Below are 72,089 nucleotides of genomic sequence, written 5' to 3' on the forward strand. Positions count from 1 at the left end.
GAAAAGCCTTAGAAAAGTGTTAGCTTGTCCTGTTTTCAATTTGCTAGTGTTCACCTCCTTCTTTCTTGTTGAAAATCTGTAAGAGAGTGAACCGCTTGTAAAAGTTGTAAGAGGGGTATTCACCCTTCACTTTCAAGAGATTTGCTAGTGGAAGGTGGAAGCCTCATCGAAGAGGGGCCTCGTAAGTGGATGTAGGTCACTTGACCGAACCACTTTAAAAACGGCGTAATCTCTGGTTTGCATTTCTTATTGTCATTTACATTACTGCAAATCTTCTTACTTGCTTTGTTTCATCATTACCTTTGCTGCGCAACTTTAAGAATACGCTTTCAAGTTAAGCTTTTCAAGTTCCGTTCTTATCGTACGAAAAATTTGTCGAAATCAACGTTTTAATCCGCTGCACTAATTCACCCCCCCCTCTTAGTGCCACTCCGATCCTAACAATTGGTATCAGAGCCACGGTTTTCTACTTTGGTTTAACACCCAAATAGAAATGGCTCTTTATGGCTTTCAAGAGGGTCACTCTCTCATTCGTCCTCCCTTTTTCAATGTGACGGACTACACTTGTTGGAAAACTCGAATGAGAGTTTTCTTACTTTCTTTGGATTTGAATTTATGGGACATAGTCGAAAATGGATTTGAAATGTCTTCTCTCCCAATGAACCATTGGAATGATTTGGAGAAGAAGATGTTTTCTTTAAATGCAAAGGCTATGAATGCCTTATATTGTGCACTTGACAAAAGTGAATTTAATCGCGTTTCGATGTGTGACTCGGCTTTTGATATTTGGAGAACTCTAGAGGTCACTCATGAAGGCACTAGCCGAGTGAAAGAGTCCAAAATCAATATTCTTGTGCATTCTTACGAACTTTTCCGGATGAAACCAAGTGAGTCCATCGGAGACATGTACACCCGGTTCACGGATGTCATCAATGGACTCAAAGCTCTTAGTAAAAGTTTTTCTAATTTTGAACTAGTCACTAAAATCTTAAGATCCCTTCCAAAAAGTTGGGATCCAAAAGTTACGGCCATTCAAGAGGCCAAGGACCTTAAAACATTCCCTCTCGAAGAACTTATTGGGTCTCTAATGACCTACGAAATGAACAATGTGACAAAAAAGAAACTCGAGAACAACCTTCCAAATGATAGGAAGGATTTGGGACATAGAACACATGAAGACCACTCGAGCATAAGCTCAAGTGATGGTGAACTTAAACTACAAATGAAACAAAAATTAAAAAGCAAAAAGAATGGAACTACTTGCTTTGAACGCAAGAAGAACAAAAGTTGGGATGAATTGAGCTCTTCCGAAGACGAGGAGAAAATCAAGAAAGGCGAGGTGGCAAACTATGCCTCACCCTCTTACAACAATGAGGTAATCAAAATCCCACTAATTTATTTCGAAATTACATAATACTTTCTTGAGTTATTTTTAATTTAGTTTAGGATTAATTTTCTTGAAAATTGCATGTGTTATGTTAATGCAGTAAAATGTTAAATATAAATCTAATGCTTATACACCTAGTAAGATTAATCTTATATATGTGCTTGAGAAGCAAGAATTTGTATTTTGACGATTTCCATATTGATTTTCAATGACGATGCATGACTTTTGAATGGAAGGCTTGATGATTTTTTATGAACCTTATCTTTGGTTTTCAAACATGATGTATAGTTTTGACATAAGAACAAAAATTTGAAGCATGCTAATATAAAGTCAATCATATAAAGTAAAACTAAAGAAATTTTAAATATCTATGAGAATCATTCAAAATTATGTTCAATAAAACCTTACTTGATGTTGTAATGAAACCATTGAAAGTTTTGATGCTATGATTTGATGATTTTATGCATGAGATTGTAAAGTTATACATGATGATTTTTATGATTTATTGGTCTTGATGGTTTTTATGATAAAATTCATTTTTCGATCCTAAATGTTGATGCACTTTTTTATCTAGCATAAATGACATGAATTTAAATAACTAAAAAGAGAAAAGCATTGTTCTTGAAAATTATTTTTCTCTATCTTGTTGATTTATATGAATCCCTTGAAAATGATTTTGGTTTGATGATTTGAATTAGAAATGAGTTATATCAAAATCATGATATTGATTTGACAAAATTGAATGAGTTGTAAACAAATGATGATTTTTCTCTTGAATACAACTTGTAATATTTTTACATATATATTTTCATCTTGATTTCTCGATATTCGATACATGAAATTTTTCCATGAATCAAAATTCTTTCATGATGTGATTCTTCTTGGTATTCACTAAAAATGATACATTCAAATTAACCTACTCTATTTGACATCTTGATAATTTATGACTTGAATATCATGTACAATATGCTCATAATGATGATTGAGTTATTTATGAAAAATGGAAGATATAGTTTTGAAATTTTGCATGTTCGAATTTGAAAATATTTGATATGCATGAAAATATTAAACATTTTGAAACCATGTTTTAGTGTTATGCTTAATGATCATGCTTAATAAATTTCGAAATTATGGATGATGAATCTTTTACGATTTATGGATCATTGATTTTTACCATAATGAAAGTACCTTATTGATTTTTGTTGTAATAAATCTTACTCTTTCGGTTTTAAACATGATAAATGTTTTTATTTGGTATAAATGAAACAAAATCATATGTTTTGAAATAATTGAAAAGAGGATAACATTCTTGAAAATTATTTTGCTCAATCTTATTGATTTTGATGAATCCATTTGTATCATCTTTGTGAATCTCTTGGATTTTGATAATGATTTTGATGATTTAAATTTAAATAATTTTTTATTGAAATCATGATCTTGATCTCTTGAAATTCATAACATGAAATCCTTTATGAATCAACATTTTCTTTTCTATTTAAAAGGAGATTTGTCGAAATGTTTCATAGTCTTTTAGTATTCATAATCTTGACAATTATGATTTGAAACTTTATGTAAACCAAGAATGTTCATCATGATTCTCTCTTTGAATATTTAAAGAGGAGAATTTTCTAGATGGTTCATGATTTTGATGATTGAATATTTGATATGCATGAATTGAGATCTTGCTCTCCTACCACTCTTTTTGCTATTCACCAAAAGGAAGACTAATTCTAATAAACCATGATATGCTATATGAATTTTATTGTATTCATGAAGTAAGATCTCATCACTAATTTTTGTTTATATTCCTTCATGTGATGATATGAATGTATGAAACACTTATGATATGATTTTTTATACAATTCCATGTATTCGTGAAATATTAATCTCATCACCCAATTAATTCCTCTTGATACTCCTAATGTGATGAGGTGAAATTATGCATGAAATACAAATGGGGATAAGTTTTTGGTAGGATATAATTTGACAAATTGATACCATCATGATATGAAACATTTATGATTTGCAATGATATATGCAATACTTGTGCTTTCTAATTATGATGTGATGTATTACATATGATGTAAATCATGATTTAAAATACTATGAGTTGTCGCTAAAATGATGTATTATAAATATTGATTTAATGTTTTGTATCATGAATACTCTAAATGATGAATATTTGGTATCATGATCAAAATGTTGACAAATAGTTAAAAATTTTAGTATCATGTATGATATCCTTATAATGTTGATCGATTTATTCAATATCATGCATGAATGAATATAAGGTTTTTGAAAATGTGCATATTCTAATTTGAAAATATGATGATGCACAATTAAGATTGATACTTACCTTTGTCATAATTGATGTAATGGGTCTTCCCTTCTTTTTGACAATGACAAAGGGGGAGATAGCTTGCTTGCACAAGTCAAGAAGATGCAAAAACTTGATTGCTTGCTTGCCTATCTTAAGTAGCAAAGATTGCTAACTTGCTTATTTCAAGAAGCAAAAGTTGTCTTCTTGAACATCATTATCTTGCCCATCTCAAGAAGCAAGACTTGCAACCTGCACATTGCAATAGGAAGTAAGAATCGATAGCTTACACACTTCAACAAGAAAGCTATCTTGTATTTGCTTTTGACATTTTTACTAGCTTGTATGTTACAAAACTTGCTCACTTTTTCAAATACTTTGCTAGCTTGCACTTTGTAAAGGAAGCAAAAATAACACTTCTCAAAAGAGAAGAAAAACTTACTATCTTGAACATCTTTAATATGCTAGCTAGCATGATGTACAATTTGCTATTTTGAATATTACAAAGAAATACTATCATGCACATTGCAAAGAAAAGCAAAGTGCAATCGTGCACAAGAAGCAAGTGTTGAATTGCCATGATTGAACTTAAGAATCTTGCTATACTTTTGTGCTTATATGTTGTGATGAAAATCTCGCTTTATGTTGCAAAAACTTGCATATCTTTTAAAATAGCTAGAGCTACTTCTCCTTTTTGTTGATGACATAGGGGGAGAAGTATATTGATGACTTCATGCATTGAATTAAATATTTTATATTTGCATGATAGTTTAAATGTTTTTCATAACATGTGATGAATGTTACTTGGATTTGGGATAATCCAAGTGTTCTATCAATGGCATATTGATAGGGGGAGTTTAGTTAAACTCCAGGGAGTTAAGGTTAACTCCGTTAGTCATCAATTAGTTGTCATCATCAAAAAGGGGGAGATTGTTGAATCTCGGATTTTGATGATGAAACTAATTGATTGTGTTTAAATGTTTGACTATATTTTGAGTGATACAGGTCTACTCGATCAGGATTAGACAATTAACGCAGGAGGAATTGACGTTGCGTCGGAGGAGATCACGTCAGGATATTGGATGGCAGAAGGCTTCGGGCGTCGGGCATCGGGCCAAGGAGAGCGAAATTGCGCCAAGGATATCGGGGTTGCGGAGGTCAACCGCCGATTGGGCAACAAGCCGCAAGAGAGGACGATGCACCGAAGAATCGGATGAAGCGCCAACCAATGACGTGCCGGGCAACAGAATGTCAATTTGCGTTATAATAATTGTCTAGATCGGAGTAGAGTGTTTGCTTGTGTGTGCAGGATTAACTACGATAACCAGAAAACACAAAACGAGAATACCGGAGTCAAGTTCGATGGACGTTTAAGAGTCCGAAGAATTATCGGAGATGCTGCCAGAACCAACCGAGAAGAAATCGGGAACTTGTCGGAATTTTCGGAAGTTCGCCGAAGAGATCGTCGGAGGTTCACGGAGATCACCGAGAAGGCTCGGCTACTCATTAAAGTCATCACAAGTTCGGGAGCTTGCTAGAAGCCCGTCAGCAGAAAGTTTGTCGGAAAGCTCGCCAGAACAAGACTCGACGTTCGCGGTTGAAAATTTGCTTAGGATGTGTTTTGGTTATGTAGTCCACTTGTAATTAGGATTAGGATTAAGAGATAATCCTATATCCTGGTTAGGGGCCAACTGGGCCCAAAGTCAGAGTTAGTTTAGGCTAAAAATTAAGCTAAACCAGCGAACTAGAGAGCCAAGATTGAAGCCCAACTAGTGGCTGAAAACACTGTAGTCGGGCTGAAAACACTGTAGGCGGTGGCACCGCCTAGCTGGGCGGTGGCACCGCCCAACACCCGAGAGCTGGGCGGTGACACCTCCTGGCTGGGCGGTGGCACCGCCCAGCACCCGAGCCCTGGGCGGTGGCACCGCTTGGCTGGCGGTGGCACCTCCAACAGCGGGAACCCAAAGAGAATTCAAATTTTGAAGCCCAAATTTGAATCCTCTTGAGGCCTATAAATACCCCTCAAATCTCAGCTGAGAGAACAACTTTTTGAGCAGCAAGTGTTTGAGAGAAAAGCCTTAGAAAAGTGTTAGCTTGTCTTGTTTTCAATTTGCTAGTGTTCACCTCCTTCTTTCTTGTTGAAAATCTGTAAGAGAGTGAACCGCTTGTAAAAGTTGTAAGAGGGGTATTCACCCTTCACTTTCAAGAGATTTGCTAGTGGAAGGTGGAAGCCTCATCGAAGAGGGGCCTCGCAAGTGGATGTAGGTCACTTGACCGAACCACTTTAAAAACGGCGTAATCTCTGGTTTGCATTTCTTATTGTCATTTACATTACTGCAAATCTTCTTACTTGCTTTGTTTCATCATTACCTTTGCTGCGCAACTTTAAGAATACGCTTTCAAGTTAAGCTTTTCAAGTTCCGTTCTTATCGTACGAAAAATTTGTCGAAATCAACGTTTTAATCCGCTGCACTAATTCACCCCCCCCTCTTAGTGCCACTCCGATCCTAACAGCTCCTGCGGACTTCCGGCAAACTCCTGGACTTGCGACGATCCACTTGGCGAGTTCCGACGAGCTTCGCTTGGCAAGCTTCTGGACTTCTCGGATCTGTTCCCGCAGAACCTCCGATGATTGTCCGAACTTCCGTCGAACTCTCGGACTCCCAATGTGATCATTGACTTGACTCCGGCGCAACTCCTGCTGCTTGTCTAACTTTCATCGTAGTTAATCCTACACACTTATCTCAACACATAGATTAGACAACAAATGACAATTGACTTCATCATCAAAATCCGAGATTCAACAATCTCCCCCTTTTTGATGATGACAATCAATTGATAATGGAGTTATCCTTAACTCCCCCTGTCTATATGCCATAGTTGAGATAAGTCAACCTTGAATTCAAGACCTAAGAATTCAAGCGACATATTAATAAGTTAAATCATTTGAACTTATCAATACTCCCATCATGATACCCATCATGATGTTTCTCTCTGAGGATGATGTCAAGGTTTGACATCCATAACAAGTTTGAATAATGGTAATTGTAACTATTCATCATGTAGTTGAATATCAACATGTAAAGCTGTGAAGTAATATTTTGATATCATTACATGATGTACACATTTCAAATTATCTTAGCAAGTGTTGCATTTCTTCACATGGTAAGGTATTAACTCAAGGCATAATGCAAACTATAGCATCTGTTCATATATCTCTTGGTGATGCAAGCATGGCATAATCATAGCGGTGTTTATAGCATCAATTCATATATTTCTTGGTGATGCAAGCATGGCATAATCATAGCGGTGTTTATAGCATCAATTCATATATTTCTCCCCCTTTGTCATCAATAAAAAGCATGGTAGTTGTGATATCAGGAAAATAATATAAGCAAGCATATAGAGGAAGGCATTATACATAGATTGCGTTGAATATTTCTTCTCCTTTTTTTGTTATAATCCTTTGTACAAGTAAAGATATTTCAAGATGGAATTCATACGCAGGAATCATTTCATCAAATTTATTTCAGAAAAATATTTTTCATAAAAGTGTACGAGAAAATCTGATTTATAGCATTCGGATAATGAAATGCATTCGGACACGATTATGCTACTGATTTTCAAATACAATTATAAAGACAAAACATTTCAACACATGTCATGTAATGGCAATCAAGTGATGTGATTTCAAAACTTTTAGTACAACATTCCATATCACATACCAAAAAAAAATAATACCATAAAAATCCGAGATAACCTTTCAGTTTATATTTACCACAAGGCACAAGACATATGTTTACCACGATAGATGTTTACAACTATATCAAGGATCAAGACAAAGCACATCATGGTGAGTAACATAAGGAGTTTACAATAACAACAGATGTTCATACAAGCTCATTCATGAGGTGGAAAATTAAAGTGCCTAAACAAGGAGTCAAATTGACTATGAATTTGCTGCAGCTCAGATAGGAATTGATCTTGTCATTGTTCAATCCGTTCTTGTCTCTGTTCAAATCGGTCCATCCGAATCCCAATCTCTTCGACGGATGATGTATGAGTTTGCTCAAATGGATGTGTTTCCTCAAAGGGACAGATCAGAGGAGATTGGGTACCCCTAAATACTGGTGTTTCCAGTTCTGGTTCAGGTTGAGGGGGATCAGTTCTTCTTGGCATTCTAACCCAGTTACCGTTTCTATAATAACATCTTAGTCGGTGAAGTAGATTTTTGTTTATTATGCTAAATCTATCTACTTTTATTACATCTTCTTCTGGTGGTATTAGAATATCGTAAGCTTTCATTATTCTAGTGATTATACCACCATATGGGAGCATCATGTCTTTCTTAGATAATTCTAACATGTTTTGTTGGATAAGATAACCAAGACAGATGTCATGTTCTTTCATGATCAAATACATAGTTCCCAATTCTAATTGACTCACTTCATCATGATGGTATTGTTTAGGAAGAATTATGCTAGTCAGGATATGATGAAGTATCTTAGTGTTTAAAGGCAGTAGATGTTCACAACTTTTAGGAACAAATGCTAAGTTGGGATTGGCAAAGATTGTTCCTAAGGCTTCAACATAGGATGTTCCAATAGTTTCATCATCCCATAATCCTCTAAAATAAAGTCCTATGCTTTTCATGGGAATGCCTATCATATCACAAATGAATCTATTCATGATTGAGATGTGTTGTCCTAAGAGATAGGTGGACATTCTTTCTTCATCATCTGTTTGTATGTTATTGTAAAACAATCTAACAAGTCTTGGATAGATGGGTTCGTTAATTTGCAAGATCGGAAGTAGATCTAGGTTTGCAAACCATTGGATGGTCTCTAAGTCTCTTAATTCATTCATATCTACGTATTTTCCCTTATTGACACTCCTAAGTTCGAAAGAGGAAAATTTTTTAGCATGGTTTTTTGAATCAAAAAGGGTGAGATCAAAATCTTCTACTAATCTCCTCTTTCCCTTGTCCCTTGAGGATCTTCTAGATCCCATAACTACTGCTATTTTGAGGGATAATGATAAGCAAGAGTAAATGAAAGAAAAAAATAGAGTTTAAGGGGTTCTTAGAGAGTACCTTAGTGAAATCTTCAAGAGAGGGAAGGATTGTTGATGTTTTGCTCCGAAATGAGGGGTTTTTGGGATGCTAAATGAGGTGAAATGGGGATGGAGGAGGTTTGGAAGAGTAGAGGAGGGAAGGGAGTGAGTTGGGGTCAGTTTCACCACCGACCCTAGCTCGGGTTAAAAAGGGCAGAGTTGCGGGCGGTTGCACCTCTGGCTGGAGCGGTGTGTTAGGACTCTAGCTAGGAGAGTCCTAATTAAGAGGGACATTCATGTAAAACCTACCTAAGCCGAGCCCTATTAAAGAGGTGAAGAGGTCGGCTAGGGTTAGGAGATTGTTTCTTAGAGATAAATTAGGAGTTGTAAAGAAATAGGAGTCTTGATTAGAAGTCTATTAGGAGTTGGTTAGAAGGAGTCTTGAGTAGAAGTCCTATTAGGAGTTAGGGTTTAGAAACCCTTTAAATAGCCATGTATTCCTCCTCTTATCACAAGTAATAGATGAATCTTTTCTGCAGCCTTTGAGCAGCAACTTGGAGGGAGGAACCCCCTATAGAGTTCCAAGGAGGCCGATCCCCTAAAGAGATCAACCCCAAGTTTAGAATCTGCAAGGGTTCTAACACCTGGTATCAAAGCAGCATTCTTGGCATCTCGCTGCCCTTCCATAGCCATCTATCAACCCTCCACAATCGCCCAAAGCAATTCCCACAATTGCTTAAGAGATCGTTGTCAAATTCCACCATCATCTCCACGACCACGGATCATCCTTTGATCTCCCCGTGAATTGCAATAGGTTCTAGTTTTCTACCTTACTGCTGCTGCAATTTAGTTATCCTTATTTGAAAATCCCAAAAAAAATATTCCTATATTGCTGCATATACTTTTCGTCATAAAGTTTTCATCTCTACGACGAAAGATACATTGCAGAATTCCAACCGTATAGCACCGTCTGTTTGATCTTGCTACTATGTTTTTTCTATCCAAATCTTTACAAAATTTTTATGACATCTTTGACATTTCCTAATAGCAGATTTCCTTTGGTTTCATAAAAAAATTCTCAATATAAACCACTGATCTTTTACGTCTAATCTGCTATACTTAAAAATCTGTGCTGCAGAAAATTTCAGCTGCATATTGTTGCCTTAACCCATCTATTTGCAATCTTTTTTGAATGAAATTTCTTATACACTTCATAGATCATCTTGGCTTCCATCTAAGATTGATCTATAAAGAAATTCATCTCTAAAAACGATTTTGTGTTGCTACAAATTTTCGTCGTAACCTGCTGGAATTTCTCGACGAGAATTCTGCAATCGCAACTTGCACCAATTTCCATGCTATTATACTGCCGAAATTTTCTTGATTAAATTAGATATCCTTGCTGTCATATAAATTATGATTTTGCTATCAATTCCCTCCTCAATTCTCTCACGTTTTTGGTGGGAATTACGTCGAGAAACCATTGTTTCTTTGACGACAATTCTACTCTTACAAGACAGCACATACTTGCTGCAACTTCCATTGATTTCTACCAAACCTTTGCTACCATCTACCACAGATCCAAAACTTTTATCTACAGCCCTAAAACTCTACCAAACCACACCCTCAACCTGCACCCAAAATAGTCATAAAACAAGCCTAAACCGTAGCCTACATCCACCAATCTACCAACCCTTTCGACCATCACCTCTCTCAACCAATACATACCTTTAACCTGACAACAAAAGAGAGATCTTGATATCACAGATTAGACAGCGTATACTATGATATCTGAGGAGGTATTCAATGCTAAATTCGAAGCCTTCGAGGCGTGAATGGAGGATAAGATTGGGATGCTCTTTACCGAACTCAGATTGGGCCGACCACTAAGCCCGAAGAAATCACATCAAGGAGAGAGCTTTGCCCAATCGCACCAAGCCCAAAGATATGACTTCCAAGAGAGGAGAAGCTCTATGACCAACCTCAACTATCCATGCATGAGAGTGGACTTCCCTAGATGGGAAGAAGGAGACTCGATTGGTTGGATCTCGCGCGCGGAGCAATATTTTCAATACCACAAAATCGCAGATGCATCTATGGTAAAAATTACAGCTATACATCTTGAAGGGGATGCTATACAGTGGTTTGACTGGTTTGAACATACTTATGGAGTCTTTTCATGGCAACAATTCAAAGAAGGACTGCTGATACGCTTCAAACCAACCGATTACGAGAATATTGACGGACAACTAGCAAAGATCCGACAAACCTCCACCATTCAGGAGTACCAAACTAGGTTTGAAAGGTTATCTAATCAAACTCATGATTGGTCTCAAAAACAGCTATTGAGGACCTTCATTGAGGGCTTGAAGCCGGAGATCCGAGGAGAAGTTAAAGCGCGACAACCGTATACGCTTATGGCAGCCATCTCTTTCGCACGACATCAAGAGGAGCAATTGAACCATGAAGCTCGGAGGACTAGGGTCACTCCTCAACCAGTAATATTGAAGCCCTCAGCCCCCCTAACAGGAGAAGAGCTTCGGGAGCGATATGCGAAGGGGTTATGTTGGCATTGTGATGAGCCGTGGAGCCGTGAGCATCGTTGTAGTAAAGGGAGATTTCTTATGATTAAACCAATAGAAGAAGAGGTCAGTGAACATTCAGAAGAGAGCCTAGAACATGAAGAAGAAGATACAGAAGAAGAGCCACAATCGATCGAAGTTACGGTACATGCACTAGCCGACTACTCAAACCCGCAAATGATGAAAGTTGGAGGCCTTCTCAAACAACAACCGATCACTGTTCTCATCGACATGGGCAGTACTAATAACTTTCTAAACAGTAAGGTTGCTATCCAGATAGCTTTACCTATTGAGAATTGCTGCAGGTTTGACGTTAAGATCGCCGATGGATGGATTTTGAAGTATAATTGTAGGCGCCCGCAAGAGAAACTATTGCTGCAGAACTAAGAGATAATTGCAGATTTCTTCCTTCTCCCGCTTGATGATCATGAGGCCATGCTCATAATTAAATGGTTGACAACATTAGGTGATATTTCTTGGAATTTTATGCAACTAATTATGAAATTTTACAGTAAGGAGAAACAGGTGATATTGAACGAGAAACATGGGGGCGACGTAACGATGATTTGCACACAACAAATGGAGATGATTTTGCATAAAGCATGCCGCAGATTTTTGGTACAACTTGAGCAGCAAACTAAGGGAGAGCCAATAGAATTTGAAGATCCAAACCTACTTCCTTTGCTTGCTGAATTTTCAGATATATTTGACGAACCTTACAACCTACCTCTTACCCGTCGGCATGATCATTATATAACGATTCTTTCAGACAAACCTCTAGCAAATACTCGGCCATATCAATATCTACATCTTCAGAAGGATGAAACAGAAAGGATTGTAAAAGAGATGCTCAAAACAGGAGTTATTCGGCCAAGTTACAACCTCTACTCTTCACCGGTGCTACTTGTACGCAAGAAGAATGGAACATGGCGAATATGCATTGATTACCGAGCTTTAAATGGCACACCATCAAGGATAAGTACCCAATACCAGTGGTGGATGAACTTCTTGATAAATTAAAAGGAACTTGAGTCTTCACGAAGTTGGACCTCTGATCCGGTTACCACCAAATTCGGGTATATGACGATGACATTCCAAAAACTGCATTTCGCACACATAATAGCCATTATGAATTCTTAGTAATGCCTTTTGGACTCACTAATGCTCCTTCAACCATTCAAAGTCTTATGAACGATATTTTTTGGAGCTATCTTCGCAAATTTGTGCTGGTATTTTTCGATGATATTCTCATTTACAGCCCTTCTCTTGAGACTCACTTTCAGCATTTACGGATTGTTCTGACGATCCTTCGGGAGAATACTCTTTTTGTAAAGCAACTAAAGTGCAGCTTTCTCCAACAAAAAGTAGAGTACCTTGGGCATATAATATCAGAAAAAGGAGTGGCAGTAGACCCAGCAAAAATTGAGGCAATACAAGGCTGGTCGAAACCTACAAACGTGAAATTACTGCGGGGGTTCCTTGGACTAACGGGCTACTACCAAAAATTTGTTAAGGACTATGGGAAGATCAGTGCACCACTCACTTCTTTACTGAAAAAAGATGCTTTCCAATGGTTGGACAAAGCCTCTGCTGCCTTCGACAAACTTAAGGCAGTCATGACAACAACGCCGGTGCTTGCGCTACCAGATTTCAATAGACCCTTCATCATTGAAACCGACACATCTGGAGTCGGAATTGGAGTCGTTCTCATGCAAGATGGTCGACCACTCACATACACTAGCAAGACACTATCTCCCTCCCATCAAAATAAGTCAATATATGATAAGGAGATGCTTGCCATTGTGCACGCAGCAACGAGGTGGAGACCCTACTTGAATGGTCGACGATTCCAAATTAAAATCGACCATAAAAGCCTAAAGTACTTTTTGGAGTGAAAGATATCATCCCCTGAGCAGCAAAAATGGGGGAAAGAGAATATTCCTATATTGCTGCATATACTTTTCGTCATAAAGTTTTCATCTCTACGACGAAAGATACATTGCAGAATTCCAACCGTATAGCACCGTCTGTTTGATCTTGCTACTGTGTTTTTTCTATCCAAATCTCTACGAAATTTTTATGACATCTTTGACATTTCCTAATAGCAGATTTCCTTTGGTTTCATAAAAACATTCTCAATATAAACCACTGATCTTTTACGTCTAATCTGCTATACTTAAAAATCTGTGCTGCAGAAAATTTCAGCCGCATATTGTTGCCTTAACCCATCTATCTACAATATTTTTTGAATGAAATTTCTTATACACTTCATAGATCATCTTGGCTTCCATCTAAGATTGATCTATAAAGAAAATCATCTCTAAAAATGATTTTGTGTTGCTGCAAATTTTCGTCGTAACCTGTTGGAATTTCTCGACGAGAATTCTGCAATCGCAACTTGCACCAATTTCCATGCTGTTATACTGCCGAAATTTTCTTGATTAAATTAGATATCCTTGCTGTCATATAAATTGTGATTTTGCTATCAATTCCCTCCTCAATTCTCTCACGTTTTTGGTGGGAATTACGTCGAGAAACCGTTGTTTCTTCGACGACAATTCTACTCTTACAAGACAGCACATACTTGCTGCAACTTCCATTGATTTCTACCAAACCTTTGCTACCATCTACCACAGATCCAAAACTTTTATCTACAGCCCTAAAACTCTACCAAACCACACCCTCAACCTGCACCCAAATTAGTCATAAAACAAGCCTAAACCGTAGCCTACATCCACCAATCTACCAACCCTTTCGACCATCACCTCTCTCAACCAATACATACCTTTAACTCGACAACAAAAGAGAGATCTTGATATCACAGATTAGACAGTGTATACTATGATATCTGAGGAGGTATTCAATGCTAAATTCGAAGCCTTCGAGGCGCGAATGGAGGATAAGATTGGGATGCTCTTTACCGAACTCAGATTGGGCCGACCACTAAGCCCGAAGAAATCACATCAAGGAGAGAGCTTTGCCCAATCGCACCAAGCCCAAAGATATGACTTCCAAGAGAGGAGAAGCTCTATGACCAACCTCAACTATCCATGCATGAGAGTGGACTTCCCTAGATGGGAAGAAGGAGACCCGATTGGTTGGATCTCGCGCGCGGAGCAATATTTTCAGTACCACAAAATCGCAGATGCATCTATGGTAAAAATTGCAGCTATACATCTTGAAGGGGATGCTATACAGTGGTTTGACTGGTTTGAACATACTTATGGAGTCTTTTCATGGCAACAATTCAAAGAAGGACTGCTGATACGCTTCAAACCAACTGATTACGAGAATATTGACGGACAACTAGCAAAGATCCGACAAACCTCCACCATTCAGGAGTACCAAACTAGGTTTGAAAGGTTATCTAATCAAACTCATGATTGGTCTCAAAAACAACTATTGAGGACCTTCATTGAGGGCTTGAAGCCGGAGATCCGAGGAGAAGTTAAAGCGCGACAACCGTATACGCTTATGGCAGCCATCTCTTTCGCACGACATCAAGAGTAGCAATTGAACCATGAAGCTCGGAGGACTAGGGTCACTCCTCAACCAGTAATATTGAAGCCCTCAGCGCCCCCTACTATCGACCAAATCCCTACACCAAAGAGGATAACAGGAGAAGAGCTTCGGGAGCGATATGCGAAGGGGTTATGTTGGCATTGTGACGAGCCGTGGAGCCGTGAGCATCGTTGTAGTAAAGGGAGACTTCTTATGATTAAACCAATAGAAGAAGAGGTCATTGAACATTCAGAAGAGAGCCTAGAACATGAAGAAGAAGATACAGAAGAAGAGCCACAATCGATCGAAGTTACGGTACATGCACTAGCCGACTACTCAAACCCGCAAACGATGAAAGTTGGAGGACTTCCGACCAGCGACTTCCTTGAGGATATTAAGATGGAATGGCAGGAAGTTTCAGAGACAAGTAAGATTATAAAAAAATTACAGGAAGCACCAAGCTCCATGGCTCATTACAATTGGGACTCAAAAGAATTACACTATAAGGGACGCATTGTGCTTATGATAAATTCTACTTGCATCTTCACAAGCAGATTTTGGATAAAGTTATTCTATATACAGGGTACTAAATTGAAAAGGAGTATGACATATCACCCGCAAATCAACGGCCAGACAAAATTTGTAAATAGGTGCTTGGAGACAGCTCAAAGCCACCCACCAAATATGATTATCCAAGGAGAACTCCAGACCCAGCCAAGTGTCATTATTGATCAACGGATCATGACTCGACGACGACGACCCACTACTACAGTGCTAATATAGTGGGTGAACCTACCAACAGAAGATGCCACTTGGGAGAACTATGACGACTTGAAGATCAAATTCCCAAAATTCATGAATCGTCAGCCACGAGGACAAGGCTGCTTTGAAGAGGGCGAGTTTGTTAGGACTCTAGCTAGGAGAGTCCTAATTAAGAGGGACATTCATGTAAAACCTACCTAAGCTGAGCCTTATTAAAGAGGTGAAGAGGTCGGCTAGGGTTAGGAGATTGTTTCTTAGAGATAAATTAGGAGTTGTAAAGAAATAGGAGTCTTGATTAGAAGTCTATTAGGAGTTGGTTAGAAGAAGGAGTCTTGAGTAGGAGTCTTGAGTAGGAGTCCTATTAGGAGTTAGGGTTTAGAAACCCTTTAAATAGCCATGTATTCCTCCTCTTTTCACAAGTAATAGATGAATCTTTTCTGCAGCCTTTGAGCAACAACTTGGAGGGAGGAACCCCTATAGAGTTCCAAGGAGGCCGATCCCCTAAAGAGATCAACCCCAAGTTTAGAATCTGCAAGGGTTCTAACACGGTGCAACCGTTGGCAACCCGTGATAGCTGGAGGTGCCACCGCCAACTGGGGAGGTGCCACCGCCTACAGGTAGTGAGCACTTTGTTCTAATCAGTGTGATTTGATCTGGGAGTTTTTTGTCTTGAGAAGAGTTTTCATTCAGAGCAATTAACTTTACTTACGTAATTACATATGAGTTTTTATTTTAAGGCAAAGACTCTTGTACGATCAAGATAGATCTTTTAACGTGCATACTCCCAATATCGTACACATGTTTGTGATAGTTTGTTCAAGTTGGTAACCCTTTCAAGTTCATGACATACTTAGTTTCTTTATGATACAAGGTTGGATTCGAAGATGATTAATGGATGAAATTGACGGGTTTGAAGATCAAGGGGATATGTGAATTTGGGAATCATACGTTTTTAATTCTGAAAAGTCAAGTAAGGTTGTATCCAAATCGCATTTGTGGTTTCATAATTTCCACTTGTTATTTAGGCATTGCGAGTTCCTTTTTGAATCTTGGGTCATGACTATCGAGAATCAAGGAGCAGAATATTATTTCTTGCTCCAGCCTAAAATTTTAATGTTTTTACAGGAAGGGATGATTTTTAGGTACTCATTTGCTTTTGGGTGCCTCACAAATAGATCTACATTGTCTATCATGTTGCATAGAATTTATCATGGTTCCTTTAGGAACCCAAATCAATTTGTTTGGACTTATTTTCTTGAATGGACAATAATGCGTCTTGTGTCTGAATTTGCAACAAAAGTTACATTTGTCTTGATGTCAAAACGTAAACGTAAACTGCAATGTAATGATCGTACGAAAATGCCGATTTACGTCTAAATGCATATTCGGAAAGATCTGAACTTAGAAACTCGTTCGTAAAAGTGCAGAAGGCAGTAGCTATTTAGGAGGTTTGTAGTAATGATAAAGTGCTCAAAGTAAATGCAAACCGAGATTTAGAGTGGTTCGATCAGTCTTGACCTACTCCACTTTTGGCTTCCTCCACCGACGAGGTCACCGACGTCAACTAGAGGCCTTCCTTCAATAGGCGAAGGCCAACCGCCCTTTTACAGTTTCACTCCTTTTGATGGGCTCAGGAGACAACCCTTACAGAACTTTTCTCTCCTCTCTTTACAACTCAAAACTTGAAGAAAAGAGGGAGGAGAACTTTTGGGCTTTACAATAATTTTGAGCTCTTAGAATCACAGAAAAGATCAAGATTTTGGTGTAGGTCTGTATCTTTTCAGTGCTGAATGGGTGGGGTATTTATAGGCCCCAACCTAATTCAAATTTGGAGCTCAAAACGATCAAATCCCGAAATTCCGGGATCAGGCGGTTGCACCTCCTGACTGGAGCGGTTGCACCGCTTGGCAGAGCTCGAAGACTGAGCCCAGGCGGTTGCACCTCTCTATCAGGGGCGGTTGCACCGCCTGAGTTTGGCTCGGAGACTGAGCCTCAGGCGGTGCCACCTCCTGATTGAGGCGGTTGCACCTCCTGCCAGAGCTCGAAGACCGAGCTCAAGCGGTGCTACCTCTCTGTCAGGGGAGGTTGCACCGCCCAGTCTCGCTCGGAGACTGAGCCCAGGCGGTGCCACCTCCTGGCTGGGGTGGTTGCACCGCCCAGTCTCCCTGGGAGACTTAGCCTAGGCGGTGCTACCTCCTGGCTTGGGCGGTTGCACCTCCTAGTGCAATCAGGGTCCGAATTGGTAGCTCCATTCGGCCCAATTTCGGTTTTCCAGGGGCCCAATTGCCCCAAGATTAAGCTAATGGGATCACCTCCCATTTCCAACTTAATCAATATGCTAACTACGATTAATTCTAAGATAATTTCTGCAGCTTTGCTTCGGTGCGTCAATCGCTTCTTCTGGCGAGTTTCCGGCGAACATCCGTCGATCATCCGATGAACCCTCGGTGATGCTCCTGCAGACTTCCGGCAAACTCCTGGACTTGCGACGATCCACTTGGCGAGTTCCGACGAGCTTCGCTTGGCAAGCTTCTGGACTTCTCGGATCTGTTCTCGTAGAACCTCCGACGACTGTCCGAACTTCCGTCGAACTCTCGGACTCCCAATGTGATCATTGACTTGACTCCGGCGCAACTCCTGCTGCTTGTCTAATTTTCATCGTAGTTAATCCTGCACACTTATCTCAACACATAGATTAGACAACAAATGACAATTGACTTCATCATCAAAATCCGAGATTCAATAGAAACTACTTGATATATGTTTATAATTTAATCTGTGCTTTGAGTGACGCAGGATGCTTCGATTAGGATGAGACAATTAAAGTAGGAAAATCATGTTGTGCCGAAGGAACATGTCAGAAGATTGGACGTCGGGCTGGTAGATCGGTCGACGTATCGATAGAAGGCTTCGGGCCGTGGACTCGGGCATCGGGCCAAGAAGAGCGGGTATTGTGCCAAGGGTATCAGAGTTGCAGAGTCAACTGGCCGATTGGGCAATAGGCTGCAGGAGAGGACGATGCGCCGAAGAATCAGACGAAGCGTCGAGGGACCAATGACATGCTGGACAACTTGGTTAATTGCTTAGGATTAATTGTCTCGATCGAAGTTTTGTTTTAAGTGTGCAGGATTAACTACGATGGAAGAAAGACATGCAGCAGGAGTTGTGCCGGAGTCAAGAAAATGATCACTTTGTGAGTTCGAGAGTTCGACGGAAGTTCGGACAGTCATTGGAGGTTCTGCTGGAACAAATCCGAGAAGTCCAGGAGCTTGCCAAAAGAAGCTCGTCGGAACTCGCCAAGTGGATCGTCGCAAGTCCAGGAGTTTGCCGGAAGTCCGCAGGAGCATCACCGAGGGTTCATCGGATGATCGACGGAAGTTTGTCGGAAACTCACCGGAAGAAGCGATTGACGCACCGAAGCAAGCTGCAGAGATTGTCTTAGGATTTATCGTAGTTAGCACATTGATTAAGTTGGAAATGGGAGGTGATCCCATTAGCTTAATCTTGGGGCAATTGGGCCCCTGAAAAACCGAAATTGGGCCGAATGGAGCTACCCATTCGGACCCTAATTGCTGTGGGAGGTGCAACCGCCCAAGCCAGGAGGTAGCACCGCCTGGGCTAAGTCTCCCAGGGAGACTGGGCGGTGCAACCGCACCAGCCTGGAGGTGGCACCGCCTGGGCTTAGTCTCCGAGCGAGACTGGGCGGTGCAACCTCCCCTGACAGAGAGGTAGCACCGCTTGAGCTCGGTCTTCGAGCTCTGGCAAGCGGTGCAACCGCCTCAGTAAGGAGGTGCAACCGCCTAGGCTCAGTCTCCGAGCCAGACTGAGGTGGTGCAACCGCCCCTGACAGAGAGGTGCTGTTGAATCTCGGATTTTGAAGATGAAGTCAATTATCATTTGTTGTCTAATCTGTGTTGAGATAAGTGTGCAGGATTAACTACGATAAAAGTTAGACAAGCAGCAGGAGTTGCGCCGGAGTCAAGATCATGATCACGATGGGAGTTCAAGAGTTCGACGGAAGTTCGGACGGTCGTCGGAGGTTCTGCAAGAACAGATCCGAGAAGTTCGGAAGCTTGCCAAGCGAAGCTCGTCGGAACTCGCCAAGTGGATCGTCGCAAAATCCAGGAGTTTGCCGGAAGTCCACAGAAGCATCACCGAGGGTTCATTGGATGATCGACGGAAGTTCGCCGGAAACTCGCCGGAAGATGCGATTGACGTTCCGAAGCAAAGCTGCAGAAATTGTCTTAGATTTAATCGTAGTTAGCACGTTGATTAAGTTAGAATTGGGAGGTGATCCCATTAGCTTAATCCTGGGGCAATTGGGCCCCTGAAGAACTCAAATTGGGTCGAATGGTTCAACCCATTCGGACCCAAGTTGCTGTGGGAGGTGCAACCGCCCAGGCAGGGAGGTAGCACCGCCCAGGCTAAGTCTCCCAGCGAGACTGGGCGGTGCAACCGCCCCAGTCAAGAGGTGCAACCGCCTGATCCCGGAATTCCGGGATTTGATCGTTTTGAGCTCCAAAATTGAACTGGGTTGGGGCCTATAAATACCCCACCCATTCAGCACAGAAAAGAAAAGAGAGATCCACAACGAATTCTTGATCTTTTCTGTGATTCTAAGAGCTCAAATTTGTGTAAAGTTCAAAAGTTCTCCTCTTTCTGTTCTTCAAGTCTTGAGTTGTAAAGAGAGGAGAGAAAGGATCTGTAAGGGTTGTCTCCTGAGCCCGTCAAAAGGTGTGAAACTGTAAAAGGGCAGTTGGCCTTCGCCCATTGAAGGAAGGCAGCTAGTTGACGTCGGTGACCTCGTCGGAGGAGGAAGCCAAGTGGAGTAGGTCAAGATTGACCGAACCACTCTAAATCTCTGGTTTGCGTTTATTTCGAGTACCTTATCATTACTGCAAACCTCCTACATAACTACTGCTCTCTGCGCCTTTACGAACAAGTTCTAAGTGCTGACCTTTTCGAATTTGCATTCATACGTAAATCTATGTTTTTCGTACGATCAGCTTACATTTGCGTTTTGATTCTGCAAAACTGTTTTCTGCACTTTTACGAACTAGTCTCTGAGTTTAGATCCCTTTAAAACTGTTTTAGACGCAAACTACGTTTAGACGAAAAACTACGTTTAGACGTAAAACTACGTTTAGACGCAAACTGCGTTTAGACGTAAAACTGCGTTTAAACGTAAACTGCGCAAACTATGTTTAAACATAAAACTGCGTTTTAGACGTAAACTTCTTTTAAACGTAAAACTACGTTTAGACGTAAAACTGCGTTTAGACGCAAACTGCGTTTAGACGTAAAACTGCGTTTAGACGTAAACTGAGTTTAGACGCAAAACTGTGTTTAGACGCAAAACTGCGTTTAGACGCAAACTGTATTTAGACGCAAATTGCGTTTAGACGTAAACTGTGCTTGGACGTTAACTGCGCTTAATCTTAAGTAATCTTAGAATCGGCCTTTATATCGAAATCGTTTTTATCGGACGAACGCAGCTTTCGTTTTTTTTTTAAATCGCTGAAAGATATCCGCTGCACTAATTCACCCCCCCCCCTCTTAGTGCTCTCGATCCTAACAATTGGTATCAGAGCAAGGTTGACTCTCTAACGGATTAAAACCCAAGAGAGATGGCATACGCCGGAAACCAAGAGGGGCATTCTATTACACGTCCACCCATGTTCAGTGGGACGGACTACACCTACTGGAAGACCCATATGAGGATCTTTCTTATTTTTATGGATTTTGAACTGTGGAACCTTGTTGAAAACGGATTTTCAAAATCTTCTCTTCCAATGATCGATTGGAATGAATTGGAGAAGAAGGCTTTCGCTCTTAATGCAAAGGCTATGAATGCCTTATTTTGCGCACTTGATAAAAACGAGTTTAATCATGTTTCAACTTGCGAAACTGCATTTGATATTTGGCACACACTCGAAGTGACCCACGAGGGCACAAGTAGAGTGAAAGAGTCAAAAATCAATCTGTTGTTGCATTCTTTTGAACTTTTCCGAATGAAACCGAGTGAAACCATTGGCGACATGTTTACCCGTTTAACGGATGTCGTCAACGGTCTAAAAGGACTCGGAAATTTTTTTTCGGATTTTGAACTCGTAAATAAGATACTAAGATCCCTTCCTAAGAGTTGGGATCCTAAAGTCACTGCTATTCAAGAGGCAAAAGATCTGCGCAACTTCCCTCTTGAAGAACTAATCGGGTCATTAATGACCTACGAAATGACTTGTAAAGCTCATGAAGAGCAAGAAGACATTCTTCCAAAGAACAGGAAGGATATGGCACTCAAAACTTCTGAATGCCACTTGAGAGAAAACTCAAGTGATGAGGACTGTGATGATGACTTGGCACTTCTAACAAGAAAGTTTAAAAAGTTCTTTAAAAGAAATAAGTTTAAGAATGATACAAAAAATAAACTTGAACCCAAGAAGGACCAAGTAATCTGCTATGAATGCAAAAAACCGGGACATTACAAGAGTGATTGTCCCCAAGTCAAAAGGAGAACGTCAAAGAAAAAGGCGCTTCAAGCAACTTGGGATGACTCAAGCGCATCCGAAGAAGAGGAGTCAAACACCGAGCAAGTTGCTCATTACGCCTTAATGGCCATCGAAGATGAGGTAACAAATTCAATAGATGCAGATTTATCATTCGATGAATTATTAAATGCTTTCCATGAATTGTTTGATGAGTGTAAGATTATCAATAGTAAATACAAACTGCTAAAAAAGGAGCATGATAGTCTTATTTGTAATTTCGATAAGTTAAATGCTGAACATCATGATAGTTTAAGGCCATGCATAAAATGCCATGATCTAGAAACTCTCAAAAAAGAAAACTTGCTACTTAAGGACACCTTGAAGAAATTCGAGGTTGGTAGCAAGTCATTGAACATGATCCTTACAAACAAGGGTCACGTTCCCAAAAGAAGTGGTATTGGATTCGTGAGAAGTCCTCACCAAAATCCAACCACCTTCATAAAAGGCCCCATCTTACATATTCGACATCAAGACAAATGTAACTTCTGTTGTAAATTCGGACACAAGACACATTGTTGTCCATTCAAGAAAATAAGTCCAAACAAATTGATTTGGGTTCCTAAAGGAACCATAATAAACTCCATGCAACATGATAAACAATGTAGATCTATTTGTGAGGCACCCAAAAGCAAATGGGTACCTAAAAATTCATCCTTTCTTGTAGAAACCCACACCATCGCAAGCTAGGAGCAAGAGATGGTACCTTGATAGTGGATGCTCAAGGCATATGACCGGAGATCCATCTCATTTCTCTAAGCTCACTAGCATAGACGAAGGCTATGTCACCTTCGGAGACAACAACAAGGGTAAAATCATTGGCAAAGGAACCATAGGTAACAAATCCAACCTTTTTGTTGAAGATGTTCTGTTAGTTGATGGTTTAAAACATAACCTCTTGAGTATTAGTCAATTATGTGATAAAGGATATACTGTCAAATTCGAATCTAATGCTTGTATCATTGAAAAACCACATAAAAATATGTCTATGATTGCATTAAAACAAAATAACGTATACACTATTGACATCAATGACTTATGTGATGAAATGTGTTTTGCGGTTATGAATGAGGATGCTTGGCTATGGCATAGAAGATTAGGTCATGCTAGCATGAAACTAATCACTCAAGTATCATCTAGAGAACTTGTAAGAGGAATTCCTCATATCAAGTTCATCAAAGACAATGTATGTGATGCTTGCCAATTAGGTAAACAAATTAAGGGTAGTTTCAAAGTTAAGAATCAAATAAACACCTCTAGGCCCTTACAATTGATCCATATGGACTTGTTCGGACCAATCTCTACATCGAGTCTAGGAGGTAGCAAATATGCCTTTGTCATTGTTGATGACTACAACAGCTATACATGGACCTACTTCTTAAAACAGAAAAATGAATGCTTTAGATATTTTACCAAGTTTTGTAAACTTGTTCAAAATGAGAAGGAATCTATGATTTCGTCAATTAGAAGTGATCATGGTGGAGAATTTCAAAACCATGATTTCAAAGAATTCTGTGAACTCAATGGATACAACCATAATTTCTCTACTCCAAGAAATCCTCAACAAAATGGGGTAGTAGAAAGAAAAAATCGAAATTTACAAGAAATGGCAAGAACCATGTTGAATGAACATGGCCTACCCAAATATTTTTGGGCCGAAGCTGTAAACACTGCTTGCTATATTTTGAATAGAGTTCTAGTAAGACCCTTACTCTCCAAAACTCCTTATGAGTTATGGAATAACAAAAAACCCAATGTCTCATATTTTAAAGTCTTTGGGTGTAAGTGTTTTATCTTGAATGAAAAAGATAACTTAGGAAAATTCGATGCTAAATCTGATGAAGGAATCTTTCTTGGTTATTCTTCGGTTTCTAAAGCTTTTCGTATTTTCAATAAAAGAACATTAATTATTGAAGAATCCATCCATGTTGTTTTCAATGAGATTTCCGAAATTAAGAAGAATGATCATGATGATGATGTTAACTTTGATTCTTTGAATTTAAACGAAACCCCGTCTCCAACTAGCAACTTGGATGCATCCACTTCCTTATCCAAGGACTGGAAGTATATAGATGCTCATCCTAAGGAGCTAATCTTAGGAGACACATCAAAGGGGGTTCAAACACGATCCTCTTTTAAGAATTTTTGTGGCAACGCCGCCTTTCTCTCGCAAATTGAACCCAAATGTGTTGATGAAGCCATGAAAGATGATTCATGGATTATCGCAATACAAGATGAATTGAATCAATTTGAGAGAAATGAGGTGTGGACGCTTGTTCCTAGGCCGAATGACCATTTAGTTATTGGTACTAAATGGGTCTTTAGAAACAAGCAAGATGAAAATGGTATTGTGGTTAGAAACAAGGCTAGACTAGTGGCCAAAGGTTTCAACCAAGAAGAAGGTATCGATTACGAAGAAACCTTCGCACCTGTGGCTCGATTGGAAGCCATAAGGATGCTCCTTGCCTACGCTAGTTACAATAATTTTAAGTTATTTCAAATGGATGTTAAAAGCGCTTTTCTAAATGGCTTTATTTCCGAAGAAGTTTATGTTGAACAACCACCTGGATTTGAAAATAATAGCCTCCCTAATCATGTGTTTAGATTAACTAAAGCTCTCTATGGCTTAAAACAAGCCCCAAGGGCGTGGTATGAGAGACTTAGTTCCTTTCTTATTGAAAATAATTTCATAAAAGGCAAGGTTGATACCACATTATTCATCAAAGACTTTGAAAATAATTTTCTCATTGTTCAAATTTATGTTGATGATATTATCTTTGGTTCTACGAATGAATCTCTTTGTGAATCCTTTGCTAAAACTATGAGTCGTGAATTCGAAATGAGTCTAATGGGAGAATTAACATTCTTCTTAGGTCTACAAATCAAACAACTAAGCAATGACATCTTTATTAGCCAAAGTAAATATGCTATGAATTTACTAAAAAAGTTTAATATGAATAACTCAAAAGCTATTTACACTCCTATGAGCACCTCCACTAAGTTAGAAATTGATGAAAGTGGAGAAAGCTTCGATAAAAAAACCTATAGGGGTATGATAGGAAGTTTACTTTACCTCACTGCAACTAGACCAGACATAATGTTTAGTGTAGGACTTTGTGCTAGATTTTAATCAAACCCTAAGATATCTCATCTCAAAGCAGTTAAAAGAATACTCAGGTATCTTAATGGTACCACAAATCTAGGATTATGGTACCCAAAATCAGAGAAGTTTGAGTTAACTGCTTATGCTGATGCAGACTTCGCTGGTTGTAGATTAGATAGAAAAATCACATCAGGAACATGTCAATTCTTAGGACATGCCCTTGTTTCCTGGACATCTAAGAAACAAAACTCGATTGCACTATCAACAACCGAAGCTGAATATATTGCAGCAAGTGCATGCTGTGCACAAGTTGTTTGGATGAAAAATACCTTAGAAGATTATAAAGTTCATCTCAAAAACATTCCCATTAAATGTGATAACACAAGTGCAATATGCCTAACAAAAAACCCTATACAACACTTGAGAACAAAACATATTGATATCAGACATCACTTTATACGAGATCATGTTACGAATCATGATGTAATCATAGAATTCATTGATACGAAACATCAACTAGCTGACATCTTTACAAAACCACTAAGTGAAGAATAATTTGATTTCATTAAAAGAGAATTAGGAATGTTGATGTGTCCGAATAGATGAATTTGTTAAAATTATTTTTCGGAGTATATTGAATGATCAGATCACTTGATTGCCATATTTATATCTGTAACAAAATCTTGTTCAAATGAATCTTATTTATTCGAATGATATAAAACAGATTTATTCGTACACTTTCATGAAAAATAAGTTTCTGAAATAAATCTGATAAAGTGATTCCTGTGTATGTATTTCATCCTGTAATATCTTTGCGGGTAAAATGGATTATAACAAAAAAGGGGGAAGAAGTTTTCAAAGCAATCTATGTAAAATTCCTCTATAAGCTTGCTAATATTGTTTTCCTCATATCATAATTACCATGCTTTTTGTTGATGACAAAGGGGGAGAAACATATGAATTGATAAACACTGCCATGATCATGTCTATGTCATAGTTACAAATACTTGAGTGATGCTATAAACAATGTTATGGTTATACCATCCTTGCATCATCAAGAGATATATGAAGGTTATACCATCCTTGCATCATCAAGAGATATATGAAGGTTATACCATCCTTGCATCATCAAGAGATATATGAACGTGTGCTATAGTTTGCATTATGTCTTAAGTTGATATCCTATCTTGTGAAGTAAATGCAAACTTGATAGAATGATAATATGTGTGCATCATGTAATAGTCCTTCGCAGCTTTAAATGATAATGATCAATTACATGATGAATAGTTACAAACACAATCATACAAACTTGATGATGCATGTCAAGCTTTGACATCATTCGTGAAGAGATACATCATGATGGGAATATTGATAAGTTTAACTGATCTAACTTATCAATACGTCACTTGAATTCTTAGGTCTTGAATTCAAGGTTGACTTATCTCAACTATAGCATATAGATAGGGGGAGTTAAGGATAACTCCATTATCAATTGATTGTCATCATCAAAAAGGGGGAGATTGTTGAATCTCGGATTTTGATGATGAAGTCAATTGTCATTTGTTGTCTAATCTATGTGTTGAGATAAGTGTGCAGGATTAACTACGATAAAAGTTAGACAAGCAGCAGGAGTTGCGCCGGTGTCAAGATCATGATCACGATGGGAGTTCAAGAGTTCGACGGAAGTTCGGACGGTCGTCGGAGGTTCTGCAAGAACAGATCCGAGAAGTCTGGAAGCTTGCCAAGCGAAGCTCGTCGGAACTCGCCAAGTGGATCGTCGCAAAATCCAGGAGTTTGCCGGAAGTCCGCAGAAGCATCACCGAGGGTTCATCGGATGATCGACGGAAGTTCGCCGGAAACTCGCCGGAAGAAGCGATTGACGTTCCGAAGCAAAGCTGCAGAAATTGTCTTAGATTTAATCGTAGTTAGCACGTTGATTAAGTTAGAAATGGGAGGTGATCCCATTAGCTTAATCCTGGGGCAATTAGGCCCCTGAAGAACTCAAATTGGGTCGAATGGTTCAACCCATTCGGACCCAAGTTGTTGTGGGAGGTGTAACCGCCCAGGCAGGGAGGTAGCACCGCCCAGGCTAAGTCTCCCAGCGAGACTGGGCGGTGCAACCGTCCCAGTCAAGAGGTGCAACCGCTTGATCCCGGAATTCCGGGATTTGATCATTTTGAGCTCCAAAATTGAACTGGGTTGGGGCCTATAAATACCCCACCCATTCAGCACAGAAAAGAAAAGAGAGATCCACAACGAATTCTTGATCTTTTCTGTGATTCTAAGAGCTCAAATTTGTGTAAAGTTCAAAAGTTCTCCTCTTTCTGTTCTTCAAGTCTTGAGTTGTAAAGAGAGGAGAGAAAGGATCTGTAAGGGTTGTCTCCTGAGCCCGTCAAAAGGAGTGAAACTGTAAAAGGGCAGTTGGCCTTCGCCCATTGAAGGAAGGCAGCTAGTTGACGTCGATGACCTTGTCGGAGGAGGAAGCCAAGTGGAGTAGGTCAAGACTGACCGAACCACTCTAAATCTCTGGTTTGCGTTTATTTCGAGTACCTTATCATTACTGCAAACCTCCTACATAACTACTGCTCTCTGCGCCTTTACGAACAAGTTCTAAGTGCTGACCTTTTCGAATTTGCATTCAGACGTAAATCTGTGCTTTTTGTACGATCAGCTTACGTTTGCGTTTTGATTCTGCAAAACTGTTTTCTGCGCTTTTACGAACTAGTCTCTGAGTTTAGATCCCTTTAAAACTGTTTTAGACGCAAACTACGTTTAGACGAAAAACTGCGTTTAGACGTAAAACTACGTTTAGACGCAAACTACGTTTAGACGTAAAACTGCGTTTAAACGTAAACTGCGCAAACTGTGTTTAAACATCAAATTGCGTTTTAGATGTAAACTTCTTTTAAACATAAAACTACGTTTAGACGTAAAACTGCGTTTAGACGCAAACTACGTTTAGACGTAAAACTGCGTTTAGACGTAAACTGAGTTTAGACGCAAAATTGTGTTTAGACGCAAAACTACGTTTAGACACAAACTGTATTTAGACGCAAATTGCGTTTAGACGTAAACTGTGCTTCGACGTAAATTGCGCTTAATCTTAAGTAATCTTAGAATCGGCCTTTACATCGAAATCGTTTTTATCGAACGAACGCAGCTTTCGTTTTTTTTTTAAATCGCTGAAAGATATCCGCTGCACTAATTCACCCCTCTTAGTGCTCTCGATCCTAACAGGTGCAACCACCTGGGCTCAGTCTTCGAGCTCTGCTAGGTGGTGCAACCGCTCTAGTCAGGAGGTGCAACCGCTTGATCCCGGAATTCCGGGATTTGATAGTTTTGAGCTCCAAATTTGAACTGGGTTGGGGCCTATAAATACCCCACCCATTCAGCATTGAAAACACATAGACATACACTAAAATCTTGATCTTTTTCTATGATTCTTAGAGCTCAAAATTGTTGTAAAGGCCAAAAGTTCTTCTCCCTCTTTTCTTCTAAGTTCTGAGTTGTAAAGAGATGAGAGAAAATTTCGGTAAGGGTTGTCTCCTAAGCCCGTCAAAAGGAGTGAAACTGTAAAAGGGTGGTTGGCCTTCGCCTATTGAAGGAAGGCCTCTAGTTTACGTCGATGACCTCGTCGGTGGAGGAAGACAAAAGTGGAGTAGGTCAAGATTGACCGAACCACTCTAAATCTCGGTTTGCATTTACTTTTGAGCATTTTATCTTTACTGCAAACCTCCTCAATAGCTTACTGCCCTCTGCGCTTTTACGAACGAGTTTCTAAGTTCAGAGCTTTCCGAATCTGCGTTTAGACGTAAATCGACCTTTTTGTACGATCATCACATTTCAGTTTACGTTTATGTTTTGATTTCAATCATAACTGTAAACTACCTTATGCTCATTTATAAAACGTATCTCAAAGTTCAGTATCTTCAGAATCGACATTTAGACGTAAACCGGTTTTATCGTACGAACGTCGCATTTCTGTTTGCGCTTGCATTCTGATTTCCATCATAAACTGCAAACTGCTTTCACAGATTTACTTTAACGTCATCTCATTTAATCTTAAGTTAAAGTAATCTTAGAATCGGCTTTTACATCGAAATCATTTTTTATCAAACGAACGCATCTTTCGTTTTAATCGCAGAAAGATTTCTGCTGCACTAATTCACCCCCCCCTCTTAGTGCTCTTGATCCTAACACACCCTGCTTGCGTTATCCCAACGTGAGGATGAATCACTCTCCTAGTTCGTGGCATGCTTTGCCATTGAAATTTGGGGGTTCCCGGACACTCACCCTTCTTTGATCATGCAGGCATTCCTGATGGGCTTGAGGCCCTCGAGGTTCTTCTGGTCGTTGATTGAGAAGCCGCCTGTAACCATCCCCGAGATGCTACAATGCGCCAACCAGTACATCGCCGCCAAAGCCCTAATGGCAGGGAGGAGCGAGGACAACAAGAGGCCGAGGATGGAGCAGGCCCGAGGAGCGACTTCGGTGCCACCAACGCAACCTCGCAAGAGGCCCGATCAGCCTGAGCTGTTACTCCAAAGGCCCCCGCCTTTGCCTCTGAATACATTCTCTACTGAAATCATTCTCTAGATCAGGGAGAAGGGTCTCTTATGCCAACCCAATCCCCTGAAGGCCACTCATAAGGATTGCTCTAAATATTGCATGTTCCATCGGGACTACAGCCATGACACGGAAGACTGTCGCGACCTCCAAAATCAAATTGAGGAACTAATCCGAAGAAGTCACCTTAGGCGCTACCTCAAGGAACTAGGGGAAGCAACTCCATGCCCTAGGGGCCCTGTCGAGAGGCAGATTGATGTCATTATCGGTAGACCAACTACTGGTAGCAATAGCTCAACGGCAAGGAAGGCCTACGCCCGCGACACAATGGAAAAATGCCCCCGACCCAAGTTCGAGCCCGAAATCACCTTCGGGACCGAGGAGGTCAAGCGATCCCACTACGACGATGCTTTGGTGATCTCCATCAGGATCGCCAACGCTCAGGTCAAAAGGGTAATGGTCGACACTGGGAGCTCCACCGATGTGCTATGCCTCAACACCTTCAAGAAGCTTGGCTTAACTAATGAGGATTTCACCCCCATGAACTCGGCGCTCACCGGATTCATCGGAGATTCCATCTCCCCACTCGAGACCACCACCCTCCCTGTCACCATTGGGGAAGAGCCAAGAGCCAAGACGATAATGGCTATCATCATGGTAGTCGACCTACGCTCAACCTACAACATCATCCTCGGCCGCCCGACCCTCAACAAGCTGAAAGCAGTAGTTTCCACCTACCACCGGGCCATCAAATTTTCAACTTTGGCAAGGGTTGGGGAATCCCGAAGTGATCCGAGAGAATTAAGGCAGTGCTACCTTACGGCGGTTACTCTCCTGGAGAGGTCACACCCCCATCAAGCCCCAGATCCCCGTGAAGAATGCATGACACCAATGCACTTGGAGCCCCCTGAGCAACTCACCGAAGTACCTCTAAAGAGGAACCGACCTGATTTGACCATGAAAATCGGGACGACACTGCCCGAAGCAAAATAGCTTCAGCTCATCGATTTCCTAAAGGAAAATGCCGATGTGTTTGCATGGTCCTCCAAGGAGATGCCCGGAATCGACCTAGGGGTGACCCAGAACCACCTCCACATCCACCCTGAGGCTAGGCTTGTGAAGCAAAAGCTAAGGAAGTTCGCTCCCGACCGACAGAAGGCGATTAGCAACGAGGTCGACTGCCTTAAAGAGGCAGGATTTATAACCGAGGTGAAATACCCCCGCTGGTTGTCGAATGTAGTCCTCATTAAGAAACCCAATGGAAGCTAGAGGATGTGTGTTGACTACACCGATCTCAACCGAGCATGCCCCAAAGATTGCTATCCACTCCCGAGAATAGACCAGCTGGTCGATGCCACCACAGGCTACGAACTCCTTATATTTATGGACACATTCTCGGGCTACAACCAGATTCGGATGGCACCATAAGACCAAGAGAATGTTGCCTTCATCACCGATAGAGGAGTGTATTGCTACAAAGTGATGCCTTTCGGCCTAAAAATGCTGGGGTGACTTACTAAAGAATGGTCGACCAGCTATTCAAGTAATAGCTCAGGAGGAACATGGAAGTGTACGTAGATGACATGATCATAAAGAGCAAGACCGCAAGCACACATATGGCCGGCCTGGCGGAGACATTCCAAACGCTCAGGCGGTTCAACATGCGCCTAAATATCTCGAAGTGCATCTTCGGGGTCAGCTCGAGAAAATTCCTCGAGTTTGTCATCCACCAGAGAGGAATAGACACCAACCCGGAAAAGGTTCGGGCCATAACAGAGATTTAGCCTCCCCGCTCGATTAAGGAGGTGTAGTGCCTCACCAGCGCTCGGCCGGTTCGTGTCGCGATCAGGCGACAAGTGCCTTCCCTTCTTTCGGGCTATTCAATAGGCCGACAGCTTTGCGTGGACCTCGGAATGTTAGGAAGCCTTCGAGAAGCTAAAGGCATGCCTTGCTCGATTGCCCCGACTCGCCTCACCCGAGCTGGACGAGGTCCTCGGTCTTTACCTAGCAGCTTCGGCACAGGCGGTCAGCTCAGTGCTAATTCAAGAAGTGCCACCGACACAACAACTTGTCATTATGTCAGCCATGTTCTCATCAGGCCTGAAGTATGGTATTCCCTGATCGATAAGCTAACCCTCGCACTAATGAAAATGGCCCGAAAGCTGCGACCATAATTTTAGGCCCAAACGATCAAAGTGATAGCCGACCAACCATTATGGCAAATCCTCTCCAAGTTCGATGCATTGGGTCAGATACTGTGATGGTTGGTCGAGCTCGGCAAATTTGACATTCAATACGCCCCCAGAACGGCCATCAAAGCCCAAGTATTAGTCGACTTCATCTCCGAACTAAATCCTAAAGATCATTCTGTTGAACAGGAGCACAGCAAGGGCATGTGGACCCTGCATGTGGATTGCTCGGCCATCGTCGAGGTGACCAGGGTCGGACTTATCCTCAAAAGCCCGTCTAGAGAAACCTACGAAAGATCATTCCGATTACAATTCCAAGCGACCAATAATGAGGCCAAGTACGAGGCACTACTCCACAGACTGCGCCTCACCCTGGAGATGCATGTGGGTGACCTTGAGGTTTTCAACGAGTCCCAGCTGGTGATGGGACACATCAATAGGAGCTACGAAGCCTGAGATCCAACGATGGTGCAATACCTAACAGAAACAAGATGTCTCACCCGTCGCTTCAACTGCCTCTCGATCACAAGGATACCTCGGGCGCAGAACGTGCAGGCTGATGCTTTGGCCAGGTCGACCTCTGCTCATAGCCAGGAAGCAATCCTAGCAACTAAATCTATAATGGTCCCGACCATGCTAACGTATGACGTCGCCGAAATAGAGGTCTCACCAAACCGAATGGAAGAAATCCTCCGTTTCAAGAGGGACGGGACGCAGCCCGAAGACCTGACGGTCACACGACGATTGAGGCAGACCCAAGCCTGGTCTTGCGAGGTCGGTGGAAAGCTATATGAGAGAGCCTTCTCCCAACCCCTCCTGCACTATCTCATGCCACCAAAGGCCGAGATGATTCTCGTTGAACTCCATGAGGGGATCTGTAGGGAGCACATCGGGGGCCAAATCTTGGCCTTCAAAATCCTCAGACAGGGATACTACTGGCCGACCATGCGCCAAGACGCCCTATCATATGTATAGCGGTGCCAATAGTGTCAAAGGCACACCCGGTTGCAACGCCAACTAGCGGTGCCTCTTACCCTGGTGGATGTTGTTAGGATCAAGAGCACTAAGAGGGGGGGGGGGGGGGGGGGTGGGGGGGGTGGGGTGAATTAGTGTAGCGGAAAACTTTCGACGATTAAAACTGCGTTCGTACGATAAGAGCGATTTCAGTAAAAAAATCGATTCGTAAATCACTTTAACTTATGATCAAGCAAGATGCAGTTAAAATGAATCTATAAGGGCAGTTTGCAGTTATGATGTAAATTAGAATGTAAGCACAAACTGAAATATGATGTTTATATGATAAAACTGATTTATGTCTAAACACCGATTCAGAAAATACTAAACTTTGAAACACGATCGTAAATTCGCAGAAGGTAGTAAGCTATTGAGGAGGTTTGCAGTAAAGATAATATGCTCAAAGTAAATTTAAACTAGAGAGCACCGCGATTTTAGAGTAGTTCGGTCAATCTTAACCTACATCCAGTTCTGGCTTCCTCCACCAATGAGGTCACCGACGTCCACTAGAGGCCTTCCTTCAATATGCGAAGACCAACCACCCTTTTATAGTTTCACTCCTTTTGACGGGCTTAGGAGACAACCCTTATAGAATTTTCTCTCCTCTCTTCAAAGATCAGAACTTGGAAGAAAAGAGGGAGAAGAACTTTTAACTCATACAACACTTTTGAGCTCTAAAAATCACAGAGTAAGATCAGGATTTCGGTGGTTTTTGGTTGCTCTATCGTTGCTGAAAGGTTGGGGTATTTATAGGACCCAACCTAGATTGAATTCCAAGCTCAAAACTGTCAATTCCCGGAATTCCGGGGTCTGGAGGTTGCACCGCCTGACTAGAGCGGTTGCATCGCCTGGCAGAGCTTGAAGACTAAGCCTTTAGGCGGTGCCACCTCCTATCAGGGGCGTTTGCACCTCCTGCTAGAGCTTAGAGACCGAGCTCAAGCGGTGCCACCGCCTGACTAGGGCGGTTGCACCGCCCAGCCAGAGCTCGGAGACCGAGCTCAGGCGGTTGCACCTCTGTCAAAGGCGATTTCACCTCTGTCAGAGGCGGTTGCACTACCCAGCCAGAGCTCGGAGACTGAGCCCTGGGCGGTGCCACCGCCGACCCTGGCGATGCCACCTCTAGCCAAGAAATCTGGGTCCGAATGGGCTGATCCATTCGGCCCAATTTGGGTCTGTCAAGGGCCCAATTATCCCAAAATTAAGTTAATGGGATCACCTCCCATTTCTAACTTAATCATCGTGCTAACTACGAATTTCTTAATACATTTACTACAGCTTGCTTCCGGTGCGTCAATCGCTTCTTCCGGCGAGCTTCCAGCGAACTTCCGACGAACATCCGACGAACCTCTGGCGATGCTCCGACAGACTTCCAGCAAACTCCTAGACTTGCGACGATCCACTTGGTGAGTTTCGGCGAGCTTCTTTTGGCAAGCTCCTGGACTTTTCGGATTTGTTCCCGCAGAACCTCCGACGACCGTCCGAACTTTCGTCGAGCTCTCGAACTCCCAACGTGATCATAGTCTTGACTCCGGCGTAACTCCTGCTGCATGTCTTACTTTCATTGTAGTTAATTCTGCACACTTATCTCAACATATGGATTAGATAACAAATGACAATTGATGTCATCATCAAAATCCGAGATTCAACAAATGCGGCTTGGCCCTTTGCCCAATGGGGACTTGACCTCCTTGGGCCTTTTTAGGACAACGACGCTTCCTCATAGTCGGGGTTGACTACTTCATAAAGTGGGTTAAAGCCGAACCCCTAGCATCCATCACCGAGAAACAAGTTCAGGGCTTCACATGGAAGAATATCATTACCCGGTTTGGAATCCCGAGAGCTATCATCACTGACAATGGAACTCAATTCAACAATGCTAAATTCAAGGCCTATTGCTAGTCATATGGGATACAATTGAAGTTTAGCTCGGTCGCACACTCCTAAACCAACGGCTAGGTTAAAGTAATGAATCGGGAAATCCTGGAAGGCATTAAGAAGAGGGTCTCGGGTGTGTGCGGGGCTTGGATGGATGAGCTCCCTAGCGTCCTGTGGGCAATGCAAACAACCCCCAAGACCACCTTGGGGGAGTCTCCATTCAGTCTAGCATTTGAGATCGAAGCAATCCTTTCGCCCAAAATGGTGTTCCCGACCTTGCGCACTATCGTCTACAAACAAGACAACTCCGAGGAGGGTCTACGGGCGAACCTAGATCTCCTTAAAGAGAGAAGAGCCAAGGCGCACCTACGCACCTAGACATACAAAAAGGCTACAGCTCGAATCTACAACCACAAAGTTCGTCCATGACCAATCAAGGTCGGAGACCTCGTCCTTCGAAAGACTAAGGTGAACGGCCTAACCCAAGTAAGGGGAAAGCTCGAGCCAAACTGGGAAGGCCCCTACCAGGTCTATGATGTAGTCTGAGAAGGAACCTACCGCCTCGAGACTATGGAGGAAATCCCCTACCAAGGACGTGGAATGTGGCAAATTTAAAAAGATTTTATCCATGAAGGCAAAAAGTCAAGATGCCGAAAAGTCAGTTTTCATTGATCAAAAGAAACATACACATTGTGCCCGGGCAATACAACCTCAAATTTTGACCCGACCAAGGCAAAAGAGAAAATGTTATAACCCTTAGTTGGGGGGGATGTTAGGACTATAGCTAGGAGAATCCTAATTGAGAGGGGCATTCATGTAAAACCTACTTAAACTGACCCCTATTAAAGAGGTGAAGAGGTCGGTTAGGGTTTGAAGGTTATTTCTTAGAGAAGAATTAGGAGTTGTAAAGGAATAGGAGTCTTAAGTAGGAGTCATATTATGAGTCTTGAGTAGGAGTCTTAATTGAGTAGGAGTTCTATTAGGAGTTAGGGTTTAGAAATCCTATAAATAGCCATGTATTCATCCTCTTTTGATAAGCAATAGATGAATATTTTCTGCAGCCTTTGAGTAGCAACTTGGAGGGAGGAAACCCTATAGAGTTCCAAGGATGCCGATCCCCTAAAGAGATCAACCCCAAGTTTAGAATCTGTAAGGTTTCTAACACATGATATCATAGTAACATTTTTGACATCTTACTACCCTTCCATAGCCATCCATCAGCCCTCCACAATCGCCTAAAGCAATTCCCACAATTGCTTAAAAGATCGTCGCCAAATTCCGCTGTCATCTCCACCATCGCAGATCATCCTTTTATCTCCCTATGAATTACAATAGGTTCTGGTTTCCTACCTTACTACTACTGTAATTTAGTTATCCTTATTTGAAAATCTAAAAAAAAAAATTGTTTCAAAATTGCTGCATAAACTTTTCGTCGTAAAGTTTTTATCTCTACAATAAAAGATACATTGCAGAATTCCAACCGCATATCACAGTCTGTTTAACCTTGCTATTATATTTTTTTATCAAAATCTCTATGAAATTTTTATGACAGCTTTGACATTTCCTAACAGCAAATTTCTCTTTGGTTTTGTTAAAAAATTCTCAGTATAAATCATTGATATTTTACGTCTAATCTGTTATACTTGAAAATCTGTACTGTAAAAGTCCAACCGCATAGCATAGTTTGTTTGATCTTGCTACTATTTATTTTTTGTCCAAATCTTTACAAAATTTTTATGGTAGCTTTAAGACTTCCTAACAGTGGATTTCCCTTATGATAGCCTATTAAACCCATAAAGTCATGTAGCAATTTTATGTTCCTCGAGGCCTGCCAATTCTGCATTGCTTCTATTTTGGAGGGGTCCACCATCACATCTTACTCTGATATGATTTGCCCAAGATATTCCACCTTTTGTTGAAGAAAGCAAAAATTAATAGTGGTCATTGTGTATTCGAAAGGTGGTTTTTGGTATGTCTTTTTTGCACACTCATATTTGATGATACCCGGATCGAAGGTCCAGCTCTATGAAGATTTGTGCTCCCTTTCATCTAGCAATTCATCTACTACTAGAATAGGGTAGTCATCCTTAATGGTTATACAATTGAGAGCTCGATAATCAATGCATATTCGCCATGTTCTGTCCTTCTAGCATACAAGTAGCACTAGTGAAGAGTAAAGGCTGCAACTTAACTAAATGGTGGAGGTTTGTTAGATCTTTGCTAGTTGTCTGTTAATGTTCTTGTAATCGGTTGGTCTGAAGCGGATCAGCAGTCCTTCTTTGAATTGTCACCATGAGAGGACTCCATGAGTATGTTCAAACTAGTTAAACCACTATATGACATCCCTTTCAAGATATATAGCTGTAATTTTCACCATAGATGCATCCACAATTTTGTGGTACCGAAAATATCGCTCCGCGCGCAAGATCCAACCAATCGGGTCTCCTTCTTCCCATCTAGGGAAGTCCACTCTCATGCGTGGATAGTTGGGGTCAGTCATAGAGTCTATCCAATCTTGGAAGTCATCTCTTTGGGCTTGGTGCGATTGATTTCTTTGGGCTTGATGGTCGGCCCAAACTAAGTTTGGAAAAGAGACTCCGAATCTTATTATCCATTCGTGTGTCGAAGGCTTCAAATTTAGCATTGATTACCTACTCAAATGGCATAGTATATGCCTCCAAATCTGTGATATTAATATCTCTCTTTTGTTGTCGGGTTAAAGGCATGTATAGGTCAAGAGAAGTAATGGTTGAAAGGGTTGCTAGATTGGTGGATGTAGGCTGCGGTTTAGGCTTAGTTTGTGGCTGTTTTGGGTACAGTTTAAGGGTGTGGTTTAGTGGAGTTTTAGGGCTGTGGACAAAAGCTTTAGATCTGTGGTAGATGGCAGTAAAGGTTTGATAGAAATCGGTGGAAGTTTGCTGCAGAATTGTGTTGTCTTATAAGAGCAGAATTATCGTCGAAGAAACAACGGTTTCTCGACGAAATTTCCACCAAAAACTTAAGAGATTTGAGGAGGGAATTGACAGAAAAATCTCAGTTTATATGACAGAAAGGATGTTCAATTTAATTAAGAAAATTTCGGTACTATAACAGCAAGGAAATTGGTGCAAGTTGCGATAGCAGAATTCTCATCGAAAATTTTTTGTGGTTTACGATGAAAATTTGCAGCAACATGAAATCATTTTTGGAGATGAATTCCTCAATAGATCAATCTTAGATAGAAGCTAAGATGTTCTATGAATTGTTTAAGAAATTCCATTCAAAAAAGATTGCAAATAGATGGGTTAAGGCACCAATATGCGGCTGAAATTTTCGCACAGATTTTCAAGTGTAGCAGATTGGACATAAAAGATCAGTAGTTTATATTGAGAATTTTTCGATAACACTAAAGGGAAATCCACTATTAGGAAGTGTCAAAGCTATTATAAAAATTTTGTAGAGATTTGGATAGAAAAAACATAGTATCAAGATCAAACAAATAGTGCTATGCGGTTGAAATTTTATAGTGTAGATTTTCAAGTATAGCATATTAGATGTAAAAGATCAATGGTTTATATTGAGAATTTTTTGACAAAACTAAAGAAAAATCTACTGTTAGGAAGTGTCAAAGCTATCATTAAAATTTCTTAGAGATTTGGATAGAAAAAACATAGTAGCAAGATCAAATAGATTGTGCTATGCGGTTGGAATTCTGCAATGTATCTTTCATCGTAGAGATGAAAACTTTGTGACAAAAAGTTTATGCAGCAAATATTGGAACAATTATTTTTTGGATTTTCGAATAAGGATAACTAAATTGCAGTAGTAGTAAGGTAGGAAACCAGAACCTGTTGCAATTCATGGGGAGATCAAAGGATGATCCGCGATGGTGGAGATGACAGCGAAATTTGGCGATGATCTTTTAAGCAATTGTGGTAATTACTTTGGGTAGTTGTAGAGGGCTGATGGATGGTTGTGGAAGGGCAGCGAGATGCCAAGAACGCTGCTCTGATACCAGGTGTTAGAACCCTTGTAGATTCTAAACTTGGGGTTGATCTTTTTAGGGGATCGACCTCCTTGGAACTCTATAGGGGTTCCTCCCTCCAAGTTGCTACTCAAAGGTAGCAGAAAAGATTTATCTATTGCTTATGAAAAAAGGAGAAATACATAACTATTTATAGGGCTTCTAAATCCTAACTCCTAATAGGACTCCTACTTTTAACCAACTCTGACTCCTACTCAAGACTCCTATTCCTTTACAACTCCTAATTCTTCTCTAAAAAATAACCTCCTAACCCTAGCCGGCCTCTTTGCTTCTTTAATAGAGGTCAGCTTAGGTAGGTTTTACATGAATGTCCCTCTAAATTAGGACTCTCCTAGCTAGAGTCCTAAAAAATATCCACAAAGCAAGGAGGCGAAGAAAAGGGAAGACCATCACTTACCCGGACGAGCGACTTGGCCGCCCCCTCCACCAGCACCTTCGAGTCAGAGCTGTATAGCTCCTTAGCCAATGATAGGTGTAGTGCCCCTCGGATGAACTCCTGGGCGGTTTCTCCATCGGCCCAAGGTCGGTTGTCGGCCTTCAAAGCCGACCACCGGTCGGCATAAGGGGCTCCCGACTCCTCGACCGGAAGGTCGACCATCATTTGGGCTTGAAACTGCCCACCCTTGGGCCAGGAGAAGATGCGGCACATTTCCCGCACCGGTAGGGGGGATACCGGCCCCATCCTGGAAGGGTCGCTACCAGATGATCCGGCCAAACCCTTCCCCTTCTCACTCCCCACGCCCTCTCCCTAGACACGGGTCCTAGATGATGCCAGGTGGGCACTCGAGCGTGTGGCTCGATTGGCCGGCATCTTTTGGACCGCTAGCTTTGTCCTCTTGGGAGGGCGCTCTATTGCCGGTGATGCTGGCGCCCTCTTCGGGGTCCCCTCCAATGGGACAATCTCGCCTCCAGAGCCTTCCCCGTCTCGAGATGGGGGCTCAACAGCTTTGGTACTAGCCGTCCTCGTCATTGATCATAAGGCCACCATTTCTGCAAGAACAGATAGCGGTCAGATGGCATGGAATGAACAAATGAGCCGTTATATGCGAATAGTCATAACCCCGGTGGCGGGGCTCAGCTCAGCTCCAACCATCCACTCCTCGATCATCTCATTTATTACCCGAGAAGAGGATAGGATGCTCCTTAGATGGTCCACCAGCACCGTGTCACCAGCATGGAGCGACGGGAGGGCGTTATCAATGGACCGAATGGCCCACCTGGTGCTGAAACCCCACTCTTGATCATAGCTGATGAAGAAGAAGTGCCTCTTCCAACCTTTGTACCATGTACCACCAAGAGTTGGGCGATACCTGGGACGAGGAAATCTCTCAAAAGTAAAGGCAATCCCTAATGACAGGGTGCATCAGAAACTGCAGGCCGGCTTCGAGCACCCCCACCATCAGACTGAATCCGTTGGGGAATCGGTCGTATGGCCGCTGCCCCGGACAAGGAGCTGTTGAATCTCGGATTTTGATGATGAAACTAATTGATTGTGTTTAGATGTTTAACTGCATTATGAGTGATGCAGGTCTACTCGATCAGGATTAGACAGTTGACGCAGGAGGAATTGACGTTGCACCGGAGGAGATCACGTCAGGATATTGGACGACAAAAGGCTTCGGATGTCGGGCATCGGGCCAAGGAGAGTGGAATTGCACCAAGGATATCGGGGTTGCGGAGGTCAACCACCGATTGGGCAAAAAGCCACAAGAGATGACGATGCGCTAAAGAATCGGATGAAGCACCAACCAATGACATGCCGAGCAACAAAATGTCAATTTGCGTTGTAATAATTGTCTACATCGGAGTAGAGTTTTGGCTTGCATGTGCAGGATTAACTACGATAACGATGAAGACATAAAGCAAAACAAAGTGCGGAGTCAAGCAAGAAGGATTTGTTGGGAGTTCGAGAGTTCGACGGAAGTCCGAAGGTTCGTTGGGAATGCTGCCGCAACTAGCCGAGAATGAGTAGAGAGCTTGCCGAAGGGTTTTTCGGAAGCTCGCCGGAAGGTTCATGGGAAGTTCGTGGAGCTCGCCGAGAAAGATCGGAGCTTGCCGAAGAAGCTCGTTGGAACTCACCAAGATCAAATCATAAAGTCTAGGAGCTTGCCGGGAGTCATCAGAATGGTTTCCGAGAGTTTATCGGAAGACTGCCGAAAATTCGCCGAAAGCTCGCTGGAAGAAGTCTTGACTTACAGACTTTGTAATAGCTTATAAAATATCTTTAAATTCATAGTTAGTACATTAATTAGGGTTAGGATTAGGTGTTAATCTTATAACCCAAGTAGGGGCCAATTGGGCCCGAGTTTGGACTCGTTTGGGCCAAGTTTGGAGCCCAACCAGTGAGCTGTAATAGTGTAGGCGGTGGCACCGCCTAGAACCCGAGATCTGAGCGGTGGCACCGCCCACCACCCGAGAGGTCCAACGGTGGCATCGCCACCGACAAGCGGTGGCACCGCCAGCCTCGGAAACCCAAGAGAATTCAAATTTTGGAGCCCAAATTTGAATCCTCTTGGGGCCTATAAATACCCCTCTATTCTCAGCTGAGATTATAATATTTGAGAAGCAAGAGATTGAGAAAAGAGTCTTAACAAAGTCTTAGCAAGTCTAGTTTTCAAATTGCTTGAGTGTTCACCTCCGCTCATCTTGTTGAAAAGAATTGTAAGAGTGTGAACCACTTGTAAAGGTTGTAAGAGGGGTATTAGTCCTTCCCCTATAAAGAGATTTGCTAGTGGAAGTTGGGAGCCTCTTTGAAGAAGGCTTTGCAAGTGGATGTAGGTCATTTTGACCGAACCACTTTAAAACTACTGTGTTATCTGGTTTGCATCCTACTCTTGCCATTTACATACTGCAAACTTCTTTACTTAGTCACTACGCTTCCATACGCTTCTATGTTATCAAGCTTCCAAATCGGTTTTCATTGATATTGGTTTTTATCGTACGAAAGTTTTTAAACCAACGTTATTTTACCGCTGCACTAATTCACCCCCCCCCCCCTCTTAGTGCTGCTTCAATCCTAGCAATTGGTATCAGAGCCTGTTATTTCTCATTTCGGATTTACACCCGAGAGAAATGACTCTTCATGGCTTTCAAGAGGGCTTATCGGTTGTTCGTCCACCGTTGTTTAACGGATTGGACTACACTTATTGGAAAACTCGAATGAGAGTTTTCTTGATTTCTATGAATTTGGATTTATGAAATGTTGTTGAAAACGGTTTTCAACATCCCTCTAAACCGATGAACGAATGGTCGGATTTGGAGAAGAAGTATTTTTCTTTAAACGCAAAGGCTATGAATGCCTTATTTTGCGCTTTGGACAAAAATGAGTTCAATCGGATTTCTATGTGCGAAACGGCTTTTGATATTTGGCGAACACTTGAAATCACACACGAGGGAACTAGTAGAGTCAAAGACTCGAAAGTTAACATTTTATTGCATGATTTTGAGCTTTTTCGAATGCAACCAAGCGAGACTATAGGCGACATGTACACCCATTTCACGGATGTCGTCAATAATCTAAGAGTTCTTGGTAAATATTTTTCAAATTTTGATCTCATAAGCAAGATCTTAAGATCCCTTCCAAAAAGGTAGGATCCTAAAATAACCGCAATATAAGAAACAAAAGATTTAAATATTTTTTCACTTGAAGAACTAATTGGTTCATTGATGACATATGAAATGAATACCACTTGAGCGATGACTCAACTGATGAGGACAATGATGAACTTGAACTTCGAACACTAAATATTAATAAGTTCATTAAACAAAAATCTAAAATAAACAATGAACTTGAACGGAGGAAGAGGCCAAAGAAGAGGAAGGCAACCAAGGATGAATCAAAAACTTCCAAAGGTGAAACGGCGAATTGGGCTTTGATGGGCTTCGACTACAAGGTAAGTAACTCAACTCTCTTGAATTATTTTGAAATTACTTGAAGTTTTTCATGAGTGCTTAATTTAGATAGCAGGAATAGGAAATAAAAATTATTTTTCAAAAATTATATCATGTTTTTCGTTTTAGCATCTTTTGAAAAATTAAAAAAATTGATCATGAAATGTATATTGCTAAGGTTTCATGCATGTTATGTTTTTGAAATGTTGAATGATGTATACAACATTAGGGATGATAATTTTATGATATGTGATAATGCTTAGGATTAATCCATACATGTGTAGCTTGATGATTTTATGTCATACATGAGTTTTTGACGTAAATGTTGATTTGAAACTCTCATTTTAGATTAACATGTTTTTAGTCTAATCGTTTTTATGACATATTAAGATGACATAGTACATGTACATCTATGTATGAATTTCTTGATAGTCTTTTGATGATAGATGTGATATCACGATGTGTTTGGTCTTGACGGCTTCATGACGAAACTTATGTTTCGATGATGATAGATGTTTTTAAAAAAGACTTGAATACACTCACATGAAATTAATTGTATGAAATGGAAATGAATTTTCTATCTTATTGAAATTAATAAATTTATTTTACTAATTTTGTGAATCTCGAAATTGATTTTGAGGACTTGATTATGAATTTCAAGTTAACAATTTGATTTAAATGAGTTTTATCTAAATCATAATCTTGATCTTGCAAAATTGGAATCACAAATAATGTCTTTTAGTATTCATGAATTGATACTCACAATATGAAAGTATTGGTATTCATGACTTGAATTTGATTGAAACATTGCATGCTTAAATTAATCATTCTCCTATGTTTCAAAAATTCTTTAAATGCCTTACGTGATGATTAAAAATTAATTTACTTTATGATAAATCTATGTATAACATTTTGAATCTCTTGAAAGTAATGTTGAGATTTTGATGATTTGGACGATTCGAATTTGAATGAGTTTTATCCAAAATCGTGATCTTGATTCCGTGATATTTACAAATTAAGATTTATTATGAATCAAGATTTTTTCATTAATCGATCTCCCAAGATTTTTTTTTGATTATTTATGAGTAGGTTTTTCAAAAAGAAATTATGCATTTTGGTATTCACATATTCTAATCTTTCATGATATGATTTTTTCCTTGTATTCATGAAATGTTTATCGCATCACCCAAACTACTTTATTCTTGATATTTCTTGTGTGGTGATATAAAATTATGCATGAAATACTCTTGATATTATTTTGATACATACAAATGAAAAGTTATAATCATGAATGGTCGGATTAAATTTGACAAGTTAATACCATTATGATTTGAAACATTTATGATTTGAAATTATGCACGCAATTACTTTTTATTTTGATGATATATGCATATAATGTGTATCATAAATGCTCTAAATGATGAATGCTTAGTGTCATGATCAAAATATTGATAAATACTATGATTTATTACCAAAATGATGTATCATATATGATATGCTCATAATGTTGATTGATTTATTCAATATCGTGCATGAATGAAATATAAGGTTTTTGAAATAGTGCATGTTTCAATTTGAAAATATAATGATGCACAAATGAGATTGATACTTACCTTCGTCATAATTGATGTAAAGGGTCTTTCCTTCTTTTTGATAATGACAAAGGGGGAGATAGTTAGCTTGCACAAGACAAGAGAAGCAAAAAATTACAAACATACACATCGCAAAAAGGGGCAAAACTTATTAGCTTGCTCATCTCAAAAGCAAGAAATGCTATCTTGCAATCTCAAGCAAATGAGCTATCTTGCCTATTTCAAGAAGCAAAACTTGCAACTTGCACATTGCAATAGGAAGCAAGAATCATGAGCTTACACAAGAAAGCTATCTTGCATTTGCTTTCAAAATTTTTACTAGCTTTTATGTAGTAAAACTTGCATATCATAAAAATTTCCTAGCTCGATCATTTCATTGAAAGAACTTACTATCTTGAACATCACAAAAGTTTGCTACCTTGCATGATATAAAATTTGCTATATCAAACATCGTAAATATTGTTACTTGCAAAGAAAAGCAAAGTGCAATCTTGCACAATAAGCAAGTGTTGAATTGCCATGATTGAACTTAAGAATCTTGCTATGCTTTTGTGCTTATATGTTGTGATGAAAATCTAGCTTCATGTTGTAAAAACTTGCATATCTTTTAAAATAGCTAGAGCTACTTCTTCTTTTGGTTGATGACATAGGGGGAGAAGTATATTGATGACTTCATGTATTGAATTAAATATTTTATATATTTGCATGATGGTTTAAATTTTTTTTCCATAACATGTGATGAATGTTACTTGGATTTGGGATAATCCAAGTGTTCTATCAATGACATATTGATAGGGGGAGTTTGGTTAAACTCCGGGGAGTTAAGGTTAACTCCGTTAGTCATCAATTAGTTGTCATCATAAAAAAGGGGGAGATTGTTGAATCTCGGATTTTGATGATGAAACTAATTGATTGTGTTTAGATGTTTAACTGCATTTTGAGTGATGCAGGTCTACTCGATCAGGATTAGACAGTTGACGCAGGAGGAATTGACATTGCGCCGGAGGAGATCACGTCAGGATATTGGATGGCAGAAGGCTTCGGATGTCGGGTATCGGGCCAAGGAGAGTGGAATTGCACCAAGGATATCGGGGTTGCGGAGGTCAACCACCGATTGGGCAACAAGCCGCAAGAGAGGACAATGCGCTAAAGAATCGGACGAAGCGCCAACCAATGATGTGCCGGGCAACAGAATGTCAATTCGCATTGTAATAATTGTCTAGATCGGAGTAGAGTTTTGGCTTGCATGTGCAGGATTAACTACGATAACGATGAAGACATAAAGCGAAATAAAGTGCGGAGTCAAGCGCGAAGGATTTGTTGGGAGTTCGAGAGTTCGACGGAAGTCCGAAGGTTCGTTGGGAATGCTGCTAGAACTAGCCGAGAATGAGTAGGGAGCTTGCCGAAGGGTTTTTCGCTCCAGATCGCTCCCTACTAGTGACCCATTAGCAACCCAAGCTCAATTCCTTCTCGGGTCGCTCTAGATCGCTCTCGACTAGCGACCCATTAGCGACTCAATTTGGTGCCGAGCTCACAACTCAGTGCCCAAACTTAATTCGATGTCGAGTTCACAACTCGGTCCCTAGACTTAATTCGGTGCTGAGCTCACAACTCAGTCCCCAGACCCAATTCAGTGCTGAGCCCACAATTCGGTCCCCAGACTCAATATGGGGCTGAGCTCACAACTCGATCCCTAGACCCAATTCGGTGCCGAGCTCACAACTCGGTCCCCAAACTCAATATGGAGCCGAGCTCACAACTCGGTCCCTAGACTCAATTCGGTGCCGAGCTTATAGCTCGGTCCCCAGACTTAATTTGGTGCCAAGCATACAACTCAGTCCCTAGACTCAATTCGGTGATGAGCTCACAACTCGGTCCCCATACTCAATTTAATGCCGAGCTCACAACTCGGTCCCTAGACTCAATACGGAGTCGAGCTCACAACTCGGTCCCCAGACTCAATTCGGTGCCGAGCTCACAACTCGGTCCCAGACTCAATTCGGTACGAAGCTCACAACTCGATCCCCAAACTCAATTCGGTGCTGAGCTCACAACTCGGTCCCCAGACTTAGTACGGAGCCGAGCTCACAACTCGGTCCCTAGACTCAATTCGGTGCCGAGCTCACAACTTGGTCCCTAGACCCAATTCGGTACCGAGCTCATAACTCGGTCCCCAGAGTCAATATGAAGCTGAGCTCATGGTCCCCAGACTTAATATGGAGCTGAGCTCACAACTCGGTCCCCAGACTCAATTCCGTGTCGAGCTCACAACTCGATCCCCAGACTCAATACGAAGCCGAGCTCACAATTCGGTCCCCAGACTCAATTCGGTGCCGAGCTCACAACTAGGTCCCCAGAACCAATGCGGAGCCGATCTCATAACTCGGCCCCCAGGCTCGACGCAAGGCTAGATCCACCCTCTTGGTCGCCACACCTGGTTAACGACCAAAGTGTTGAATCTCGTATTTTGATGATGAAACTACTTGATATATGTTTATGATTTAATCTGCGTTTTGAGTGACGCAGGATGCTTTGATCAGGATGAGACAATTAAAGCAGGAAAATCATGTTGTGCCGGAGGAACATGTCAGAAGATTGGACGTCGGGCCGGTGGATCGGTCGGCGTATCGACAGAAGGCTTCGGGCCGTGGACTCGGGCATCGGGCCAAGAAGAGCGGGTATTGTGCCAAGGATATCGGAGTTGCGGAGTCAACTGGCCGATTGGGCAATAGGCTGCACGAGAGGACGATGCGCCGAAGAATCGGACGAAGCGTCGAGGGACCAATGACATGTCGGACAACTTGGTTAATTGCTTAGGATTAATTGTCTCGATTGAAGTTTTGTTTTGTTGTGCAGGATTAACTACGATGAGAGTAAGACAAGCAGCAGGTGTTGCGCCGGAGTCAAGATCATGATCACGTTGGGAGTTCGAGAGTTCAACGGAAGTTCGGACGGTCGTCGGAGGTTCAGCGAGAACAGATCCGAGAAGTCCAGAAGCTTGCCAAGCGAAGCTCGTCGGAACTCCAAGTGGATCGTCGCAAAGTCCAGGAGTATGCCGGATGTCCGCAGAAGGATCACCGAGGGTTATCGGATGATCGACGGAAGTTGGCCGGAAACTCGCCGGAAGAAGCGATTGACGCATCGGAGCAAAGCTGCAGAAGTTGTCTTAGAGTTAATCGTAGTTAGCATGATGATTAAGCATGAAAATGGGAGGTGATCCCATTAGCTTAATCTTGGGGCAATTGGGCCCCTGAAAAGATTCAAATTGGGCCGAATGGAGTGAACCATTCGGACCCTGATTGCACCAGGAGGTGCAACCGCCCCAGCCAGGAGGTGCAACCGCCTGGGCTGTGGGGTTGGGAGGTGCAACCGCCCCAGCCAGGAGGTGCAACCGCCAGGGCTGCGAGGCTGGGAGGTGCAACCGCCCCAGCCGAGAGGTGCAACCGCCCAGAGCTCAGTCTTCGAGCTAGACTGGGCGGTGCAACCTCCTCTGCCAAGAGGTAGCACCGCCAGAGCTCAAGTTTCGAGCTCTGCCAGGCGATGCAACCACCGAGCTCAGTCTTCGAGCTCTGGCAGAGAGGTGCATCAGCCTGAGCTCAGTCTCGAGCTCTGCCAGGTGATGCAATCACCGAGCTCAGTCTTCGAGCTCTGGCAGAGAGGTGCATCAGCCTGAGCTCAGTTTGGAGCTCTGCCAGGTGATGCAACCACCGAGCTCAGTTTCGAGCTCTGCCAGGTGATGCAATCACCAAGCTCAGTCTTCGAGCTCTGCCAGGTGATGCAACCATCGAGCTCAGTCTTCGAGCTCTGGCAGAGAGAAGCAATCGCCTGAGCTCAGTCTTTGAGCTCTGCCAGGCGGTGCCACCTCTCCAGTCAAGAGGTGCAACCGCCTGATCCCAGAATTCTGGGATTTGATCGATTTGATCGTTTTGAGCTCGAACTTTGAATTGGGTTGGGGCCTATAAATACCCCACCCATTCAGCACTGAAAAGATACAGACCTACACCGAAATCTTGATCTTTTCTGTGATTCTAAGAGCTCAAAAGTGTTGTAAAGCCTTTAAGTCTCCTCCTTCTGTTCTTCAAGTTTTCAGTTGTAAAGTGAGGAGAGAAAGGTCTGTAAAGGTTGTCTCCTGAGCCTGTCAAAAGGAGAGAAATTGTAAAAGGGCAGTTTGGCCTTCGCCCATTGAAGGAAGGCACCTAGTTGACGTCGGCAACCTCATCGGTGGAGGAAGCCAAAAGTGGAGTAGGTCAAGGCTGACCGAACCACTCTAAATCTCTGGTTTGCGTTTATTTTCGAGCACTTTATCATTACTGCAAACCTCCCTCATTACTACTGCTCTCTGCGCTTTCACGAACAAGTTCTAAGTGCTGTTCTTCCGAATCTGCATTCAGACGTAAATTCGTATTTTCATACATTACAGTTTACGTTTACATTTGATTCTGCAGAACTGTTTTCCGTGCTTTTACGAACGAGCTTCTTTACAGTTTACACTTACACTTTAATCCTATTGATAACTGCAATCTGTCCTCTACGATTTTACGAACGATTTTCAGCATTTAGACGTAAAACTGCATTCAGACGTAAATCGGCTTTCCTCGCTCAATCATCAGATCTCAGTTCACATTTACATCTTGATTCCAACTGCATACTGCCTTTTGCAAGTATACAAACAAGTTTTTGAGTTTAGACGTAAATCTGCGTTTAGACGTAAAACTGCGTTTAGACGTAAATCTGCGTTTAGACGTAAATCTGCGTTTAGACGTAAATCTGCGTTTAGACGAAAATCTGCGCTTAGACGTAAAACAGCGTTTAGACGTAAATCTGAGTTTAGACGTAAATCTGCGTTTGGACGTAAATTTGCGTTTAGACGTAAATCTGAGTTTAGACGCAAACTGCGCTTAAACGCAAAACTGCGCTTAGACGCAAAACTGCGCTTAGACGCAATCTGCGATCAGACGCAAACTGCACTTAGATACAAACTGAGAATTTGCTTTTGCATCATAACAGTTTTTGAACGAACGCAGCTTTTGGTTTTAAATCGTTATAAGATTTCCGCTGCACTAATTCACCCCCCCCCCTCTTAGTGCTCTCGATCCTAACAATTGGTATCAGAGCGAGGTATTTCTCATTTCGGATTTACACCCGAGAGAAATGACTTTTCAAGAGGGCTGTTCGGTCTTTCGTCCACCGTTCTTTAACGGATTGGACTACACTTATTGGAAAACTCGAATGAGAGTTTTCTTAATTTCTCTAAATCTGGATTTATGGAATATCATTGAAAACGGTTTTCAACTTCCCTCCAAACCGATTAACGAATGGTCGGTTTTGGAGAAGAAGAATTTTTCTTTAAACGCAAAGGCTATGAATGCCTTATTTTGCGCATTGGACAAAAATGAGTTCAATCGGATTTCTACGTGTGAAACGGCTTTCGATATTTGGCGCACTCTTGAAATCACGCACGAGGGAACTAGTAGAGTCAAAGACTCGAAAGTTAATATTCTACTGCTTGATTTCGAGCTTTTTCATATGAAACCAAGCGAAACCGTTGTTGACATGTACACCCGTTTTACGGATGTCGTCAATGGTTTAAAATCACTTGGTAAAAGCTTTTCGGATTTTGAACTCGTTAACAAAGTTTTGCGCTCACTTTCTAAAACTTGGGATTCAAAAGTAACTGCTATTCAAGAATCGAAAAACTTGAACCATTTTCCACTTGAAGAACTAATTGGTTCATTGATCACATATGAAATGACGTGCAATGCACGTGAAGAACTTGAGAACCACCTTCCAAAGAACAGGAAGGATTTGGAACTCTGGACAAATGAATGCCACTTGAGCGATGACTCAAGTGATGAGGACAATGATGAACAAACCAACCTTCCAAAGAACAGGAAGGATTTGGGACATAGAACATTTGAAGACCACTCGAGCATAAGCTCAAGTGATGGTGAACTTAAAATGAAACGAAAATTAAAAAGCAAAAAGAATGGAACTACTTGCTTTAAACGCAAGAAGAAGAACAAAAATTGGGATGAATCGAGCTCATCTGAAGACGAGAAAGTCAACAAAAGCGAGGCGACAAAATACGCATTACCAGCCTACGACGTCGAGGTAATTAAAATGCCTTTGGTTTATTTTGAAATTACTTGATGCCTTCATGATATATTTTCTTTTTTAGTTTAGAATTAATTTTCTTGAAAATTACATGTTTAAAAATAAAAATACAAAAATTATGATCATGCTGATAATTTCGAAAATAATTGCATATTTTATGATAAACAAACAAAATGATTTTGATCATGGTTAAGAAATAATAATGTGTATCATGTTTAATTAACATTGTTGAATGAAATCACGTTTGATTTAAAGTAATGCATAAAGATGTAATATGAAATGATTATTAACAATTTTATGCATGTGATTTTAAGTTATCCATGATCATGAGCTTGTTTGATCTTCTTGATTTAATTTCAAGATCTATAGCAAAAATCATGTCTGAATATATGAAAATGTTAATTTAATTTTCGGATTCACTTAACAATTTATATCCTAACAATCAGATTTTCTCATACACTTATGAAAAATATTTTTCTAAAATGGATTTGATGAAATGATTCATGCTTATAAACTCCATCTTGAAATATGAATGATAGTGTTTTTGCTTGCAAAGATTTGTTTCACATTCATATCTCCTATGATTCATGTGCAGAAAAAGAATTTATAAATCATAATACAATGAGATTTCTTATGCAAAAATGAAGTGCTTTTGTGATTCTTTGCTAAAGAGAATAATCATAATCATGATCTTGATAATTATAACATGAAGCTCTTTATAAATCAAGATCGTTCATTATGCTCTTCCCCCTACTTTCTTCTTGTTTTCAATGATAAAATGGGGAGAAGTTTTGATCATGCATGGTAGGATATAATTTGACAAAATTGATACCATCATGATATGAAACATTTATGATGTACAATTATGCATGCAATACTTGTGCCTTCTAAATATGATGTGATGTAAATCATGATTTAAAATGCTATGAGTGCCAAGTTACACATTTTGAGAAGAAATTGTTATATTGAAATATTAATGTAATTATAAATGGTGATATGATATCATGCATGTAATACTTCAATTTATGATAATAATACATGCAATGATAAAATATTCATGATGAAAAATTATCTTGACATTCATAACTTGATTATTCATCATTTGTCATGATTTTGAAATCATTCTAAAAGGAAAAGAGAACTACAAAACTGTATTCTCTCTTTCATTTTTACAATGACAAAGGGGGAGATAGTTAGCTTGTACAAGTCAAGAAGATGCAAAAACTTGATTGCTAGCTTGCCTATTTTAAGAAGCAAAGATTGCTAACTTGCTTATTTCAAGAAGAAAAATTGTCTTCTTGAACATCACTATCTTGAATATCTCAAAAGAAGCAAATGTGCTATCTTGCCTATCTCAAGAGGCAAAAATGCTAACTTGCGCATCTAGCAAAGTGAGCAAAATTTTCAAGAAGCAAGAGTTGCCTTCTTGAACATCTCTAATTTGCTAGCTTGCATGATATAGAACTTGCTATCTTGAACATTACCAAAAGTGCTATCTTATATGTTATAAAACTTGAATATCTAAAACTTGATAGCATGAATGTTCTAAGCATTATATAACACTTGCTAAATCTTCTAGCTCCAAGATTGCATGATGATAAAACTTGATATTATGATTTTCATGCAAAGAGTTGAACCAATATCACACACAAACACTTGATTGTGATACTTCTCCTTTTTGTTGATGACAAAGGGGGAGAAGTATGTTGATGAAAGTATGTTGATGACATGACATGTGATGCATAAGTTTATGCATATGTTCATGTTGACGTGTTGCAAGTATTCATGATGAATATTGCAATGACTTGAATTCAGTTTGAATTCAAGGTTCTATCAATATGGCATATTGATAGGGGGAGTTTGTTTAAACTCCGGGAGTTAAGGTTAACTCCGTCATCAAGTAGTTGTCATCATCAAAAAGGGGGAGATTGTTGAATCTCGTATTTTGATGATGAAACTACTTGATATATGTTTATGATTTAATCTGCGTTTTGAGTGACGCAGGATGCTTTGATCAGGATGAGACAATTAAAGCAGGAAAATCATGTTGTGCCGGAGGAACATGTCAGAAGATTGGACGTCGGGCCGGTGGATCGGTCGGCGTATCGACAGAAGGCTTCGGGCCGTGGACTCGGGCATCGGGCCAAGAAGAGCGGGTATTGTGCCAAGGATATCGGAGTTACGGAGTCAACTGGCCGATTGGGCAATAGGCTGCACGAGAGGACGATGCGCCGAAGAATCGGACGAAGCGTCGAGGGACCAATGACATGTCGGACAACTTGGTTAATTGCTTAGGATTAATTGTCTCGATTGAAGTTTTGTTTTGTTGTGCAGGATTAACTACGATGAGAGTAAGACAAGCAGCAGGTGTTGCGCCGGAGTCAAGATCATGATCACGTTGGGAGTTCGAGAGTTCAACGGAAGTTCGGACGGTCGTCGGAGGTTCAGCGAGAACAGATCCGAGAAGTCCAGAAGCTTGCCAAGCGAAGCTCGTCGGAACTCCAAGTGGATCGTCGCAAAGTCCAGGAGTATGCCGGATGTCCGCAGAAGGATCACCGAGGGTTATCGGATGATCGACGGAAGTTGGCCGGAAACTCGCCGGAAGAAGCGATTGACGCATCGGAGCAAAGCTGCAGAAGTTGTCTTAGAGTTAATCGTAGTTAGCATGATGATTAAGCATGAAAATGGGAGGTGATCCCATTAGCTTAATCTTGGGGCAATTGGGCCCCTGAAAAGATTCAAATTGGGACGAATGGAGTGAACCATTCGGACCCTGATTGCACCAGGAGGTGCAACCGCCCCAGCCAGGAGGTGCAACCGCCTGGGCTGTGGGGTTGGGAGGTGCAACCGCCCCAGCCAGGAGGTGCAACCGCCAGGGCTGCGAGGCTGGGAGGTGCAACCGCCCCAGCCGAGAGGTGCAACCGCCCAGAGCTCAGTCTTCGAGCTAGACTGGGCGGTGCAACCTCCTCTGCCAAGAGGTAGCACCGCCAGAGCTCAAGTTTCGAGCTCTGCCAGGCGATGCAACCACCGAGCTCAGTCTTCGAGCTCTGGCAGAGAGGTGCATCAGCCTGAGCTCAGTCTCGAGCTCTGCCAGGTGATGCAATCACCGAGCTCAGTCTTCGAGCTCTGGCAGAGAGGTGCATCAGCCTGAGCTCAGTTTGGAGCTCTGCCAGGTGATGCAACCACCGAGCTCAGTTTCGAGCTCTGCCAGGTGATGCAATCACCAAGCTCAGTCTTCGAGCTCTGCCAGGTGATGCAACCATCGAGCTCAGTCTTCGAGCTCTGGCAGAGAGAAGCAATCGCCTGAGCTCAGTCTTTGAGCTCTGCCAGGCGGTGCCACCTCTCCAGTCAAGAGGTGCAACCGCCTGATCCCAGAATTCTGGGATTTGATCGATTTGATCGTTTTGAGCTCGAACTTTGAATTGGGTTGGGGCCTATAAATACCCCACCCATTCAGCACTGAAAAGATACAGACCTACACCGAAATCTTGATCTTTTCTGTGATTCTAAGAGCTCAAAAGTGTTGTAAAGCCTTTAAGTCTCCTCCTTCTGTTCTTCAAGTTTTCAGTTGTAAAGTGAGGAGAGAAAGGTCTGTAAAGGTTGTCTCCTGAGCCTGTCAAAAGGAGAGAAATTGTAAAAGGGCAGTTTGGCCTTCGCCCATTGAAGGAAGGCACCTAGTTGACGTCGGCAACCTCATCGGTGGAGGAAGCCAAAAGTGGAGTAGGTCAAGGCTGACCGAACCACTCTAAATCTCTGGTTTGCGTTTATTTTCGAGCACTTTATCATTACTGCAAACCTCCCTCATTACTACTGCTCTCTGCGCTTTCACGAACAAGTTCTAAGTGCTGTTCTTCCGAATCTGCATTCAGACGTAAATTCGTATTTTCATACATTACAGTTTACGTTTACGTTTGATTCTGCAGAACTGTTTTCCGTGCTTTTACGAACGAGCTTCTTTACAGTTTACACTTACACTTTAATCCTATTGATAACTGCAATCTGTCCTCTACGATTTTACGAACGATTTTCAGCATTTAGACGTAAAACTGCATTCAGACGTAAATCGGCTTTCCTCGCTCAATCATCAGATCTCAGTTCACATTTACATCTTGATTCCAACTGCATACTGCCTTTTGCAAGTATACAAACAAGTTTTTGAGTTTAGACGTAAATCTGCGTTTAGACGTAAAACTGCGTTTAGACGTAAATCTGCGTTTAGACGTAAATCTGCGTTTAGACGTAAATCTGCGTTTAGACGAAAATCTGCGCTTAGACGTAAAACAGCGTTTAGACGTAAATCTGAGTTTAGACGTAAATCTGCGTTTGGACGTAAATTTGCGTTTAGACGTAAATCTGAGTTTAGACGCAAACTGCGCTTAAACGCAAAACTGCGCTTAGACGCAAAACTGCGCTTAGACGCAATCTGCGATCAGACGCAAACTGCACTTAGATACAAACTGAGAATTTGCTTTTGCATCATAACAGTTTTTGAACGAACGCAGCTTTTGGTTTTAAATCGTTATAAGATTTCCGCTGCACTAATTCACCCCCCCCCCTCTTAGTGCTCTCGATCCTAACAATTGGTATCAGAGCGAGGTATTTCTCATTTCGGATTTACACCCGAGAGAAATGACTTTTCAAGAGGGCTGTTCGGTCTTTCGTCCACCGTTCTTTAACGGATTGGACTACACTTATTGGAAAACTCGAATGAGAGTTTTCTTAATTTCTCTAAATCTGGATTTATGGAATATCATTGAAAACGGTTTTCAACTTCCCTTCAAACCGATTAACGAATGGTCGGTTTTGGAGAAGAAGAATTTTTCTTTAAACGCAAAGGCTATGAATGCCTTATTTTGCGCATTGGACAAAAATGAGTTCAATCGGATTTCTACGTGTGAAACGGCTTTCGATATTTGGCGCACTCTTGAAATCACGCACGAGGGAACTAGTAGAGTCAAAGACTCGAAAGTTAATATTCTATTGCTTGATTTCGAGCTTTTTCATATGAAACCAAGCGAAACCGTTGTTGACATGTACACCCGTTTTACGGATGTCGTCAATGGTTTAAAATCACTTGGTAAAAGCTTTTCGGATTTTGAACTCGTTAACAAAGTTTTGCGCTCACTTTCTAAAACTTGGGATTCAAAAGTAACTGCTATTCAAGAATCGAAAAACTTGAACCATTTTCCACTTGAAGAACTAATTGGTTCATTGATCACATATGAAATGACGTGCAATGCACGTGAAGAACTTGAGAACCACCTACCAAAGAACAGGAAGGATTTGGAACTCTGGACAAATGAATGCCACTTGAGCGATGACTCAAGTGATGAGGACAATGATGAACAAACCAACCTTCCAAAGAACAGGAAGGATTTGGGACATAGAACATTTGAAGACCACTCGAGCATAAGCTCAAGTGATGGTGAACTTAAAATGAAACGAAAATTAAAAAGCAAAAAGAATGGAACTACTTGCTTTAAACGCAAGAAGAAGAACAAAAATTGGGATGAATCGAGCTCATCTGAAGACGAGAAAGTCAACAAAAGCGAGGCGACAAAATACGCATTACCAGCCTACGACGTCGAGGTAATTAAAATGCCTTTGGTTTATTTTGAAATTACTTGATGCCTTCATGATATATTTTCTTTTTTAGTTTAGAATTAATTTTCTTGAAAATTACATGTTTAAAAATAAAAATACAAAAATTATGATCATGCTGATAATTTCGAAAATAATTGCATATTTTATGATAAACAAACAAAATGATTTTGATCATGGTTAAGAAATAATAATGTGTATCATGTTTAATTAACATTGTTGAATGAAATCACGTTTGATTTAAAGTAATGCATAAAGATGTAATATGAAATGATTATTAACAATTTTATGCATGTGATTTTAAGTTATCCATGATCATGAGCTTGTTTGATCTTCTTGATTTAATTTCAAGATCTATAGCAAAAATCATGTCTGAATATATGAAAATGTTAATTTAATTTTCGGATTCACTTAACAATTTATATCCTAACAATCAGATTTTCTCATACACTTATGAAAAATATTTTTCTAAAATGGATTTGATGAAATGATTCATGCTTATAAACTCCATCTTGAAATATGAATGATAGTGTTTTTGCTTGCAAAGATTTGTTTCACATTCATATCTCCTATGATTCATGTGCAGAAAAAGAATTTATAAATCATAATACAATGAGATTTCTTATGCAAAAATGAAGTGCTTTTGTGATTCTTTGCTAAAGAGAATAATCATAATCATGATCTTGATAATTATAACATGAAGCTCTTTATAAATCAAGATCGTTCATTATGCTCTTCCCCCTACTTTCTTCTTGTTTTCAATGATAAAATGGGGAGAAGTTTTGATCATGCATGGTAGGATATAATTTGACAAAATTGATACCATCATGATATGAAACATTTATGATGTACAATTATGCATGCAATACTTGTGCCTTCTAAATATGATGTGATGTAAATCATGATTTAAAATGCTATGAGTGCCAAGTTACACATTTTGAGAAGAAATTGTTATATTGAAATATTAATGTAATTATAAATGGTGATATGATATCATGCATGTAATACTTCAATTTATGATAATAATACATGCAATGATAAAATATTCATGATGAAAAATTATCTTGACATTCATAACTTGATTATTCATCATTTGTCATGATTTTGAAATCATTCTAAAAGGAAAAGAGAACTACAAAACTGTATTCTCTCTTTCATTTTTACAATGACAAAGGGGGAGATAGTTAGCTTGTACAAGTCAAGAAGATGCAAAAACTTGATTGCTAGCTTGCCTATTTTAAGAAGCAAAGATTGCTAACTTGCTTATTTCAAGAAGAAAAATTGTCTTCTTGAACATCACTATCTTGAATATCTCAAAAGAAGCAAATGTGCTATCTTGCCTATCTCAAGAGGCAAAAATGCTAACTTGCGCATCTAGCAAAGTGAGCAAAATTTTCAAGAAGCAAGAGTTGCCTTCTTGAACATCTCTAATTTGCTAGCTTGCATGATATAGAACTTGCTATCTTGAACATTACCAAAAGTGCTATCTTATATGTTATAAAACTTGAATATCTAAAACTTGATAGCATGAATGTTCTAAGCATTATATAACACTTGCTAAATCTTCTAGCTCCAAGATTGCATGATGATAAAACTTGATATTATGATTTTCATGCAAAGAGTTGAACCAATATCACACACAAACACTTGATTGTGATACTTCTCCTTTTTGTTGATGACAAAGGGGGAGAAGTATGTTGATGAAAGTATGTTGATGACATGACATGTGATGCATAAGTTTATGCATATGTTCATGTTGACGTGTTGCAAGTATTCATGATGAATATTGCAATGACTTGAATTCAGTTTGAATTCAAGGTTCTATCAATATGGCATATTGATAGGGGGAGTTTGTTTAAACTCCGGGAGTTAAGGTTAACTCCGTCATCAAGTAGTTGTCATCATCAAAAAGGGGGAGATTGTTGAATCTCGTATTTTGATGATGAAACTACTTGATATATGTTTATGATTTAATCTGCGTTTTGAGTGACGCAGGATGCTTTGATCAGGATGAGACAATTAAAGCAGGAAAATCATGTTGTGCCGGAGGAACATGTCAGAAGATTGGACGTCGGGCCGGTGGATCGGTCGGCGTATCGACAGAAGGCTTCGGGCCGTGGACTCGGGCATCGGGCCAAGAAGAGCGGGTATTGTGCCAAGGATATCGGAGTTGCGGAGTCAACTGGCCGATTGGGCAATAGGCTGCACGAGAGGACGATGCGCCGAAGAATCGGACGAAGCGTCGAGGGACCAATGACATGTCGGACAACTTGGTTAATTGCTTAGGATTAATTGTCTCGATTGAAGTTTTGTTTTGTTGTGCAGGATTAACTACGATGAGAGTAAGACAAGCAGCAGGTGTTGCGCCGGAGTCAAGATCATGATCACGTTGGGAGTTCGAGAGTTCAACGGAAGTTCGGACGGTCGTCGGAGGTTCAGCGAGAACAGATCCGAGAAGTCCAGAAGCTTGCCAAGCGAAGCTCGTCGGAACTCCAAGTGGATCGTCGCAAAGTCCAGGAGTATGCCGGATGTCCGCAGAAGGATCACCGAGGGTTATCGGATGATCGACGGAAGTTGGCCGGAAACTCGCCGGAAGAAGCGATTGACGCATCGGAGCAAAGCTGCAGAAGTTGTCTTAGAGTTAATCGTAGTTAGCATGATGATTAAGTATGAAAATGGGAGGTGATCCCATTAGCTTAATCTTGGGGCAATTGGGCCCCTGAAAAGATTCAAATTGGGCCGAATGGAGTGAACCATTCGGACCCTGATTGCACCAGGAGGTGCAACCGCCCCAGCCAGGAGGTGCAACCGCCTGGGCTGTGGGGTTGGGAGGTGCAACCGCCCCAGCCAGGAGGTGCAACCGCCAGGGCTGCGAGGCTGGGAGGTGCAACCGCCCCAGCCGAGAGGTGCAACCGCCCAGAGCTCAGTCTTCGAGCTAGACTGGGCGGTGAAACCTCCTCTGCCAAGAGGTAGCACCGCCAGAGCTCAAGTTTCGAGCTCTGCCAGGCGATGCAACCACCGAGCTCAGTCTTCGAGCTCTGGCAGAGAGGTGCATCAGCCTGAGCTCAGTCTCGAGCTCTGCCAGGTGATGCAATCACCGAGCTCAGTCTTCGAGCTCTGGCAGAGAGGTGCATCAGCCTGAGCTCAGTTTGGAGCTCTGCCAGGTGATGCAACCACCGAGCTCAGTTTCGAGCTCTGCTAGGTGATGCAATCACCAAGCTCAGTCTTCGAGCTCTGCCAGGTGATGCAACCATCGAGCTCAGTCTTCGAGCTCTGGCAGAGAGAAGCAATCGCCTGAGCTCAGTCTTTGAGCTCTGCCAGGCGGTGCCACCTCTCCAGTCAAGAGGTGCAACCGCCTGATCCCAGAATTCTGGGATTTGATCGATTTGATCGTTTTGAGCTCGAACTTTGAATTGGGTTGGGGCCTATAAATACCCCACCCATTCAGCACTGAAAAGATACAGACCTACACCGAAATCTTGATCTTTTCTGTGATTCTAAGAGCTCAAAAGTGTTGTAAAGCCTTTAAGTCTCCTCCTTCTGTTCTTCAAGTTTTCAGTTGTAAAGTGAGGAGAGAAAGGTCTGTAAAGGTTGTCTCCTGAGCCTGTCAAAAGGAGAGAAATTGTAAAAGGGCAGTTTGGCCTTCGCCCATTGAAGGAAGGCACCTAGTTGACGTCGGCAACCTCATCGGTGGAGGAAGCCAAAAGTGGAGTAGGTCAAGGCTGACCGAACCACTCTAAATCTCTGGTTTGCGTTTATTTTCGAGCACTTTATCATTACTGCAAACCTCCCTCATTACTACTGCTCTCTGCGCTTTCACGAACAAGTTCTAAGTGCTGTTCTTCCGAATCTGCATTCAGACGTAAATTCGTATTTTCATACATTACAGTTTACGTTTACGTTTGATTCTGCAGAACTGTTTTCCGTGCTTTTACGAACGAGCTTCTTTGCAGTTTACACTTACACTTTAATCCTATTGATAACTGCAATCTGTCCTCTACGATTTTACGAACGATTTTCAGCATTTAGACGTAAAACTGCATTCAGACGTAAATCGGCTTTCCTCGCTCAATCATCAGATCTCAGTTCACATTTACATCTTGATTCCAACTGCATACTACCTTCTGCAAGTATACAAACAAGTTTTTGAGTTTAGACGTAAATCTGCGTTTAGACGTAAAACTGCGTTTAGACGTAAATCTGCGTTTAGACGTAAATCTGCGTTTAGACGTAAATCTGCGTTTAGACGAAAATCTGCGCTTAGACGTAAAACAGCGTTTAGACGTAAATCTGAGTTTAGACGTAAATCTGCGTTTGGACGTAAATTTGCGTTTAGACGTAAATCTGAGTTTAGACGCAAACTGCGCTTAAACGCAAAACTGCGCTTAGACGCAAAACTGCGCTTAGACGCAATCTGCGATCAGACGCAAACTGCACTTAGATACAAACTGAGAATTTGCTTTTGCATCATAACAGTTTTTGAACGAACGCAGCTTTTGGTTTTAAATCGTTATAAGATTTCCGCTGCACTAATTCACCCCCCCCCCTCTTAGTGCTCTCGATCCTAACACAAAGCGTACTTAATCACTCTCAGTTTACAACTGTCGGCGTTAAAACCCAAATCCGGACACAAGTGCTCGACCCCCAGGCCCGACACCGACGACCGAGCTGCGCCTTGCGGCTAAGCTGCACCCCGCTACTCGAGTCACGCTATGTCAATCACAAGTCACCCACACCTGCGTCTCGGCTTCGCTTCATAGCGCCCCTATCTAGTAGGATCTGTCCTATCCACGCCATGGGATTGACTCCCCCTAAATCATCGTCGATGAATCAATTCATTCCCACCACAGAAAAGCCCAGTGCTATCATATCCCTCAAACCCGGCATGCCTCCCGAACCGCCAGTGATCCGTCGGCGCGCCTCGGAGGGTGGGGAAAAGTGATAGGGCATATTTTGGCCTTATGTGAATCACCGACAAACGCTGCAACCCATGCGACATCGTACGCCTCTAGAACCATGGGGTGCACACCACGGCAAGCTCCAACGATGCGACTGTACGTCCTGACCGCCCCGAGAGCTGGGGGCGGTGCCGTCTGCTATTAGAGTAGTGTCGTCTGACGTCGCTTAAGCACTCTTGAAGATGTCATATCGTTAGAGAGGTTATTTCGCCTCCAGAGTTAACGACCATGCTAAACCAGGGCCCGAACAATTCCCGTACACAGGTATAAATACCCGGCGAGAGCAAAAAGGGGGGGCATTGAGGATGAATCTAACTTGCTCGTCAGAGGGGCCAAAGTCGGGACTTACCTGACAAGAGCTATTTTGCAGGGAGTTGATCGTCGCCAAGCCACGAATACCTTCATCTTGAAGACGACGCCCGGTATGCAAAGGAGGGTGGCCTAACGAGTCTGACCCGACTAGTATCAGCCCGCATCTCCCATCTCCAGGAGGCTTTCACATCACAAGGAAGATCCCCAACCATCTAATGGGGTGAGAGGATGCATCTTCTCACAAACAACGCTTGTATCGGTCGACTCTGGAGTGCCGGCCCGCAGCGAAGCTACGACCGACCTTGCCACCTCTACCGATGCTCGAGACGTTTGAAGGGTGCAACCACTTCATCAACTCAATAGTTCCACCAAAGGTTCTCGACGTCAGCTAGTGGGCCTAACCGTGCTGAATCATCAATCACGACACATCTGTTTACTAACAGTATTAATTAATTTCAACATGATTCTAACTAATTCCCTTAGATTAAGTAGTTAAATATTACTCAATTCATTAGCATTAAAATTATAATCAAACGATTTATTTAAAATATTTATTCATTAGCATTGAGTGGATTGACAAGCTCAAACTTCAAGAAAGATGTTTAACTAATAATTTTATTTAATATTTTTTTATCCTTCAACGGTGGATGTATTATTCCACGACATTTCAGTTCTATCAACTAATACAAAATAATTTCTAGCAATCCTAGTGCTCATAGTAATCGTAAAAAAAAAATTTATTTAAAAAAGTATGTTGAATGAAATGCACAAGAGTATAACCCTCAAATCAACTGAAATTAGAATATATGTTAATGATTGGATATAGAGCCCAATAGATCATTTAATAATGAAAATTTGTTTGACACATCAATCATAGAAGCAATCAAAATGTCTAATTTTTACCGCTGCATTAATTCACCCCTCCTCTTAGTGCCGACCCTATTCCTAACAATTAGTATCATAGCCTCGTTTTCTAATTTGGTTTAACACCCAAATAGAAATGGCTCTTTTCAGCTTTTAAGAGGATCACTCTCTCATTCATCCTCCTTTTTTCAATGGGATGGACTATACTAATTGGAAAACTCGAATGAGAGTTTTCTTGCTTTCATTCAATCTCGATTTATGGCACATAGTTGAATTTGGTTTTCAAATGCCTTCTCTTCCAATGAACCATTGGAATGATTTGGAGAAGAAGACGCTTTCTTTAAATCCTAGAGCTATGAATGCTCTATTTTGCGCTTTAGACAAAAACGAGTTTAATCGGGTTTCTATTATTAAGATCAAGAGCACTAAGAGTGGGGAGAGGGGGTGAATTAGTGTAGAAGAAAACTTTCGATGATTTAAAACTACGTTCGTACGATAAAAAAATGTCTTTAATGAAAAACCATTTCAGAAATACTTCAACTTAAGATTAAACGAAAGTAGAGTTGAAGTAAAGCAATGGACACAGTATGCAGTTTAAGATAGAGAGTAGAATGTAAATGCAAATTAAGATTTAGAGTGGTTCGGTCAATCTTGACCTACATCCACTTTTGGCTTCTTCCTCCGATGAGGTCACCGACGTCCACTAGAGGCCTTCCTTCAATAGGCGAAGGCCAACCACTCTTTTATAGCTTTACTCCTTTTAACGGGCTTAGGAGACAACCCTCATAGATATTCACTCCTCTCTTAAATGATCAAAACTTAGAAGAAAAGAGGGAGAAGAACTTTTGGCCTTTACAACACTTTTGAGCTATAAAATTCTCAGAATAAGATCAAGATTTTGGTTTACTTTCATACAAGAAAGGGTGGGGCTTATATAAGCCCCAAATGGTTTGAATTTTGAGCTCAAAAATGTCATCTCTCGAATTTTCGAGGTCCTGGCGGTACTATCGCCATAATTGGGCAGTACTACTGCCTGGCATTGCTCGGAGACCGATCTTAGGCTGTACCATCGCCTGACAAGGGCAGTACCACCGCCCAACCTCGCTCGGAGACCGAGCTCAGGTGATACCACCACCTGACAGGGGTGGTACCACCACCTGACAGGGGTGGTACCACTACCCAACATTCTTGGGAAACTGAGCTCCTGGGTGGTGCCATCGCCGGCCAGGAATTCTGGGTCCGAATGGGCTGATCCATTCGGCCCAATTTGGGTCTGTCAAGGGCCCAATTGTCCCCAGATTAAGTTAATGGGATCACCTCCCATTCGTAACTTAATCATCATGCTAACTACGATATTTAAGACATTAATACTACAACTTGCTCCGGTGCATCAATCGATTCTTCCGTCGAGCTTCCGGTAAACTTCCAACGAACATCCGATGAACCCTCGGCAATACTCCAGCGGACTTCTGGCAAACTCATGGACTTACGATGATCCACTTGGCGAGTTCCAATGAGCTTCTTTGGCAAGTTCCTAGACTTCTCTGATTTGTTCCTGTAGAACCTCTGACGACCGTCCGGACTTCCGTCGAACTCTCAAACCCTTAACATGATCATGGTCTTGACTCCGGTGTAACTTCTGCTGCATGTCTTACTTCCATCATAGTTAATCCTATACACTTATCCAACATATGGATTAGATAACAAATGACAATTGACTTTATCATCAAAATCCGATATTCAACAATCTCCCCCTTTTTTATGACGACAATCAATTGATAACGGAGTTAACCTTAACTCTCCCTATCTATATGTCATACTTGAGATAAGTCATTCTTGAATTCAAAGCCTTTAAATTCAAGAGACCTATTGATAAGTTAAGATCGTTTAACCTTATCAATATTCCCATCATGATTCCTATCATGATGTATCTCTTTGAAAATGATGTCAAGGCTTGACATCTATTTTCAAGTTTTATATTTCAAATATGAAAGATAGTAATCGAAGCAATTCATCATATGGTAAGATATCAACATGTAAAATTATGATGTAAGCTTTTGATATCTTAACATAATGCAAATATTTCAAATGTTTAGCAATCATAGCATTTCATCACATGGCAAGATATCAATTTGTATAATTACGATGTAAACTCTTGATATCTTAATATAATGCAAACATTTCAAGTGTTTAGCAATCATAGCATTTCATCACATAGCAAGATATCAATCTGTATAATTGTGATGTAAGCTCTTGATATCTTTTCAAAATTCAAATATGGCAATCATAGCATCAATTTACCAAATATTTTGATATAAGCATTTGATATCTTAATATAATTCAAATATGGCATAAAGGAGTGACGCATTTTGATGATAAAACCAATCTATAAGTGTTTATATTTTAATCTGTATTTTGAGTGACGCATGATGCTTCGATCAGGATGAGATAATTAAAGTAGGAAGAATCACGTTGTGCTAGAGGAAAATATATCAGAAAATTGGATGTCGGGCCAAAGGATCGGTCGACGTATCGACAGAAAGCTTCGGGCCATGGATTCGAGCATCGGGCCAAGAAGAGCAAATATTGCACCAAGGATATCGGAGTTGCAGAGTCAACTGGCCGATTGGGCAATAGGCCGCAAGAGATGACGATGCATCGAAGAATCAGACGAAGCGTCAAGGGACCAATGATATGTCGAACAACTTGATTAATAGTTAGTATTAATTGTCTAGATCACGATAGCAAGGCATGAAGCAAAATGAAATCCTAGAGTCAAGGACGCGATTACGGTGGGAGTTCGAGAATTCATCGGAAGTCCGGACGTTCGTCGAAATTCTATCAGAACCAGTTGAGAAGTCTTAAAGCTTGCAAGAGAAGCTCATCTAAACTCACCAAGAAGATCATCATGAAGTCCAGGAGCTTACCGGGAGTCCGCTAGAACATTGCCAAGAAATCATCGGAAGTTCACCGGAAGATCACCGGAAGCTCACCGAAAGAAACCTAGACTTACTGACTTTATTTAGCTTAGAAAATATCTTAAAATTATGGATTTTGGAACAGGAACTACTAGGTCCAAAATCTAGGTTAAGCCTATCTAATAGGATCTTTCACTTATTTCTCTCTCTATTAGTTTCTTGGTTCTCTTATTTTCCTTTTAAAAACCAATTAGACTTTAAGGTTCAAACCTATAAGATCCAACCCGTTCTGATACAAAGCTAAAAATTTTACACATCAATAATTATAGAGATAATTGAATTTTATAGAGAAGAAAGAATAAATAAACTAAAAATTCTAATTATAGAGATAATTGAATTTTATAGAGAAGAAAGAATAAATAAACTAAAAACTCTGTATCCAAAGGATTTCATTACTTATATATTTATCGAGGGTATATGACAAAGACAAATCTTAATTAAGAGTTTTACACCAAAATTTTACTTAATTATAAAATTTACGTTAATATTCAAACACGGGAGTGGAAAGGATAGTTTGCGCTAAAATGGGGAAGAAAAATGAGAATATCCTGTTCCAACATCGAATTGGAAATAATGGTTGCCGTTCTTATTCTCATTCCCTATTCCGTATTTGCTTAAACTCATTGCGAAATAGACTTTGTAATTGTAATACGGAATAGTGAACTCTAAGAATCATATAAATGGAACATTGGCAGTATTCTTAGAGAAATGAAACATTCATGTTTTATTGCTTTTCGAGAGATGAACAAGAAGATGCTCCAAACAAGGAGGAAGAGAGAGAACTACATGTAACATTTGTTTGGCACCAATATGGGACTAGTCCAACAAGTCAACGTTATTCAACATATGTAAATACTACAAGTCAAACACATATATATGGTATCTTAGTTCGCAAACTTGGACTTTATGGCAGTGACAACCTTCTGATCCACCTGAAAAGCTTTGGCCAGCACATCGTCGGGAATCGCCGGCGTCGATCCGAACAGGGTAGTGGAGGCGATCACCACCCCCGGGAGCTGGCTGTCGAAGGTGGTGATGGCGAGCGCCTTCTTCGTTCCGACGTTGTATTGGAAGTGAATGAGGCCCTTGGGCACCACGAACATCTCGCCGGGATTCAAGACCTTGGAGAAGAACTGGTTGTTGGTGCTGACGAACCCCACCAGCAGTCGACCCTCGAGGAGGATGATGAGCTCGGTGGCTCTTGGGTGGCTGTGGGGCGGGTTGACGCCGCCGGGGGCGACATCGACACGGTTCATGGAGACGCCGAGGGTGTTGAGTCCCGCGAAGCTGAGGACGTTCGCAGGAGTCACGCTGGAACCGAAGATGTTGCTGGTGTTGCCCTCGTTGGACAGCCCGGCGAAGAAGAAGTCGTCGGACGTGACGTTGGAGGCAGGCTTGCACGGGAACCCATTGACGACCACGCCAGTAGCTCCGAAGTCGGCGACGCAGAAGTCCTGCAGAGGGTGAGGGTCGGCGCGGGTCGATGCAAGGAGGAGGGTGAAGGAGAGGAAGAGGACAAAGGACTGTGCAGCACACCGCAACTCCATTCTCAGATGGTGGTTTATGTTGATGGTGATGAGAGGAGGGTGATGCATGTATGGTTTGTATATATAGTAAGAATAGATTTGAAGGAGTCATTGTAACTTTTAGCTTGCTTGTCGCGACCAACCTCTTCTGAAATCGACAGAATAATCAGTCATATTGATAAGGTTAATGGAATAGTCATATGATCGATTCATTGGATAGAATAAGGAATGGGTCTCAATAATGGACTTTCAAGGCTGAACTAGAAGCTTAATCTAATGCGTATATTGCTACCATCAACCAAGTCATAGCTATCTTTCCTGGTTGTTGGGGTGTAACTTTACTATATTATTTCCTTTGTTGATTGTATACCATCACGCGTTTATATGTAATATAGTATACAATGTTCATAGTATTATCAGTTCCAGTGCAGTTAAACTATGAGTCTTAATCTGAAAACACGATTATGATAAGTCCTATCCTATTTAGGACAGGACTTGTGTACGCCCCAAGTCTGATATGTATAATAGCAGTAAGGGATTCTAATCAGGTTTGTTTTTTTAAAATATTTCGAGTTCTTTTTTTTATGTTTGACTTTCTCTGTCTTTTTTTTATTTTAATTTTGTGATATACATGATATTTTTTATTAGTGATGTTAAGTAGAAGCATAGGCATCACCATATGATCTTTGTTGCCTGTCTTGATTTAAGAAGATCATTATTTGATATGCAACATAAAGATAAAAACTTGTTTCGAAATCAATATTTATAAGAGATTTTGAAGGAGGTTCTTATATAGTCAAAGCCATGAAAGAAATGTTGAAGAGGAAGAAGTTCTATACACTTTCAAAATTAAAAATAATTATACAGATCCATAATTAAAAAATATATCAGAATATCAATGTAAGATTAACGTGATTCAATATATCTATAGAAAAATAAACTAATTTACCATACAGGTTTAATTTCATGGCTTGTAAGTTATCCTTCCTCATGCGCAATCCCCTTATATCCTCTTATATGAACCATGAAAAATTATATACATTTTCTATCATTCTTTCTAGAAATCCTAGAGAGCACTATCTCTAGACATCGTAAAGAATAACCTAGACGTACTCAAAGTATTTCTCACATCTTGTTATCCCCACCAAATCCTAGAGATATATGATGTATGTATAAAATAACTAAACATTAATTTTTAGGGTTTTTTTTCTTCATTAGAACTTCTTATAATAAGATTCCTTATCCTCCCAGTAACGCTGGATTCCAAAAATATTGGTCAATCCCAACAATCATCCTCTTGGTGAGTATGATATTAACCCGATATGATGTTATTATTTGCATGTTACGTTTTGTGCTTTAGGGAATCAGTTTATTTTCTTCTTGCCCGACCTTGCTGCCAAATCAAGGGGGCTCCAACCTTTTGTAAAAGTTGAAAAATGAGATTTGTTTTTGTTTATTCAAGGAACGGGTGATCAATCAATCTGATTTCCACTTGAAAGTTTTTCAATACCATCTCCGTATTGCACGGGTCAGAAAAAGAGAAATTCAATCTGATTGTTCTCACCCTGTCCAAGTCTACTATCATACTTCATGATAAGATATATTTTGGGTTCGAGTCGTGTCATAATCAACGCCATGCCATGCCACCGCCAGGTCAGCAAGAGGAGCACTCCCACGCGCTGAGCTAGAATCCATACCAAGGCATTCCTCGATACGTCCCATCCCGAAAAGATTGGGATGGTGCCGTATGGCGTCGTTCCGCGCATCCCGGGACGACGGCTACACAAAGGTACCATCTCGCCCCTCGAGGATCGGCTGCCATGCCAAACTCATATACGACCGACCCTCGTACAGTAGTATAAAAACTCATGGCCGGCATCTGGCCAAGAGAGAGGCAAAAACAAATAAAACCAACTAAGCACTGACTTACTCATTGAGGGGCCAAAGTCGGTAGCCATCCGACGAGGGCTTTCTGTGCAGGAGAGCGGCCACCCCGAGCCATGACCATCTCGACTGAGAGTCACCAAGTAGCATCCCGACCGAGAGACACCAGTTAACATTCCGGTGCTAGCACCCCATCGTGAGGGCATGACTAACCTTGGCAACTAGCTCAGCCGATCGAAGACTCCCAATATCGACCCGTGGACCAAGCCATGTTGACTCATCAGCCACGGTGCATCAGTTCACCAACATTTTTGGTGCTAGAAGGAGGGACATATCGTAGGAGCACCCTGCAGGATTTCCCCCCGAGGGAGAACCACTGACCGGCCACCCCCTTCCGAACTCGAGGATCAACCCCTCCCCGTCCTCAGAGATGGGGGGATCTTGGCCTCGACGTCGAATCACTACTGGCACCTGTTTAATGATCTGGGGCTCTCTCCCCCCGGATATACCACAGGACCCTCGGTCGTTTCACCCGAAGCGTTCCTTGGCTTGGCCAAGCAAGTACAAGCCTTGGTGGGAATGATGCAGATAATCATCCCGCTCATGCCACAGATTGTGCAACTAGTGGCTCCTGCGACTGACCTGACGCAGCAAAAGCCGAGTAGGGAGCAACTCAGGGTGGGAGAAACCCAACATGCCTACCTGAGTAGGGCACACCCGCACCTTGCTGGATCGCTCCGCCCCACTCTGAGCCTGATACCATATCATCGGACTCAGCAGATGACTCATTCAAGATCCAACTGTCCATGGTCAACCGATGCCTGGATGAGTTCCAACGCGAATTCCAGAAGTCACGGGGGGAGATGGGCGAAGGCAGCTTGGGTGAATCCCACTTTACTCAAGAAATACAGGACAAGCCTATACCGCTCAACTTCAGGCTACCGGCATTGGAAATGTACGATGACAGTTCCGACCCCGTAGAGCATGTCGCCACGTTTCGGGCTTAGATGGCCCTTTATAGCACCTATGACGCCCTGATATGTTCGGCACTCTCGACCACCTTCATAGGACTGACATGAGCATGGTTCAACCGGCTGTGCCCATTCTCAGTCTCATCCTTTGATCAGCTCGCAAGGGAGTTCAAGCAAAACTTCCTGGCCAGCGTGCGACCCAAACCTTTCATCACCACCCTGCTCGCGTTATCCCAACGTGAGGATGAATCGCTCTCCTAGTTCGTGGCACGCTTTGCCATTGAAATCCGGGGATTCCCAAACACTCACCCTTCTTTGATCATGCAGGCATTCCTGATGGGCTTGAGGCCCTCGAGGTTCTTCTAGTTGTTGATTGAGAAGCCGCCCGTAACCATCCCCGAGATGCTACAATGTGCCAACCAGTACATCGCCACCAAAGCCCTAATGGCAGGGAGGAGTGAGGACAGCAAGAGGCCGAGGACAGAGCAGGCCCAAGGAGCGACTTCGATGCCACCAACGCAACCTCGCAGGAGGCCCGATCAGCCTGAGCTATTACTCCAAAGGCCCCCGCCTTTGCCTTTGAATACATTCTGTACTGAAATCTTTCTCTAGATCAAGGAGAAGGGTCTCTTACGCCAACCCAATCCCCTGAAGGCCACTCATAAGGACTGCTCTAAATATTGCATGTTCCATCGGGACTATAGTCATGACATGGAAGACTGTCGCGACCTCCAAAATCAAATTGAGGAACTAATCCGAAGAAGTCACCTTAGGCGCTACCTCAAGGAACTAGGGGAAGCAACTCCATGCCCTAGGGGCCCTGTTGATAGGTAGATTGATGTCATTATCGATGGACCAACTACTGGCGGCAATAGCTCAACGGCAAGGAAGGCCTATGCCCGCGACACAATGGAAAAATGCCCCCGACCCAAGTTCGAGCCCGAAATCACCTTCGGGACCGAGCAGGTCGAGTGATCCCACCACGACGATGCTTTGGTGATCTCCATCAGGATCGCCAACGCTCCGGTCAAAAGGATAATGGTCGACACTAGGAGCTCCACCGATGTGCTATACCTCGACACCTTCAAGAAGCTTGGCTTAACTAATGAGGACTTCACCCCCATGAACTTGGCGCTCACCGGATTCATCGGAGATTCCATCTCCCCACTCGGGACCACCACCCTCCCTGTCACCATTGGGGAAGAGCCAAGAGCCAAGACGATAATGGCTATCATCATGGTAGTCGGCCTACGCTCAACCTATAACATCATCCTCGGCCGCCCGACCCTCAACAAGCTGAAAGCAGTAGTTTCCACCTACCAACGGGCCATCAAATTTTCAACTTTGGCAAGGGTTGGGGAATCCCGAAGTCATCCGAGAGAATCAAGGAAGTGCTACCTTACGGCGGTTACTCTCCTGGAGAGGTCACGCCCCCGTCAAGCCCCGGATCCCCGTGAAGAATGCATGACACCAATGCACTTGGAGCCCCCTAAGCAACTCACTGAAGTACCTCTAAAGAGGAACCGACCCGATTTGACCATGAAAATCGGGACAATGCTCCCCGAAGCAAAACAGCTTCAGCTCATTGATTTCCTAAAGGAAAATGCCGATGTGTTTGCATGGTCCTCCAAGGAGATGCCCAGAATCGACCTATGGGTGACCCAGAACCACCTCCACATCCACCCTGAGGCTAGGCTTGTGAAGCAAAAGCTAAGGAAGTTCACTCCCGACCGATAGAAGGCGATTAGCAACGAGGCCGACTACCTTAAAGAGGCAGGATTTATAACCGAGGTGAAATACCCCCGGTGGTTGTCGAATGTAGTCCTCATTAAGAAACCCAATGGAAGCTAGAGGATGTGTGTTGACTACACCGATCTTAACCGAGCATGCCCCAAAGATTGCTATCCACTCCCAAGAATAGACCAGCTGGTCGATGCCACCACAGGCTACGAACTCCTTACATTTATGGACATATTCTCGGGCTACAACCAGATCCGGATGGCACTACAAGACCAAGAGAATGCTGCCTTCATCACCGATAGAGGAGTGTATTGCTACAAAGTGATGCCTTTCGGCCTGAAAATGCTGGGGTGACTTACTAAAGAATGGTCGACAAGCTATTCAAGTAATAGCTCGGGAGGAACATGGATGTGTATGTAGATGACATGATCATAAAGAGCAAGACCGCAAGCACACATATGGCCGGCCTAGCGGAGACATTCCGAATGCTCAAGCGGTTCAACATGCACCTAAATATCTCTAAGTGCATCTTCGGGGTCAGCTCGAGAAAATTCCTCGAGTTTATCATCCACCAGAGAGGAATAGACACCAACCCGGAAAAGGTTCGGGCCGTAACAGAGATGTAGCCTCCCCGCTCGATCAAGGAGGTGTAGTGCCTCACAAGAAAGCTGGCAGCGCTCGGCCGGTTCGTGTCGCGATCAGGCGACAAGTGCCTTCCCTTCTTTCGGGCTCTTCGATAGG

General features: G+C 41.6%; 4 protein-coding genes across 4 annotated transcripts in view; 3 read left to right on the forward strand and 1 right to left on the reverse strand.

The window, feature by feature from the left end:
- The first annotated feature begins 29,569 nt into the window (after positions 1–29,569).
- On the forward strand, positions 29,570–31,084 carry LOC135636380 (uncharacterized). Its single transcript, XM_065148069.1, has 3 exons — positions 29,570–29,740; positions 29,846–30,739; positions 30,833–31,084. The coding sequence occupies exons 1-3, from the start codon at positions 29,570–29,572 to the stop codon at positions 31,082–31,084; spliced, it is 1,317 nt and encodes a 438-aa protein (XP_065004141.1).
- A 293-nt stretch (positions 31,085–31,377) lies between these two features.
- Positions 31,378–32,460, forward strand: LOC135636382 (uncharacterized). Its single transcript, XM_065148070.1, has 2 exons — positions 31,378–31,575; positions 32,194–32,460. Exons 1-2 carry the CDS (start codon positions 31,378–31,380, stop codon positions 32,458–32,460), a joined length of 465 nt encoding a protein of 154 aa, XP_065004142.1.
- Positions 32,461–66,044: 33,584 nt separating this feature from the next.
- Positions 66,045–66,819, reverse strand: LOC135634974 (germin-like protein 3-8). The gene has a single exon (XM_065145751.1). It carries the CDS (start codon positions 66,772–66,774, stop codon positions 66,112–66,114), a length of 663 nt encoding a protein of 220 aa, XP_065001823.1. The 5' UTR covers positions 66,775–66,819; the 3' UTR covers positions 66,045–66,111.
- Positions 66,820–71,752: 4,933 nt separating this feature from the next.
- Positions 71,753–72,089, forward strand: part of LOC135636383 (uncharacterized) — a 1,133-nt gene continuing 796 nt past the window's right edge. The window contains exon 1 of the mRNA XM_065148071.1: positions 71,753–71,950. Coding sequence (XP_065004143.1) covers positions 71,753–71,950 — 198 coding nt within the window. The remainder of the gene's footprint in view (positions 71,951–72,089) is intronic.

Source organism: Musa acuminata, chromosome BXJ3-4 (assembly GCF_036884655.1).
Source record: "Musa acuminata AAA Group cultivar baxijiao chromosome BXJ3-4, Cavendish_Baxijiao_AAA, whole genome shotgun sequence".
Taxonomy (NCBI): Eukaryota; Viridiplantae; Streptophyta; class Magnoliopsida; order Zingiberales; family Musaceae; genus Musa; species Musa acuminata.

Excerpts from the sequence above, each read along its gene's own strand:
- LOC135636380 (XM_065148069.1), top strand. The coding sequence starts at position 29,570 with ATGGGCTTGAGGCCCTCGAGGTTCTTCTGGTCGTTGATTGAGAAGCCG. Across the intron at positions 29,741-29,845 it reads AGGCCCGAGGAGCGACTTCG|ATCAGGGAGAAGGGTCTCTT; the intron begins GTGCCACCAACG and ends ATCATTCTCTAG. Across the intron at positions 30,740-30,832 it reads CCCCTGAGCAACTCACCGAA|GAAAATGCCGATGTGTTTGC; the intron begins GTACCTCTAAAG and ends GATTTCCTAAAG.
- LOC135636382 (XM_065148070.1), top strand. The coding sequence starts at position 31,378 with ATGGAAGTGTACGTAGATGACATGATCATAAAGAGCAAGACCGCAAGC. Across the intron at positions 31,576-32,193 it reads TAGACACCAACCCGGAAAAG|GAGCACAGCAAGGGCATGTG; the intron begins GTTCGGGCCATA and ends TCTGTTGAACAG.
- LOC135634974 (XM_065145751.1), bottom strand. The coding sequence starts at position 66,774 with ATGGAGTTGCGGTGTGCTGCACAGTCCTTTGTCCTCTTCCTCTCCTTC.